Source organism: Mytilus edulis, chromosome 10, assembly GCF_963676685.1.
Source record: "Mytilus edulis chromosome 10, xbMytEdul2.2, whole genome shotgun sequence".
Lineage (NCBI taxonomy): Eukaryota > Metazoa > Mollusca > Bivalvia > Mytilida > Mytilidae > Mytilus > Mytilus edulis.
In genome coordinates, this window is record NC_092353.1 from 73,402,906 (window position 1) to 73,474,994 (window position 72,089).

The window sequence follows — 72,089 nt, forward strand, 5'->3', positions numbered from 1 at the left end:
TATATTTTTCTCAAACTATTGAACTGATTATGACAAAACTTGACAGAAATGCTTGAAATAACCAGTATTACAAAGGGAAAAAGTCACATTCAGTTTATTGAACAAAAAGGTCTTCTTTAGGTGTAATACCACCAAATCATGGTACGTCACATCCGGTTGCATACGAAAGTAGGTCTAAAAAAATATTCCCTTGAATTTGACCATTGTAGGTAATTAATCCTACATTTTATTGCAGTAAAACTATTTCTGTGTCATAAACATATGTCTTGGGTATTTCAAAACACCATTAATTTTTATTTGTGATTTCTATAGAAAATTTTGTAATCTTGAGGTTACATGGTGACTAAACCTTGTACACAGATAGAATAAGGGGAGAAATTTGATTGGTTAACTTACAATGATGGTTATTTTCTTATATGCAATGAAATGTTATGTGAAACTTGTTCTATAGAACTGGACAGGATAAAACTTTACTCATGCCAAGTATTTCTTTATTTGAAACAAAGATAAATTCTGCACAATTTTTTGAAAAGTGCAAATTTAACAAAGACTAATAGGGGAAAATCAATGGTGGTATTACACCTCTAATATAAGTTACTAAAATTTGACATGGATATGGTTACACATTTAAATTAAATAATGCTGTAGAGAATGATAAGCACATGTATGTCATCAAATTATCATATAATTTTGGCGATACATGTCATATATGGTCAAAATAATACAATACTACAAGCTAAGGAAGACTTAAAAAACAGGACAGTTAATCTATATTTATATCTCCAAAACTGTAAGGTTTCTCCCAATATATCTATAGTAATTCAGTAAATGTGATTAACCCAAATTCTGACATTTCAGTGTAAAGTAAGACTCTTGATTTTACGAGCAAGAGTCTGTATAGACTCTTGATTTTACGAGCAAGAGTCTGTATACACTCAAAAAGAGTCCAACTCTATAGGAAGAAGAAAAAGTCTTCTCTGAATATTATATAAACAATAAATTCAACCAATAATTATATATTAGAATTACTTACATAGACATAGTCAGAGTCATTACAAATTCCGCGTATTTTCCAGTCAAGGGGACATATTGAATGCAACAAACTAAGTCGGGGAGCGAAAATCCCGAAACAGTATCTTAAAAAACAGAAAATAGTTCCGTGTGTGTGTCCAAGTGATCAATCTACTTGTTATTTACGAAGAAAAGAAATTTAACTCAAAAAATTGTTGAGATCTTTATAAAAACAAATTGTTGTTATAAAAAATACACAAATAGTAACCTTATCTTTAAAGGCCTTGAAGGTTCTTGTTACTCCTACCCAATCTGCTGGTATTTTCAAAATGGCTGCGGCGGACGTGACCTGATAATTTATTTTAATATTTAATATGACAGATTAAATTTTCCTGGTTTTGCTACGTTAATATTATAGACAAATATATGCTACAAACGGTTTAAAAAGGTTACTCCAAATCAAATAATTGAAATATAATTACCTTTCTGTGTATAAATGTGTGAATTGATTTCCTCTCGATTTTCTACACACTCGCTCTTGTCCTCTTGCGCACTCGTGGTATTCATCCGCAACAACAAAAGATCGTTTGATTAAAATACAAATATTTCTAACGACAAAACATTTTCATATTATAAATTTTGCATTAAGAAAAATTAAAAAAAACTGAGTATCCATTGAAAACATGAATTTAAAAGAAGTGATACGGAATTTTATTCTGCACTATATAGGTCCGCGGGTCTATAATGTCGGTTATTATTCCAAAACTAATTATATATGCATCTCTTTGATCTTTGCGCGAATTGAAAAGTAGGCGATGGCAATACACCCGAGGCCCCTCAGGGGCCTCTGATGTAAAAATTGTATACACAGAAGAGCTCTTGCTGGGTACAATCATTACATAAACTAAAAAAGTTAATCAACTTTGATTCACTTCAAAGTTTGAGGACTCATTAAAAAACTTTTATAAATGCAAGATTTTAGGTCAACTTGAGCATATCAAATCTAATAACACAGGTAAACTAAGATTTTATAGTAAAATGTGCTCATCATTTGACTTAAAAGCTTACTTAAGATTTGATATTAAGAAATATGATAGATCACTGCTTACAAAAATTAGAATAAGTGCACATTCACTTGCAATTGAAACTGGGAGGTATAGCAAACCAAACATTTTAGCAAGTGAAAGATACTGCAAACTTTGTAAAGATAAAGTGGAAGATGAAGTTCATTTTCTTTTATATTGTCCTCTATATAAAGACCTTCGAGAGAAGTTTGATATTTTCAATAAACCTTAATAATGATGATGATATTAAATCAACGATTTATTTACTTAACCCAGTAAATCTGGTTGACACCAGACAAATATGTAATTATTTAAGTCAAGCTTTTGAACTTTGTAATAAAAATCTAATGTCCGTTGGTCTACAATAAGTATAATACTGGGTAATACTGTGATATTATATATGTAATTAGTACTTGAAATGTTTTCTTTATGTTGTATTTGCATAAATTGTCATGTTTAATGTGTTTGTATCTTAGAATACGCATTGTGTCATATGTGCTTTGTCCAATAAAAAAAATAAAATCGGGCAGACAATTTATATCCTAGTAAACTATCTTACTTTTCCGATCCAGGTTTTTAATTAAATAATCAACACGGAACATGTCATCTTTATCCTGTTTTCAAGGAAATATTTTGTCGAGAAGTACTATTTATGGAAAAATATCTTATTATAAAAAGTACTTATCCTAGGCTACTGTCGTAATGATCGTAAGTTCAAGGGAAACGCGGGGTATTATAAGAGGGGCGTAAAGTAAGGTATCTGCACGGAAGAACGCGAAATAAAATTGCCATTTCAAGATGAACGAACAATTAAAAAATTCTTGCACGTTGATCTTTTTACCGATTTCACGAAACACATTATAACGAACCTTTTTTACGACTGCACGTGAAATAAAAATGGCAAAACACGTTGCACGAAAATAACCCTTTACCACCCTATTATATATAAGTATGAATCAATGAGAGTACTTGTGGTAGGACTATGGAAATTTGAATTTATAAACAAACCATGTAAACCAAATCAGGAAATGTCACTGTGTTGTTAAATTGACCTTTTAACATAAATAGCAGAAAAGTCAGAAAACATATTTTTTTCTTGTTTTGTATGATTATCTAAAATAACATCTCTTGTTTGGTTATTTTGTATTGTATATTTCCTTGTATTATTATATGACCTTTATAAAACCGATTTGTTTTAGAATATAGCTACCTCAAATATGAATAAAGAACAAGTGGGAGTATATATGTTGAAAAGATAGCAACCAAATGAAACACAGAAATAACCATAAGAGTTAGCTAATCGGAGGGGAGTTTTTTTTGCCTCCGTGCTGAAGGTCTCGCTATTTTGACACATTAAGAACAGCGCTGTTCCTTAGGGATGACATCAAAAGTTCAATGTAGGATAACAAAAACTTAATTCACATAGTTTTTTCACTGACCACCCCCCCTTCTTAACTTAATTTGGGAAAAATTGATTTACCAATATATATGTAAAAATCGATTTTAGATATACAAAACTTGCAGAATTTTAACCCCCCCCCCCCCCCCAAACCCCCAAACTATTTGATTTAAGTTTTTTTTTATCCTACATCGATCTTTTGATGTCGTCCCTTAGCTGTTGGTGGGGTTTTTTTTTTGCTGTGCATATACTGAGTTTATGTCATGGATGAATACCCCATATCCTTTCATATCTAGTCCCGATATTCGTCTAGTTGTAAATATAAAAAAAGAAGATGTGGTATGATTGCCGATGTATTTCATGTTAAGATTTCATGTTTATTTGCTTGACTGTTTGCTCGTGTGCGTGCTTTGTTTTTACCTACAAATACCTGCAAACAAAATACCCCACAATATTTTTCATCTTCCTTATTAGACAATTTCAAAAATTTCACTGGTTTAAGAGACACTTAACCAAATGCCTTTTTATCGTTTGTTTAAAAAAAAATCTGTAACTATCTCCAAATAGATAAAAAGCCTGCGGTACCAGTTACAGAGAAGCGCTTCCATTGTCCTTTATTTGATCGGTAAATTTACAGTCCCCCAATTAATCATTATATACCACTATTTGTATGTATTTAGCGTTTTTATTTACTAATATATAGTACTGATTTTAACAATTGATTTAGTCATATTTACGTGATCTGTTTTTCTGATCAGATATCTGTATGCGATGTCTTAGATGGAGGTTTATTGTTTTATTAATCGGTTTTTATGTCTCGGGTCATTCGATACATTTTGGTCTACAGTACACCATTGCCTTGTCATATTCGGGTTAATGTATACAAGATACAGGATATGATCACGTACAATGAGCAAAATATAATAGAAACTTTTCGATTAGCGCAACGTACACTTTATGTGTGGGCTGATTATTTGTTGACTTTACATCAGATCGTCAGATCACCTTTTGTTCACATCGCCTCAAATTACTCGCGCGGGAGATCGAGGATTTTAACCTGGCTAGTTCAAACGCAAGACTTAAGTCGATTTGCGGCGAAGCATCAAATCGAGGGAAATTAAAATGAAACAACAAACAGGAACAGCTAATGTGTCCGCGTAGAAAGACATGTTCCCTGCTGACTGTGAACTGAAATTAAAAAAGGAGATGTGACCCATGCAGAGTATGATTGTAAATAAGACAACTATCCACCAAAGTTCAAGTGAAAAGGATGTAAGCAATTACAGACAACTGTATACGTCCTTCAACAATGGGAAAACCCCATACCTAGTCGACTATAAAAAGCCCTGACATGAAAGAAATAGAACAATTCCGTCTTAACGTTTTAACGAAACAATTTACCAACAAAATATGACAGACACGAACAGATCACGAACTATCATGTTAGAAATCCAGACCCGCGCATTTATCTAAAACAAAGCAGGGTTAATATTCATGTTACATGAATATGTTCTCGACCAGAATATACATTTAATTAGCCGCTGGACAATAAACGGCCATTCATCATAATCATCATCCTTGTATTTATACATAATTTTATGTAACAGTTAACAGCAGATGTTCAGACTAAGTGGGCATTACAAATTGTGGACTCGCGGGTTCATAAATCAGCCAATTTAACAAAATAGGTATAACATGTTATTATTCACAAATTGAGTTAAATTTGCGTCTTTACTTCGTAATTTAGCTTTAACAAGCTAAGTTACTTTTTTTATGTACCAATGATCTGTATATATCTTACTATAAAAACCCTTGCCTGTACGTTGCTATTACACTTTTAAGTACATTTCCTTCATGATAGATGCGTGGATGGGTTTTACGAATTAGAGAAATATAAAGGGGTTTACAAAAAAGAGATCTCCGAATATAAAGGATGGAGAATGATGGACACTCTGAGGATGGACAAATTGAAAATGTATAAAGAAATCATTTATAGGGGAAAATGATCTAAACAATTAAAGAATACAGAAATTCGTTAACAATTTCATTTGACGTGAAGTGTGATTAATTTATGGATTTGTTAAATATTTAACCAAAATCCTTTACTCCTACCCACTCCATTTCATAACTCCATGTTTTCACTCTATGACTCCACTCCAACACTGCACTCCACTCCACTCCACCCAACGTTCAAGTTTAGTACATGCCGAAATGAAGTACCCTATCCAGAACCTTCTCTATCAGTATGTTGTTCCTAAGTATTAGTTATGTTAAATATATATATAAGAAGATGTGGTATGAGTGCCTAAATGACAAAACTCTCCATCCAAGTTACAATTTGTAATTAAGTAAACCATTATAACAACTGAATCTGGAACTTTTACATTTTAAACATCTGCATTTCGGTTACTCTTCTCGAAGTATAGACAAGATACACTCTTGACTAATGCATATAAGTTATGTTTCACACTCCGCGATCTTCGGTGAGATCAATGGCGTCGTATCTTTTCTTAACTGCTTGGGTCGCTTTTCTGATAGTTGTGTCAAATTTACAATGGTATTTCGTCAGGTGTATTGTTTCAAGAGATGACCACTTTTCAAAATAACATCAAATGAAAGATTAAACGGCTTGTTGAATTACATACAGGTGTTTTGGGTGATAAAGAAATTAAAACTAACAGGGAATAACCGTTCAGAAGTTTTCTTTGTAACATTCTTTAGGCATTAATAGCTTTTTTTTTAGCATTTTTCTTTTATAAAGTGTTTGATTCTAAATATCTTGTTAAAAAATATTTCAGACGGATAGTCGGGATAAACAACCATTGAAAATTAAGGTAAAACATGATAAATACACATTTGATTTTTCTTTTCAAATAAGTTTATTTATTTTGAGAAAAAAAACCCGTCGAAAAATAATAAGTCCTCCCCTCCCCCATACGGTTGATGTTTTATGTGTTGTTATTGTTTTTTTTAGCTCACCTGGCCCGAAGGGCCAAGTGAGCTTTTCCCATCACTTTGCGTCCGTCGTCCGTCGTCCGTCGTCCGTCGTCCGTCGTCCGTCGTCGTCCGTCGTCGTCGTCCGTCGTCGTTAACTTTTACAAAAATCTTCTCCTCTGAAACTACTGGGCCAAATTTAACCAAACTTGGCCACAATCATCATTGGGGTATCTAGTTTAAAAAATGTGTGGCGTGACCCAGCCAACCAACCAAGATGGCCGCCATGGCTAAAAATAGAACATAGGGGTAAAATGCAGTTTTTGGGTTATAACTCAAAAACCAAAGCATTTAGAGCAAATCTGACAGGGGTAAAATTGTTTATCAGGTCAAGATCTATCTGCCCTGAAATTTTCAGATGAATCGGACAACCCGTTGTTGGGTTGCTGCCCCTGAATTGATAATTTTAAGGAAATTTTGCTGTTTTTGGTTATTATCTTGAATATTATTATAGATAGAGATAAACTGTAAACAGCAATAATGTTCAGCAAAGTAAGATTTACAAATAAGTGAACGTGACCGAAATGGTCAGTTGACCCCTTTAGGAGTTATTGCCCTTTTTAGTCCATTTTTAACCATTTTTCGTAAATCTTAGTTATCTTTTACAAAAATCTTCTCCTCTGAAACTACTGGGACAAATTAATCCAAACTTGGCCACAATCATCATTGGGGTATCTAGTTTAAAAAATGTGTGGCGTGACCCGGCCAACCAACCAAGATGGCCACCATGGCTAAAAATAGAACATAGGGGTAAAATGCAGTTTTTGGCTTATAACTCAAAAACCAAAGCATTTAGAGCAAATCTGACAGGAAGTAAAATTGTTGATCAGGTCAAGATCTATCTGCCCTGAAATTTTCAGATGAATCGAACAACCCGTTGTTGGGTTGCTGCCCCTGAATTGATAATTTTAAGGAAATTTTGCTGTTTTTGGTTATTATCTTGAATATTATTATAGATAGAGATAAACTGTAAACAGCAATAATGTTCAGCAAAATAAGATCTACAAATAAGTCAACATGACCAAAATGGTCAGTTGACCACTTTAGGAGTAATTGCCCTTTATAGTCCATTTTTAACCATTTTTCGTAAATCTTAGTAATCTTTTAGAAAAATCTTCTCTGAAACTACTGGGCCAAATTTAACCAAACTTGGCCATAATCATCATTGGGTTATCTAGTTTAAAAAATGTGTCCGGTGACCCGGCGAACCAACCAAGATGGCCGCCATGGCTAAAAATAGAACATAGGGGTAAAATGCAGTTTTTGGCTTATAACTCAAAAACCAAAGCATTAAGAGCAAATCTGACAGGGTAAAATTGTTCATCAGGTCAAGATCTATCTGCCCTGAAATTTTCAGATGAATCGGACATTCCGTTGTTGGGTTACTGCCCCTGAAATGGTAATTTTAAGGAAATTTTGCTGTTTTTGGTTATTATCGTGAATATTATTATAGATAGAGATAAACTGTAAGCAGCAATAATGTTCAGCAAAGTAAGATCTACAAATAAGTCAACATGACCAAAATGGTCAGTTGACCACTTTAGGAGTTATTGCCCTTTATAGTAAATTTTTAACCATTTTTCGTAAATCTTAGTAATCTTTTAGAAAAATCTTCTCCTCTGAAACTACTGGGCCAAATTTAACCAAACTTAGCCATAATTGGGGTATCTAGTTAAAAAAATGTGTCCGGTAACTCGGCCAACAAACCAAGATGGCCGCCATGGCTAAAAATAGAACATGGGGGTAAAATGCAGTTTTTGGCTTATAACTCAAAAACCAAAGCATTAATAGCAAATCTGACAGGAAGTAAAATTGTTGATCAGGTCACGATCTATCTGCCCTGGAATTTTCAGATGAATCGGATAATCGGTTGTTAGGTTGCTGCCCCTGAATTGGTAATTTTGAGGAAATTTTGCTGTTTTTTTTGTTATCTTGAATATTATTATAGATAGAGATAAACTGTAAACAGCAATAATGTACAGCAAAGTAAGAACTAAAAATAAGTCACTATGACCAAAATAGTCAATTGACCCCCTAAGGAGTTATTGCCCTTCATAGTCAATTTTTAACAATTTTTCTTAAAATTTGAAGATTTTCAATAACATTTTCCACAGAAAGTACTGTTATAGATAGAGATAATTGTAAGCAGCAAGAATGTTTAGTAAAGTAAGATTTACAAACACATCACCATCACCAAAACACAATTTTGTCATGAATTCATCTGTGTCCATTGTTTAATATTCACATAGACCAAGGTGAGCGACACAGGCTCTTTAGAGCCTCTAGTTTCATATGCATGTTCTTTGTTGCTCTGTTATTAGATAATATCTTAAATGTCTACCACATCGACTTTCCAGAGCATCCTGGTATAACAACATCTCCTTATGATTATAGAGATAAGCTTAATGGAGAAATGTAATCAGCCTCAGTTGTTAGTTTGTGGAAATACTTTCTTTTCATTTTAGACATCGTCTCGTGAACAAAAGCCGTCAATATGATCCATTACATAACGATTCTACTTAAGTGACTGTATCAAAACAGTTAAGGTCAAAACGATATCATTATGATAGTCTAATTTTGTTAATTTGGCTAATCTACAAAATAAATATTTTCCTAAATCTATAGTTATTTATACGTATGTTACATTAAGATTGCCATACTAGTTGGATCTTTAGTATATTAAAGTCTTCGATATTAAACATGTACCGGAAGGACCGTGTGGAGACAGCAGACTGGCTTGTTCCTCCTTTCGTTTTCTTGCCTTCCACTACAGAAGACACAGAAGATATAACCACGAAGACGAGAAATTAAAGTAGAAAATAATCTCCAAGACAAGCAATGACATAAATAGCGATGGAGTTAAAGCATTCGTCAAGTGTGAACTCCGTAGAATAATTAGAATATTACTAGAGGTTAATTTTAATTTATTCGCTCAATTCCAGATTATTTCCAGATTTGAAGAAGTATCATGAGAACCTATTAACATTTGTGTGAGACACTTTTACTATATAATATGTAATAGAACTTCTTCATGGAGATATATGAGACATATTTCACATGAAATAAACAACCAAAAACGCCTTTATGATCGATCACGGGTGATAGACAGCTTTGAAAGTACAAATATATTTTATAATGTGTGAACACCTTGTTGTATGGTGTGTGTTTTATCAAGGCCTTTGTATCACAAAAACATAATTTTCCACAGCTGTAAAGTTATAGATTTTTCATTTTTTTCATTTTTATTTTTTAGAAATGTTGGTATATATTAACACCAAAAATCAAACAATCCGAGAAAATAGTATCCCAGATAAAAAATAAATGTCAAAAACAGGTATAGAATACTAAATGGACAGTTAAAAACTTAAAATATATTAATTGGGGAATAACACTTAATAGAGGAGCAATGATGGCAGCGCCGGGATGACATCAAGCGTTCCATCATGATTGGTCAGCAGACCCTGTTCCACTTGTGACTTGCGCTTGTAATTACTGAGAACAAAGAATACGATACATGTATATATTTATGTACAAAGATGCATCAAGTTTTGATTATTGATGTATATATCTAAATTGACCATTAAGGCTATCGGGGCACAATTATCAATTGTCATCAATTCAGCGGCCCACAATTCCAATTAAACAGTATAAGATAATTCAAAAGTGGGCACCAGTCTGTTTGTTAAACGGTATTGTCTCAATCTGATAACCATGCAGATATCCCTTGACTCGTCTATACTTGCTTACTGTATGTATGTTATACATTTGTACATATAAAATACGTATATGACGTATATGATGATTGCCAATGAGACAACTTTCTACTGGACCTCGAATGACGAGAACCTAAAGCCGGCAGATATATAGGTCTAACACCATACGGCCTTTAACAATGAGCTAAACTCATACCGTATACATTCAGTTATGAAAGGCCAATATGACAAAATTGGAAACAAATTTAAACAAAAACGACGGCTCATACGACAAATAGCAACTGAATTACTGGTTTATGACTTAGAGACCACAAGTAATTGGGGCAAACAACTTCTTATGGGCCCAAATGTTTTTTTTTTTTTTTTTTTTTTTTTTTTTTTATCTGAGACCTGTTTTATGCCTGAACCAACTGTCATATCAATTGGAAATAGCTTTGACCATCAGATTGCGTAGTCATCGATGATATATTTTAGAAAGTTACAGTTGGTCTAATCTGACTGAGATGTTAGACCAATTGACATGCCCTCTACATCCCACGAAAAAAGGGTTCATATGCTATCCATTGTAGGTATTATTGCAACCCTACCTATTTACCAAATGAGTTTTAGATACGTTAATAGTTCACAAATACTACGCCAATTTTAGATATGCTGTAAATAGATGTAAGAAGATTTGGTAAGAGTGCCAATGAGACAACTCTCCATCCAAGTCACAATTTGTAAAAGTAAACCATTATAAGTCATAGTACGATCTTCGACACGGCCATTGGCTCATATCAAACAGCAAGCTTTGAAGGACCACAAATATGACTAGTGTTAAACCGTCCAAACGGAAAAATCAACAGTCTAATCTATATAAAAAACGAGAAACGAAAAACACTTATGAACCATATCAACAAACGACAACCACTGAACACCCGGTTCCTGACTTAGGACAAGTGTATGCTTGTTTTCGGAACTATGTGTTATAAACTACCAGGGCCGTAACTAGGGTTCGAATTCAGGGGAGGCAGGGGTTTGGGGGCCGCAGACTGAGGCCCAAAGATAGGGGGATTGGGGGGCGCAGCCCCCCTGCCGTTTTTTTTTTCTCGCAGTAAAATGGCTAAAAATGACCCGTTTTCCTTCGATTTACTTGCTTTAATAAACACCAGTATTGCTTGAACCTGGAAGTAATTTATATGCAAAACACAAACTGAGATTGCTGTTCGGGGTGACCCAAGGCTTCGTCTTGAAGGCCGTACTTTGATCTATAATTATCAACATTAAATACATTGTGACCGCGGATTTAGTTCTCAATATGGCTAAAAATCACCCGTTTTCCTTCAATTTCCTTACTTTGAGAAACATCAGTATTGCTGGATCATTGAAGCAATTTTTATACAAACAATTATTATCTGTATTTAAAGATATTTTTGTTAGAAATCAAACTGTTAAGTTAAAAAAAACATATAAAGCAAGATCATAGAAAGCAAGATATTTTTTTTGTCGAGGACCTTGAATTTCAATATTGTTGAAAGCTGAACAGACATGTATATAACTACAACCAAGGACTTTCTAAACTAGTTTATACTTATATTAGAAAGTCTCTACTTCAACGAATGGGAGTGTTTAACTACTAAGGCATTGACCATAATGTTCTCGTACGATCGGCCGGGAGACGTTAAAAAAATGACCCAACAGCTGATTCAGCCGGTAACGAATTTCCGATATCATAAAAGATGAAAGGGAACAACCTCTGCTTAATGAAGCCCCTAAATAAATGTGAATAGTTAAGTTTTATTCAAAATTGTCGAAAGTAAAGTTTCATATGTGTTCTCGTACGAATACTGAATAACAGACGGACGGCCACACGAAAATTTTTTTACTGAAACGGTTCACTTTCGGTAAAAAAAATCAGGAAAATGACAGATATATCACGTATCATGATAACACTGTTAAAACTGTAAACTTGTGTTGTTTGTAATATAAATTCAAGTTCTTCGTGTACATATTGTCAATATTTCATTTTATTACTTAAAAAAAATGGTGTAGAAAATTCAGGGGAGGCAACTGCCTCCCCCTGCCTCATAGGTAGTTACGGCCCTGACTACACGTTTTCAGTGAAGATATGCAAAACACAATTTATTCAAACTTATTTTAACTACATACATAGATAAAGAACAGAAACGGAGAATGTGTCAAAGAGACATCAACCCGACCAAGGAGAGGAACTCAGTCGAAGGTCACTAACAGGTCTTCAACACAGCGTGAAAATCTAGCAACCGGAGGCGGACTGTAGCTGGCTTTATTAACACAGGCTAAAGGTTCCTGACTTCGGATAGGCACAAACATGCGACGGAGTTAAACATTTTTTGTAAGATCTCAACCCTCCCCATATACCTCTTGCCAATATGAAGTAAACAAACATACAGCAAGCCAACACGCACAATAAATTTCAGGTAGATGTTAGAATAGGCACTGACAGCAGAAACCAAGCTAATTGACAATATGTTATTTTTTTATGAATATTTAAAAAATATTAGGTAAATTTCAATCGACAAGAAAAAATCTCAAAGTATACATAGAATATCATCTTAATAAAACACACGTGCATTTTGGTTATTTTACAGTGAATAATTGCACATAATTTCTTCTTTGATAAAACATCAGTTGTCTAAATTACTGTTCTAAAAGGGATATCCTGTTTTCTTTGTCTCAAATGTTTATTTACCAGTAATAGCAGTATCACAATAATCCTCTTAAAATTTGTTGATTGAAGTTATAGTATAATTCTTGGTATTAAAGAAGGTACTGTTACATTTTATGTAAACTACTGAACATCTTGCTCACCAATATTATAAGAATGGTATTTTTGTTGAGCTTTTATTAACCAAAGAGGAACAACTCTATCTTAATTTGAGTCATGTATTGTCAGATTTTTTTCCATATGAAATACGTGAACCATTTAAGTATCAAAGCTCGTTAAGGAGGATCGCGGGTCTAAATCAAACTTTTTATATTATATAGGATTTCGCTACATTTTTCAATAAATGAGCTTTATCTTATACTTTATAGAACAAGAGTGCACACACTAAAATGTCTCGTCTTCTTTACTAATCATTGATATAATGTTGATAATCCTATATATAAAGCTTTATTACAACTGTAACATAAACTTAACATTAGCCAAGAAAACTAAACATTGACCAATGGACCATGAAATTAAGGTCAAGGTCAGATGAGCCATGCCAGGCAGGCATGTACAGCTAACAATTCTTCCATACAACAAATATAGTTGACCTATTGCTTAAAGTTTAAGTAAAACAGACTAGAACACAAAAACTTAACACTGAGCAATGAACCGTGAAAATGAGGTCATGGTCAAATAAAACCTGCGCTACTGACATAAAGATGACACCTATCAGCTAGACATGTACACCTTACAGTCCTTCCATACACCAGATATAATAGAACTATTGCATACAGTATAAGAAAAACAGACCAAAACACAAAAACTTAACTATAACTACTGAACCATGAAAATGAGGTCAAGGTCAGATGACACCTGCCAGTTGGACATGTACACCTTACAGTCCTTCCATACACCGAATATACTAGACCTATTGCTTATAGTATCTGAGATATGGACTTGACTACCAAAACTTAACCTTGTTCACTGATCCATGAAATGAGGTTGAGGTCAAGTGAAACTGTCTGACGTGCATGACGACCTTGCAAGGTACACACATACCAAATATAGTTATCCTATTACTTATAATAAGAGAGAATTTAACATTACAAAAGATGTTTTTTTTTCAAGTAGTCACTGAACCATAGAAATGAGGTCAAGGACATTGGACATGTGACTGACGGAAACTTCGTAACATGAGGCATCCATATACAAAGTATGAAGCATCCAGGTCTCCCACCTTTTAAAATCTAACGCTTTTAAGAAGTTAGCTAACACCGCCGCCACCGCTGCAGCCGGATCACTATCCCTATGTTGAGCTTTCTGCAACAAAAGTTGCAGGCTCGACACAAATGAAATAAAAAAATGGGGTCACCGTTCATTTACGCTCACAATCTGCCTTCGAAAGAAGCATAAATTTTTGTTTGTTAATGTCCTTTTTGCTGTTGAATTAATAGGAGAAATAGCGGTTATTTCATATGCCAAATCTAACCGTGTATTTAGATTCTTAATTTTTGGTCCTGTTTTCAAATTGTTTTACATTAAGGGCCAAAGGGTTCAAAAGTAAACTCAGTTTGATTTTAACAAAAATTGAATTCTTGACCAAAAATTAAGAATTTAAATACACGGTTAGATTTGGCATATCAAAGAACCCAATAATTCATTTTTTGATTAAGTAAAAAAAAATTAAATTTTGGACCCTTTTGGTTCCTAATTCCTAAACTGTTGGGATAAAAACTCCCAAAATCAATCCCAACCTTCATTTTGTGGTCATAAACCTTGTGTTAAAATTTCATAGATTTCTATTTACTGATACTAAAGTTATTGTGCAAAAACCAAGAAAAATGCTTATTTTGGACCCTTTTTTGGCCCCTAATTCCTAAGCTATTGGGACCAAAACATCCAAAATCAATCCCAATCTTCCTTTTGTTGTCATTAACCTTGTGTTTAAATTTCATAGATTTCTGTTTACTTATACTAAAGTTATTGTGCAAAAAAAACAAGAACCAGATGCTCCACAGGGCACAGCTTTATACGACTGCAGAGGTTGAACCCTGAACGGTTGGGGCAAGTATGGACACAACATTCAAGCTGGATTCAGCTCTAAATTTGGATTGTGATTAAATAGTTGACACAGCATAGGTTTCTGACACAGAATGAATGTGGTCTAATGAACTTAAAATATTTTTTTTGCCTTTGAGCAATTCACTATGCAGTTGAATATCAATCCTCTCAAAAAAATGTTTGAAGAAATTTTCTTTTTTTTTATAAAATCTGAAATGAGACAAGTTTACCCCCCCCCCCCCAACTTTTTTCACATCCCCCTTTCCCTTTTTCAAAAACTGATCTCAATTCAAATTTCTAATGGAGTTTGCAACAATAACTTCTCATTTAAATACATCATAAAATATTAAAATGTAAAATAAAGTGCTTGTTTTCACTGAATGGTAAAGATTGTTTTAATTTATCAGTTGATAGTAAAAGTGAATATACATTGTATATTGTATAAAACAATGATTTAAGTTGATTCAACTACTATTCTATTCAAAGAAAGATAACTCCAATTGAAAATTTCTTGCTATTGCACAATATTGTGCAATTAGATATTTCTTGCTATTGCGCAATACTGTGATATTGAAAATATCTGCTATTACACAATACTGTGCAATTGAAGATTTCTTGCTATTGCACATTTCTGTGCAATTGAAAATTTCTTGCTATTGCACAATACTATGCAATTGAAGATTTCTTGCTATTGATGAATACTGTGCAACTGAAAATTTCTTGCTATTGCACAATACTTAATAATATAATAATTTTGGATCCTGATTTTAATCAACTTGAAAACTGGGCCCATAATCAAAAATCTAAGTACATGTTTAGATTCAGCATATAAAAAAAGCCCAAGAATTCAATTTTTGTTAAAATCAAACTTAGTTTAATTTTGGACCCTTTGGACTATGTAGACCAATTTGAAAACAGGACCAAAAATTAAGAATCTACATACACAGTTAAATTTGGCATATCAAAGAACCCTACTTATTCAATTTTTGATGAAATCAAACAGTTTAATTTTGGACCCTGATTTGGACCAACTTGAAAACTGGGTCAATAATCAAAAATCTAAGTACATTTTTAGATTCAGTAATCAAAGAACCCTAAGGATTCAATTTTTGTTAAAATCAAACTAAGTTTAATTTTGGACCCTTTGGACCTTAATGTAGACCTATTCCTAAACTGTTGGGACCTTAACTCCCAAAATCAAACCCAACCTTCTTTTTATGGTCATAAACCATGTGTTTAAATTTCATAGATTTCTATTTACTTATACTAAAGTTACGGTGCGAAAACCAAGAATAATGCTTATTTGGGCCCCTTTTTGGCCCCTAATTCCTAAACTGTTGGGACCTCAAATCCCAAAATCAATCCCAACCTTCCTTTTGTGGTCATAAACCTTGTGTTTAAATTTCATTGATTTCTTTTTATTTATACTAAAGTTATTGTGCGAAAACCAAGAATAATGCTTATTTGGACCCTTTTTGGCTCTTAATTGCTAAACAGTTGGAACCAAAACTCCCAAAATCAATCCCAACCTTTCTTTTGTGGTCATAAACCTTGTGTCAAAATTTCATAGATTTCTATTTACTTAAACTAAAGTTATAGTGTGAAAACCAAAAGTATTCGGACGATGACGACACGGACGTGATACCAATATACGACCAAAAATTTTTCAATTTTTGCGGTCGTATTAAAACTGCCCATTTTGCAATAATAGTCTCTTCTATTTTCATTTTTTTACTGTGGTTTTCTTTTAAATAAAACAAGAGTGCACACTGAAATGTCTCGCCTTCTTTACATACCATTGATATTATGTTGATAGTTCTTATTAAAAAGCTTTTACTACAACTATCACATAAACTAAACATGATCCAAGAAAATGAGGTCAAGGTCATATAAACCAAACGAGAAATACATGCACACCTTACAATCATTCAATACGCTAAATATAGTTGACCAATGGCTTATAATTTCTAAAAAACAGACTTCACCAAGAAAACTAAACATGAGGTTAAGGTCAGATGAACCATGCCAAGCAGATATGTACAGCTTACAATCCTTTTATATACAACAAATATAGTTGACCTATTGCTTATAGTTTATGAAAAACACAACCAAAACACATAAACTTAACACTTATCAATGAACCAAGAAAATGGGGTTGAGGTCAAATAAAATCTGTTAGACTGACATGTACATCATTAAATATTTTCATACACCTAATATGGTTGACTTACATGTATTGCATATAGTATGAGAAAAAAGACCAAAACTCAAAAACTTTCACCACTGAAAATGAGGCAGATGACACCTGCCAGTTGGATACCTTGTAGACCTATTGCTTATAGTATCCAAGGTATGGATTTAACCACCAAAACTTAACCTTGATCACTGATCCATGAAATGAGGTCGAGGTCAAGTGAAAATTGCCTGACGGGCATGAGGACCTTGCAAGGTACGCACATATCAAATATAGTTATCCTATTACACATAATAAGAGAGAAATTAATATTACAAATGTAAATGTGGTTGTGAACTACTTCAATGTACAACACAAAAATAATACACACTTTTTTCTTGTTTATTGGTTTATCAAAAATACACACAATTATATTTTTTTCATATCTTGACATTTTCAACTTCATTCACTTATGGAACATTCATCAATCAGCTTAAAAATCACCCTATTCATAAATAAGCAATATTTTTTAACTAAATAACTAAAAAAACGTCATGGTCTTAAATGCATATAAAACAACATTATATATATATATCAAAGACCTTTGACAGTCTATGGAATTTAAATGTATGGCCATCTCAAGCTAGTAAGATAAATATTAATATTTATCAGATTCTTTAATTACTGGGAATTTTATTTTGGAGATTACGATTAAGGTGGTACCGTACCAATACTTTCACTAAAATAAATTTGGCTTGTTTAATTTTCATAAAATTTGAAAAAGTATTTACTTTGACCCTTTAACAGAAATATAAAAATTTCAAAAATTTTGAACCAACAGTTTTGTCAGAAAAATGACACTGGTTATATAGTAGTTTGACAAAAAATCAGCATTCAATCCTTTTTTAAAATTTGCAAATTGTTGAACATTTGAACTTGTGGATCATTTTGGACCAGTGGCAGATCCAGGGAGCATAGTGGGTGTACACCCCCTTTCCTTTTTTTATTGGAAGCAGTAAAAAGGCTAGATTAACACCAAATCAAGCTCCATAAAAAGATGGAATTGCCTCAGGCCCTGGTGTGATAAAAAAAATCAAATTAAAGGGATTAATCTAAATTTAATTGAAAATATATGAGTATTTAAAGATCTAGTAGTAAAATGAAATAATAATGCTTTAATGTAATGCCCTTGCACAAATTCTTAATCAATATAAAATGTATAAATTTGATAAAAAAAAAAGAATTCTTATACAGTGCCAGTCTTTGTAGGAATCAAGCATTTAAGAAGAATTTCAAAATAAGTTACCCATCATCGTTAATTTCTTGATTGTTAATTTCTAGTGCATTTCAACAAAATTGTGTCTTGAAATACCTAATAAAGAAAAGGAAAACAAATGTTATATAGTCGTACACTATTTTACAATTTGAACTGAATTAAGGTGGTACCCAACACTTTCACTAAAATTAATTTGGCTCGTTTAATTTTCATAAAATTTTGACAAAGTATTTACTTTGAACCTTTGACAAAAATAAAAAAAATTCAAAAAAATTGAACCAACCGTTTAATCAGAAAAAATACACTGGTTATATAGCAGTTTGACAAAAACTTGTTTTGATCATTGAGAAGCTTAGTATTCCTTTGAGAACACAATGTCATTAAAACGTTCTGCTGATTTTACAGAGTTGTCTCCCTGTAGTGTTAGGTACCACCTTAAATGTAAACTTGAGCAGGTTTTTGTCATGTTTTGACTACTATCTGATTCTTATGCAGATTGGTAAATAACTTTCATTAAAGCATCATACAAGAGGTACAAACTTTATTGGCACAATGTGGATAAAACCAGAGGATTCCTGATATCATATATATAGTAACAAACATCCTAGACTTTTGCCAGTTAAATTCATAATAAGTGAACACAAATTATCATAATTATGAAGGTGCATTAAGTTTACTGAAGGGTATTTAATTAAAGAAAATTATTTTCTTGATCAACATAAAAGACTTTAAAGTTCACTTCCATTTGGCATTGAAACATGCCAATCTTGCACTTAAACGACTCTTTCAAAGTTCTAGTGACATTGACAAAATTTCATCATTAAATGGCACATCAAAGATTCCTTCGTTCTAGTCTGTAGCAAATGAAGATCAGTCTCCCATGTTGGAACCAATGCATACACAACTTTCTTATACTGGGGTTCTATTTATTTTTGTGGTAACCAATTTTTGTGAATTGAGGAAAATGGTATTTTGTAACCTTCCATGTAAGCCTTCAAAAAAATGTATTTTGTTCACCATTGAAATCCATGATTCACATTTACAGACGAAATCCACCGGAATTGGAATTCCACGAAAAATAATGAATCCACAGTACACAAGAGAAACAAATATCTATTTTGAGATTCAGTATCACAGCATCTATAAGTTACATTATCCATAATTAACAATTTTTTTAACTGCCTCTAAACACCGCCATTTGTCAGGTAAATAAAAAGCTTCAAATGCATGAGGGAATGGAGTGTCATAACCACATATTCTCATTACAGGTGCTTCTAAATTCAAAAAACATTCATCCTGAAAAATAAAAAATATATATTTTAAAACATCCTTATTTTCTATAATTCTAATATCATGATTAACATGATTAAATGACTTTAATACATTTATATGGTATAAATTCCTTACTATCAAAAAAAAAATAAAATCAAAGCCCTTGGTAGCACTTTGGGTAAAGATGATCATTGTCTCCCTTGATTTGCAGAGCTCAACATTACTGTTTGTATGATTGTCCAAGTGAAAAAAGAAGTCAGACAAGAAAAAATATCATAATTATTTTTTAATCTCCTTATTAACCTACATTTGTATTTATTTTATGCTATTTAAAGGGTTTACCATAATATAATTATTGATCAATATAAGTACAGTGTAACCTGCTCAATCTGACACCTGCGTATTCCAACCTCCTGCTTTAACAGACACATTTTCATTGTCCCAAAACATGCCTATCCTTTCAGAAAAAACCTGAGTATTCCGACACCCTGCTTTATCTGACATTTTTTTCGGGACCCCAAGTGTGTTGGATAACACAGGTTACACTGTACAATGGTTGGTTTGAAATCATAAGAATTCCTTTGACACATGTGTTCTGTGTTGAAGACTGTACTTTGACCTATATTGTTTTACTTTTACAAATTGCGACTTGGATTGAGAGTTGTCTCATTGGCACTCGTACCACATCTTCTTATATCTAACTAAGGGTTGTGTTAATAGATAAAGATTGCATTAACTATTTCAGATTTTGCACAAGGGATAAGGGCAAGTGAATAAAGAAGTCTGACATAAGTTGATTTTATTGCAGTTTGCCCAAAAGGCTGTTAAAAAATGACAATGAAGGTCTGATGTGTTTCCTTTGACAGAAAAACAAAGATACAAAGATAAGGTAAAGCATACCTGTATTGTTGCTGCTATTTCTGCTGCCACTCCCATAGTAATTGGTGCCTCATGGGAAATTATACATCTACCCGTTTTCTTTACAGACTGAAAAAAAAATTAACACAAATGTTTCAAAGAAAATGTCATAGAGTTCTAATTGGAGGACTTTCCACTCCACGAGCATACAGGTAAATAAAAAAGAAACACACATTTTTCATGTTTTATCAGCAGTGACGGTTTTGACTTCTGATCAACCAAATTAAATAGTGTCATTTTCCTTTTATAATGGGTACATAGAAATTAAGACTAGTCTGTATTGCTATGCCATAATTATTTCATTTTTAAAATTTTAAAATGACATTTGACAGTTACTTAATTAAAAACAGAACTCTAGACCTTAATTTTTTAGTAGAGTGCACTTTATGTTGATTTGTACCACCTAAAATTTGTAAGGGTTCTGTGGAACCCAGGGTCTCGCGGCTCTCGCCTACTTTTGCTGTTAATCGCAACAAAAATGAAGAAAAAAATTAATAAAATTATTCCTCTCTTTTGATTGTAAGAAGCTTCTATCCAAGTTTGGTAAAAATCCAGGATAGTTTATGAATCAAATAAATGATTTAAAAACTTTAACTGCAGACTGTAACTAATGCTAGCTGGAAGAAAAACTAAGTCCATATTTGTAAGTAAAATACATATAACATGTATAAACAGGTACAAAATTTTAACAAAAATTCATCATTTTGACAAATGCATGGTTTCTTGTGATTTTGAAAATTAGCAATTACAGAAGAGCATGAGATCAAAGGTCATAGAAAGTTTTACCAGTATTCAATTATATTGCTTTATCATCATTTTTGTTGAGCCTGCAACTTTATTCGAAAAAGCAAGACATAGCGATCCTATATTACGTCGTCGTCTGCAGCATCCACAAATATTCACTCTGTGGTTAAGGTTTTTGAAATTTTAATAACTTTCTAATTAAAAAACTATCCTGGATTTCTACCAAACTTATGATCATAAACAAGCTTCTGTCCAAGTTTGGTAGAAATCCAGAATAGTTTTAGAAAGTTATTAATCATGAGAAACCATCCATTTGTCAAAATGATTAATCTAAATAGTTTAATAACAAAGTTTCTGCTGTATCAAGCTGCCAAAATTTGATCTTGATTAAAAATTATAGTAGTCTTGGTCTTCTCATTATGAGCATGATGAGTGAATATATTGAGTTTGAGTTTTACAGATGCAAGTACAGGATATTTGTGAAATCTAAAAACGCTGTGTGCAGACATGCATCTAGACATTTTTAGATAGTCATGATAGAGATGGAGTATTTCAAGGAGTTTTGTTTTTATTGATTTTTATGTGATTTACATTAAATTAAGAAATTATAGCCAGGTTTATATTTATGTGAATAATGTGACTGACTGTGTATTGAAATAATAAGAAGTCTTATTCTGTTAACTGATACATATATCTGTATGCAGATATTTTTTAAAATCCAAAAAATCAAACATGTTTTTTTGTAAATTAAAAAAAAAAATGCACTTATAATTGCATGCAATAATTTCTTATTTTTACAGTAAACTAAAAAAGTAAAGAAAGTGAAGTGGAACTGCTCTGGATTGGCTGAATGGGATACCTAGAGCATAATAATCTTACATTTATCACAGTTTCTTCATCCCACGGTAATATTGTCCTCAAATCTACTTACATTTATCCAAGTGTCCTCATCCCACGGTAATATTGTCCTCAAATCTACTTACATTTATCACAGTTTCTTCATCCCAAGGTAATATTGTCCTCAAATCTATCACTTCACATGAGACATTAAATTTTTCCTCCGCCATATTAGCTACCTCTCGTAATACATGTACCTGAGTTCCATAACCAATTAATGTCACATCATCGCCTATAAATAGAAATGAGAAACTAATACAGAAAGATGATGGAAAAAAATCTTTACTTGACTCATTTTTGTTATTATGTCTGTGATGTCATTCATGGTCAGCTTCTCCTCATGATACATGTAGCATCTGTAACAGATTATATTTAAGAAATAATTCATGGGGGCTTGAAATTATATCTTTTTTACCATATTTTGGCCCTTTATGCAAATATTTATTATTGAAGAAAATCATGTTTCGAAGCCTTTCAGTTTCAGTTTTTATTTATTCCTACTTAGTTTTCATGTTTTGACGATTTTCAGTTTCAAATTTTTTCATTTTCCAATAGAATGCTCTATTCTTACGTCATGAATCAATGACTTCATTTACATAGTCTCATAATATAAAACTGTTTAAGTCTTCCTATTTTTTTCATAAATTTTTCACCATTTATCCTTTTTTCCCCAACAGTTACGTATACCCAATAAAATAATTACTTTTCTATTTTCAAAACCAAAAAGTCAGATAATCACTTTACCTTAAAAATTCATTAAAAGAAAACACAGTTGCCCAAATTTTTTTTCTCCATTATTCCAGCCAAAGAAACAAAAAGATTTTTTTTGTTATCTCAACAATGTTTCCTTTACATTTCATAAGTAGAACCCTAAATAAATTACATTATTATCTGAAATGGGAGTGGGTCCCCCTAAAGTAGTTGGTGGAGGGGGTACATATTTTACACACCTATAGACAGTTTTTGATTTTTTGATTTAAAAAAACCCACCATTTTTGTACATGTTCAAAAGTGTTTTTTTTTACTTTACTTCTTTATTTGTAATTTTAAATAAAGTTCTATCTATCATTCTCAATACTGTATTTTGAACTACTTTATTTTTGGATACTTTTTTTCAGCACTTTTTGCACATTATTCTCTATTCTGTAAACCCCATCCTGACCTTCATGAGGCTAAAAATAATGAGTCACCAGTAAAGTACAATGACATTGACATTGATCAAAGATTCAAGAACTTCAAAGAACTAGAGTATTCCTTGACCTATCATATGCAAAATAATTTTCCAAAATTAAAAAAAAAACATTAAAAAACAAAGATCATTAATGTATGTAAAGTCCTGCAATTAAGTATCGTACTACGTGGCAACAAATATTTTCTTAAAATAGAAAGAAGAAAAAGATCATTAATTTCTAAAAAGACATTAACCAATGGAAGTTAAAAAAAATTACGATGTAACTTTATTTACTAGATTATATAAATCCTTGACCTTGTATGAAAATTATTGTCCATAAAAAGAACGTAAATAAAATACCAAAGATCATTCATTTTTACACTGACAGAACTTTGTCCTACATTTCTAGCTTGAACTTTCTGTACAAAAAAAGTTAATCGTTTATGCAAATTATCTAACCTAAAAGGAAAATGAAATTAGCAATGATCATTCATTTAATATGTATGTTATCATAACAGACTATTCGATGAATAATTGATGCAATGATTTTGACAAATTCACTTAACAAAAGTGCTTGGCATTTCTTTTAACTGTATTTTTTTTGTTTTGACCTACAAGAGCTACAAATCACTCAATAGTACAAATAGAGGGGGAAAATGAATCAATCAAGCATTGCTACTGCTGTGATTCAATCATTTATTAGATACAGTTTATAGTTGGACATTTTTTTATATCTCATTTTCAATATTTTTTTCTTTATTAAGCTTTAGCAAGCCATACATATATATACACATGGAAAAAAGTATTGCAACACCTTCATTTTTTAAAACTTGAAAAATCAGTCTCTTATTTTATATGGAATATGATAAAATATTTGTAAAATAATATTGAAACGTAGTTAATGATAACATTGACATTAAAACGAACAAAAAATGCATGAAAAAGTTTTATCTAACCAAAATTTTTATAACAAAATGAAGTGTTTTTTTGTACAAAAAACGCATTTTACAACTTTTACTGTAGTCGAACTTTACAATGTCAGCCTTTTCAAAATTAATCTTAAGATGATTGTTCACATCATGGTTGATCGTTATACCCCAAAGAATTAGTACTTTGTGCACAGCCCCCATTCAAACGGATAACCCCATCTTAATGTTTTCTGATTCCTGCCATAAGTCGACTAATTGTTGCTAAGGTAGCAGCAACCATTCTTGACGAAGGGTATTGTTTATTTCATGATGTGTTTGAACTGGGTGTGTTTTCGTGCACTATACGCCCAATAGTGTCCCATATATGCTCGATATGGTTCAAAGTCGGGCTACGATCGGGTCAAGGAAGATAAACCGAATTCCATTGGAACAATGGAGCTTCCTCCACAATGCTAATTTCTGCACTATATTGGATATGGGCAACTGTGTGTCTGTTCGTAAGCAAAGGTCCCTGAAATAGTTTTATCACAGAATAACCAGTAGCGATGCGCCGATCTCGAACAGTTCTTGTTTAAAGTCTCCTATATGGTCATCACTCTCTTTTTAGGATTGTATTGTTTGCAATGAGTTTCCTTCTGACCAACCTTCATTATGCTTGCTTTTCCCTAGCAGATGTTATAGGGGGTATTCTTGATCTCGAAAGGTCTTTCACATCGTTTGTTGCCTGATTTTTATTCTCAAAACAACTTATAGTGGAATGGTGATGACCAACTGTACGTGCAATTGTCACAGCGACATACCTGCTTCTCTCATGCTGATTATCTGCCATCTTGCTGCAGTTATAAGTTCAATCACATAACTTTATAAACTTGGTTATTTAAAGTGTTGAAAACAATTAGGATAAAACATCTGTTGTCTTGTTTACGAGTACAGTAGCTGCATGTGCAGATAAGAACTTATCGAGTCAATATTTATTGAATAAACTCAGGAGATATTTAAATAATGTTTAACTAGTTCTATTTCAACAAATTATATTACAAAAAAATAAAGAGTGTTTTTTTAATTTGAATTTCAATTTGGTGTTGCAATACTTTTTTCAATGTGTATATATATCTATTTCTCTAATTCTTACACAATTTATCCCTTTCCTGACATGTTGATTTATTTCATTTCTCTAATTTTTGTAGTATTTTCACATTTCCTGACCGGTGTGAGAAAAATCTGTTCTCAGCAAATGATTGGTTGAAATTTAATTGTGACGTTAAATTTTCTTGTTTTCTTCTGAATTTTCTTATTGTGACGTCATGAAAAAAGGCGACCATGCCTGATGACTTCACATCAATATTACAAAACTTTCCTCAAATCTATGAAAAGGAAGGATAAAAATCATAAGAGAAACAGATTGCACCACTGTAACTTGTGTATTACGATATTTCTCTACTCTCAACAGTTAAATTTTAATTATTTAACCAGATGCTCCACAGGGCACAGCTTTATACAACCACAGAGGTTGAACCCTGAATGGTTGGGGCAAGTATGGACACAACATTCAAGCTGGATTCAGCTCTAAATTTGGATTGTGATTAAATAGTTGAAACTGCATATGTTTCTGACACAGAATGAATGTGGTCTAATGAACTTAAAATATTTTTTTTGCCTTTGAGCAATTCACTATGCTGTTGAATATTAATCCTCTCATCCTCTCAAAAAAATGTTTGAAGAAATTTTCTTTTTATTTATGAAATCTGAAATGAGAAAATTTAACCCCCCCCCCCCCATTTTTATTTCACTTCCCCCTTTCCCTTTTCCCAAAACTGATCTCAATTCAAATTTCTAATGGAGTTTGCAACTCATTTAAATACATCATAAAATATTAAAATGTAAAATAAAGTGCTTGTTATCACTTATCACTGAATGGTAAAGATTGTTTTAATTTATCAGTTGGTAGTAAAAGTGAATATACATTGTATATTGTATAAAACAATGATTTAAATTGATTCAACTACTATTCTGGACAAAGAAAGATAACTCCAATTGAAAATTTCTTGCTATTGCACAATATTGTGCAATTAGATATTTCTTGCTATTGTGCAATATTGTGCAATTGAAAATATTTGCTATTGCACAATACTGTGCAATTGAAGATTTCTTGCTATTGCACAATACTGTGCAATTGAAAATTTCTTGCTATTGCACAATACTGTGCAATTGAAGATTTCTTGCTATTGCTGAATACTGTGCAATTGAAAATTTCTTGCTATTGCACAATACTTAATATAATAATTTTGGATCCTGATTTGAACCAACTTGAAAACTCAATACTTAATATAATAATTTTGGATCCTGATTTGAACCAACTTGAAAACTGGGCCCATAATCAAAAATCCAAGTATATGTTTAAATTCAGCATATCAAAGAAGCCCAAGAATTCAATTTTTGTTAAAATCAAACTTAGTTTAATTTTGGACCCTTTGGACTTTAATGTAGACCAATTTGAAAACAGGACCAAAAATTAAGAATCAACATACAGTTAGATTTGGCATATCAAAGAACCCCAATTATTCAATTTTTGTTAAAATCAAACTAAGTTTAATTTTGGACCCTTTGCATGGACCTTAATGTAGACCAATTTGAAAACGGGACCAAAAATTAAGATTCTACCAAATTTCCAATGGAGTTTGCAACAATAACTACTCATTTAAATACATCATAAAATATTAAAATGTAAAATAAAGTGCTTGTTATCACTGAATGGTAAAGATTGTTTTAATTTATCAGTTGTAGTAAAAGTGAATATACATTGTATATTGTATAAAACAATGATTTAAGTTAATTCAACTACTATTCTGGACAAAGAAAGATAACTCCAATTGAAAATTTCTTGCTATTGCACAATATTGTGCAATTAGAAATTTCTTGCTATTGCCCAATACTGTGCAATTGAAAATATTTGCTATTGCACAATACTGTGCAATTGAAGATTTCTTGCTATTGCTGAATACTGTGCAATTGAAAATGTCTTGCTATTGCACAATACTTAATATAATAATTTTGGATCCTGATTTGAACCAACTTGAAAACTGGGCTCATAATCAAAAATCTAAGTATATGTTTAGATTCAGCATATCAAAGAAGCCCAAGAATTCAATTTTTGTTAAAATCAAACTTAGTTTAATTTTGGACCCTTTGGACTTTAATGTAGACCAATTTGAAAACGGGACCAAAAATTAAGAATCTACATACACATTTAGATTTGGCATATCAAAGAACCCCAATTATTCAATTTTTGATGAAATCAAACAAAGTTAAATTTGGACCCCGATTTGGACCAACTTGAAAACTGGGCCAATAATCAAAAATCTAAGTACATTTTTAAATTCAGCATATCAAAGAACCCCAAGGATTCAATTTTTGTTAAAATCAAACTAAGTTTAATTTTGGACCCTTTGCATGGACCTTAATGAAGACCAATTTGAAAACGGGACCAAAAATTAAGATTCTACCAAATTTCCAATGGAGTTTGCAACAATAACTACTCATTTAAATACATCATAAAATATTAAAATGTAAAATAAAGTGCTTGTTATCACTGAATGGTAAAGATTGTTTTAATTTATCAGTTGTAGTAAAAGTGAATATACATTGTATATTGTATAAAACAATGATTTAAGTTGATTCAACTACTATTCTGAACAAAGAAAGATAACTCCAATATAATTTCTTGCTATTGCCCAATACTGTGCAATTGAAAATATTTGCTATTGCACAATACTGTGCAATTGAAGATTTCTTGCTATTGCTGAATACTGTGCAATTGAAAATTTCTTGCTATTGCACAATACTTAATATAATAATTTTGGATCCTGATTTAAACAACTTGAAAACTGGGCCTATAATCAAAAATCTAAGTATATGTTTAGATTCAGCATATCAAAGAAGCCCAAGAATTCAATTTTTGTTAAAATCAAACCTAGTTTAATTTTTGACCCTTTGGACCTTAATTATGTAGACCAATTTGAAAACGGAACCAAAAATTAAGAATCTTCATACACAGTTAGATTTGGCATATCAAAGAACCCCAATTATTCAATTTTTGATAATTTTGGACCCCGATTTGGACCAACTTGAAAACTGGGCCAATAATAAAAAATCTAAGTACATTTTTAGATTTAGCATATGGACCATAATTTGCTATTGGGCTTGTTTCCTATAACGATAGAAAAGTGATAAAAATGTGTATTACTGTAAGAAAAGTTGTAACTACATCTAAAGATGCCTTTATTTTTATCAATATACAAGTGTATGCTACTCTTCCCTAGAAAAAAAATTGAAATTAACAAATTTCAAAGATTATACGACCGTATTTTTGTTACTTTTCGCTTCCAAAGTGCATAACGCTGACTGGTTTATAGATAATCGTCACTGGCAAATTCGTAACTTTTGCTTTCAAATAATAAAGAACATCGACCAATATGAATAGTCAGAAGAAAATGCCGAGAACTATAAGTATTTCTTTAGCAGGTGTAAGAACACTAGCGTTACTTTGGTTTCCGATTTCGTAATGCAAATTTTAGATGATGTAATCTGCTTTGTTGTAATAGAATTCTTTATAACAATATGCAAATATGAACTCTCGCGAGATGTTTAAACAGGTAAATCAGAGATGATTTACATTCTAGTTTTGTTCTTCGTAATAATTAAGTTAGAAAATGACGTTATCGTTATGCGTTACATTTCACACGAAACAGAAGTCCAGTTATTTCCTTTTTTTTATTAAAATTGTTTTTGTCGTTAAGTTCTAATCATATTCTGCAAATACTTTTCAGAAACGCAATAAACTTGTCAAAGGAGAAGTAAACTTTTACCATGCATGACTTGAAAGGAAGTACTTTATTGATTTTAGCCCACTAAAGTAGGTTAAAATGTGGAAACCATGTAGATGGTGTACAGGTCACAAATATCACATGGTGCCTATTTTAAAGATTTTAGTTCCAAGTTAAAAGTTTTTTTCTTTACTGGATTTAAAGAATTTTACATTGCCAATGATTTGGAATAAATTGTATATAACTGGAATTTCAAAACCAAATATAAATACATTTTTTTGGCTAAAACATCAAGATACAACGATTATGGTATCCTTTATCAATGAAGAAAATATGGAAATTTCTGAATAAATTGTACTAATTGTTTTCAAAACAAGCACATATTTAGGAGTTTTATAATACTGTTACATTTAAGATGGATTTTAAGAAAAAGTATACTGTTCAGATTAATTTAAGCAGATTTTGCAATAAAATAAAACTAAAAAAATGCTTTCCGTTTCTTATGGTTTCCTGTCGCGTTTAAAAAAACCTTTAATTTAACATTGAAAATAGATTTTAAATATTAACATGAAGCAAGTAACACTAGTAATGGTGTTCATTTATGTCTTTTGAAATATATTGTGCAAAAAAGAGAAAATAAAGATTGGTTTCCTGTCACGTAAACGATGAATCAAAATGTATTAATTTTTTCTTGAAAAACTCAATTGTTCCATTAATACTATTCTAACACCAACACAACCCACAGAATAAAAGTTAAAGTTTTAGAACTTATAAAAAAGGATACAAAAAGAAACCAAAGGCCAAATACCAAATTATGGTCCATATCAAAGAACCCCAAGGATACAATTTTTGTTAAAATTAAACTAAGTTTAATTTTGGACCCTTTGCCTTAATGTAGACCAATTTGAAAACGGGACCAAAAATTAAGAATCTACATACACAATTAGATTCGGCATATCAAAGAACCCCAATTATTCAATTTTTGATGAAATCAAACAAAGTTCCATTTTGGACCCTTTGTGCCCCTTATTCCTAAAAACTCCCAAAATCAAACCCAACCTTCCTTTTATGGCCATAAACCTTGTGTTTAAATTTCATAGATTTCTATTTACTTATACTAAAGTTATGGTGCGAAAACCAAGCATATAATGCTTATTTTGGCCCCTAATTCCTTAACTGTTGGGACCTCAACTCCCAAAATCAATCCTAACCTTCCTTTGGTGGTCATAAACCTTGTGTTTAAATTTCATTGATTTCTATTTACTTATACTAAAGTTATTGTGTGAAAACCAAGAATAATGCTTTTTGGGCCCCTAATTCCTAAACTGTAGGAACCAAAACTCCCAAAATCAACCCCAACCTTCCTTTTGAGATCATAAACCTTGTGTCAAAATTTCATAGATTTCTATTTACTTAAACTAAAGTTATAGTGCGAAAACCAAGAAAATGCTTATTTGGGCCCTTTTTGGCCACTAATTCCTAAACTGTTGGGACCAAAACTCCCAAAATCAATCCCAGCCTTCCTTTTGTGGTCATAAACCTTGTGTTAAAATTTCATAGATTTCTATTTACTTTTACTAAAGTTAGAGTGCAAAAACTATAAGTATTCCGATTTTTGCGGTCGTATAAAAAGCTCTGCAAGTTTCGCACTTTAAATATTAAAATTTAACTGTCGAGTTGAGAAATATCGTAATACACTTGTTGCAGTTGTGGAATCTATATTACATCAACGAGTGAATTGTTTGATCTCAGTTCTTCATTGGTCAAAATTTATTATGACATCCAATTTTCTTGCTTTCCTCTAAATATCCTATTGTGACGGCATGAAAAAAGGCAACCATGCCTGATGACGTCACATAGAAAGAACACATCTTTTTGCAGATCATTTGAAAAGAAGTATTGAATGTTTCTGCATATTGTTTAAAAATCATTAGAGAAACAGATTCCACCACCAAATTTCGTGTAATACGATATATATCAACTCTTGATCATGTTGATAGTAAAATTTTAAATATTTAAATGTCTGGAGTGGATAAATATCTTATCACACTCGATGCAGTGGTAGAATCTTTATATAGACAACCATCACAACCTTGAATAACAGTAATTTATGATCATGCATTATTTTCAATTATTTAAAAATTGCAATAATGAAGGCACGCAATAATTTCTGATTTACACTACTTGTAGCTATATATATAGAAATGCATGCATCTTGTGTCCTCAATCTTGTCTGTCATTTTTTACTGTTTATTTTGATAAAGCATATATACTTTAATAATTTATAGGACAAAACCTTGAATTAAATCATTCATAAAACATTTTGTAAAACATTTTGTAAAATAAAGAATTCAAATCAGGTACCTGATAATTGTTGAACTTTGTTTTAATGATAGATTAGTTAATGAATATTGAAAAACAAGAAAATTCCTAAGTGTAATTTAATTTTTTTTAGCACACTTACTTACTGGCCTTGTTTACATCTTAAATTAATTCCTAGTAGATCATTATGACTAGTTTCTGTAAGCAAATTACAGAAAAAATCTGTCATTCAGTGGAAACTACCAAGAGCTAACTGACAATTTCAGTCATATTTATATTTCTTATAGTTGACCTCATTTTCTGTTTTCATGACACAATAATTTGACTTTCCCGTGCCAAGCTTACCAAAATTCGGCAATCCCGTGTCACGCTTAGACCCCAATGAGACCCACCTTATAGTTGGCTGATAATTTTCCCTCTTTGAATAATAGACAGAAATGCAGAAATATAGATAAAATAGTCACCCTTAGGGCAATAACTTTAATAAGGTTCTGAATGATGATATGTAAAAATAGTCTTTAATAGACAGTTAAAGATCCAATAACTCTGGAAAAGCAAACACTTATTTTCAAAATCAAAAGATATTTCAGTGTAATGATTGTACATTGTAGTTATTTGATTGAAGTGTACTTTAGCTAGTGCATAATGATATATGACAAACTAATCTATTCCCATAAAAAGAAAATAATCTAACCACATAAATGGATAAAGACAAATCTGTAGTTGACAAATCAGAAAATAAACCTTGCACTGCATAAAAATAATTACTATCAAAAGTTAGCAACATACTATTAGACTGCGTAAATACCTATTTTTTGCATAAAATCCAAAATGATTGGTCAAAAATTTATCAGAGCATAAGCTCCCAGATAAATTTTGTAAAATGAACATGTTAGAAAAGTGTAATCTAATATTGTTCCCAACACCTAAACTACTCACTCAGAGGCTCTTTAGAGCCTGTGTCGCTCACCTTGGTCTATGTGCATATTAAACAAAGGACACAGATGGATTCATGACAAAATTGTGTTTTGGTGATGGTGATGTTTTTGAAGTTCTTACTTTACTGAATGTGCTTGCTACTTACAATTATCTCTATCTATAATGAACTTTGCCCATTAGTAACAGAGGAAATTATTTTGTCAAAATTTACAAAATTTACCAAATTAATGAAAAATTGTTAAAAATTGTCTATAAAGGGCAATAACTCTTTAAGGGGTCAACTGACCATTTTGGTCATGTTGTCTTATTTGTAGATCTTACTTTGCTGAACATTATTGCTGTTTACAGTTTATCTCTATCTATAATAGTATATTCAAGATAATAACCAAAAACGGAAAAATTTCCTTAAAAATACCATTTGGGTGGGCAGCAACCCATCAACCGGTTGTCCAATTCATCTAAACATTTCAGGGCAGATAGATTTTAACATGATTGAAAATTCAACCCCTGTCAGATTTGCTCTAAATGCTTTGGTTTCAGAGTTATAAGCCAAAATCTACATTTTACCCTATGTTCTATTTTTAGCCATGGCGGCCATCTTGGTTGGTTGGACGGGTCACTGGACACATTTTTAAAACTAGATACCCCAATGATGATTGTGGCCAACTTTGGTTAAATTTAGCCTAGTAGTTTCAGAGGAGAAGGTTTTTGTAAAAGTTGACGACAGACGACGGACGACGACGGACGCCAAGTGATGAGAAAAGCTCACTTGGTGAGCTAAAAACTCTCAGTTGTCCATGAATAAAAGTCCCATAACTAAGGAATTACAAAAGTGACACTCATAATTAAAGTCTAATAACTCTGAAATTACAAAAGTGACAATCAATAATAAAGTCATATTACTCTGGAATTACAAAGTAACAATCATGAATAAGTCCAATAATTCAGAAATAACAAAAGCAATAATCATGATTAAAGTCCCATTACTCTTTAATTATAAAAGTGACATTCAGGAAAATTGAAAGAGAACTTACATCCATCTATTCTAGCTCTGTGGGAATATTCCCAAAAAAAATTATCACAGGAACTTTGAGTTATTGTATAACTTGTGAGAAAATGTCTAATTTTCCATCAATAAAGCCCCAAATCTGGAATGAATAAAACATTGAAACCTTCAAAATTGAAATGGGACTTTCTTTCATCAATTCTAATGTGGTGATTAAATTTTATCAGAACTTGTAAATGCAAAATGAGTTATGGTACAAAGTGTAGCCATACAAGATGGACTGACCATTTTATGTCAAAGAGCCCTGGGTGTATAACACTGAAATATTTTTCTTCTTCAAAATTTAGATGTCTTTCGATCACAACAAAGCATCTGTCCAAGTTTTGTTTAATTTCAATATGATTTGACAGAGTACCACATCTTCTTCTTTATAATTATTGATTACTGATGTCCGAAAAACTTTCATCATAGACTGTATGGATATTTTAACTGAGACATTAAATATTGAATTGAAAAAATTTCGATTTATTAGTAAAAAAAACCCATTCAGATATCAAGCCTTTAATGTTGTACGCCAGAAGTGTGATCTGCCTACAAATGACCCATCAGTGAGGTTCAAATAAAAAACTTAAAAGGCCAGTTAAAGAACATAGAGGACCCAAAATTCTGAAAGGTTTTACCAAGGTTATCTATCCACATATAAAATATGACAAAATAAAATAAATGGGAAATGTGTCCTTGGGAGACAGATAATGCTCTTGCCTGCATATCATATAAAGTTATAAAGGGACATAACTGTAGAATGGTAAAAGTGATGCAATTCAATATGTACTTGATCTGAGATTTTGGTATTAAGCATCGTGTAAAAGTTTAATAACATTCAGTTGAGGCATAACAGAAATATCAAGTATCAACATGATCAACCAAAATGTAATTTTCTTCATTTTACAAAAATTGGTAGCAACAATAGTAAATAAATCTACAGTATTAGCCTACCTTCTAGAAGAACTTCAGCTTGTCCTAAAGGTATTGTATAATCCCCCGATGGAACCTCTTCAATGGCAGATCTGTACAATATCTTAGGTTCAAAGAATATACAAGGGTTCTGGTCTCTAATACATGATAATAGTAAACCTTTGGCTTGGTGGGGTCCTCTAGGAATAACAACCTACAGAAAATGGTTAAAGGTTACAAAGAATATACAAGGGTTCTGGTCTCTAATACATGATAATAGTAAACCTTTGGCTTGGTGGGGTCCTCTAGGGATAACAACCTACAGAAAAGGTTAAAGGTTACAAAGAATATACAAGGATTCTGGTCTCTGATACATGATAATAGTAAACCTTTGGCTTGGTGGGGTCCTCTAGGGATCACGACCTACAGAAAAGGTTAAAGGTTACAAAGAATATGCAAGGATTCTGGTCTCTAATACATGATAATAGTAAACCTTTGGCTTGGTGAGGTCCTCTAGGGATCACGACCTACAGAAAAAGGTTAAAGGTTATAAGGAATATACAAGGATTCTGGTCTCTGATACATGATAATAGTAAACCTTTGGCTTGGTGGGGTCCTCTAGGGATAACAACCTACAGAAAAGGTTAAAGGTTACAAAGAATATGCAAGGATTCTGGTCTCTGATACATGATAATAGTAAACCTTTGGCTTGGTGAGGTCCTCTAGGGATCACGACCTACAGAAAAAGGTTAAAGGTTATAAAGAATATACAAGGGTTCTGGTCTTTAATACATGATAATAGTAAACCTTTGGCTTGGTGGGGTCCTCTAGGGATCACAACCTACAGAAAAAGGTTGAAAGTTACCTGATAGACGGTCAATACTCAAACTGGAATATCTTAAAAAGATTATTTTCCTTTTTGTAGCATGACAACCTAAACATATAGAACTAGTTATCTTCATCTAGAAAAAACAATGGACTGTAATTTATACTTATAAACAAATGCACATTTTAGGAGGAGAACTAACAGTTTTTCAGCATACATATTTTTTTTAAAAAGATTTAAGTGCCATAATTTTGTAACAAAACAAGAATGTGTCCTCAGTACACGAATCCCCCACTCGCACTATCATTTTCTATGTTCAGTGGACCGTCTCTACACAATAACTATGATGAGTTACAACAAATGTACTTACTTTAATACCAGGTATATGAGCAAAGAAAGTTTCAGGACTCTGTGAGTGATATTATAATGTCCCATGGCCCACAGCTCCTGTTGGGGCTCTACAAGGTAACTATGATGAGCAACTTACTTTTATACCAGGTATATGAGCAAAGAAAGCTTCAGGACTCTGTGAGTGATATAATGTCCCATGGCCCACAGCTCCTGTTGGGGCTCTACAAGGTAACTATGATGAGGAACTTACTTTTATACCAGGTATATGAGCAAAGAAAGCTTCAGGACTCTGTGAATGATATAATGCCCCATGGCCCACAGCTCCTGTTGGGGCTCTAATCGTAAGCTTTCCACAATCAAATATATTTCCTGTCCTATATCGGAACTTTGCAGCTTCATTTGTTATCTGAAAAAATATATGCAAATATTTATGAAGACAGGAACACACCCTTCACAAATAATTTTACCCCCAAAAAAAACAGGCCATTACACCATAACAATTTTTTTTAGAAACAATCCTTTTTTTTTACTGGAGAGCTAGCTATTCATAGGTAGACTGAGGTTCCTTATAATTTTTAATTCATTATCAAGGGAAAAGGCCAGAAGTTACAAAAAAGTTCATAACTTGGAACATTTTGAAAAGAAAACATCCTCTAGTGATATCTGATAATATGAAAAAAAAAATAAGTAAAGGGAGACAATTCAATATAATAAAACAAAACAAGTATTTTAAAAACTTTTTGCTTTTAACTTCATTTTTTTCTTTCTAAATATTCAGCTGTCAGATATACTGTCATAAACTTTCTTTAGGAAATTACCTTTTTTTATACTTTGTGTAAAAAACTCTCCTGAAAATATCAATAGACATGATAGAAGTTATTACCAGTGTTATTTCAACTGATCAGGTGGAACTTACTTTTAATTTGCATAAGTACAGTCTATTTGAAGAAGTGTGTGATATGGATGATTGCCTTATTATTATTACTGATTTCTAATCACCTATCAGTGTCATCAAAGGAATTTACAAAACAATGACTGGCACTTCATTGATGAGTTTATCCTAAAACACCTATCTATAGATGGACTGGTTTATTATGAGGGAACCGGTTAAACTCCGCCCAGTCAAGTGAAATAAAACGAGTAATATACCCAATTCAAAAATTAAAAAAATTCTGAGGAACTCTGTATCTTAATTACAGCTGTCAATGTTAATGTGTAACTGTAATGTTGATTGCCAACAATCTGGTCCATTTATCAATAAAATCAAAAGAAATAAAAAAAATCCACATTTTCTTCATTAGCTTATTCTTGATCTTGAAGAAGATCCTGCCTTATTTTCATTACATTCCATGAAAGTTTGACAAAGTTATGATGTTAAAAAAATCCAGGACTTATTTAAATAAAATCTTAATTATTTATCCTAAGTCTATCTATCAGTAAAATATAAAAAATGAAAAAATATATAATTTTTATTTGATTGTTTTCTTTTAATCATAAAAAAGGCTGGCCACATAATAGGAAAACTTTATTAATTTTTGATTCTTGGTTTTGTCAAATTCTGCATAGTGCATACAACCTTATAGAAAAATCAAAAAAAATCAGGTTCTCTTGTTCCCAAGAAATCACAGAAAGTTGGTATCCAATGAAAAGACATAATGTACAGTAAGTACAGTTACACAAGTTTCTTTGAAATACCTGATCAAAAGCTGGGAAAATATAATCAGCAAACTGTATCTCTGCAATGGCTGTAGAACCCATTGTAGCTACTCCTATACCAAAGGCTACAATACCTTGTTCACTTAAGGGTGTGTTAAACACTCTATCACGACCTGTAGAAAAATAAAAATTTTAATGAAAACAAACATGACACTATTCTCTTCTGTCTAAAATTAACTCTGATTATCTCCCTTGGTCTATTAAAACATGCAGTAAAAATAATGTGAAGACAACCAGACAGACAGATGTCCCTTAAAAATGCTTTGGGCTCCAGATCTTTAAAAGAGAGATCATGGTCCAATTATAAAGCATTGTAATGTTAATTGAGATATTAAAGGAGGCTCGAGGGTATAAAAATTTCAGAAAAAAATAAACATTTGTTTTTCACTACAAATTTTATTTATTACCTTTTGTAGTTGTTACTTTATCATATGGTACAAAAATCATTCAAAACAATCAATTCGTGTTGGCCCCAGATGACATTTAAAATGTGTACATCATTGAAAAAGTTCCAAATTATCTCCCTTTGGTGGAAAAATGTCCTTTTTTTGGCTTTAAAATTGAAATATCTTTTTTAACTCATCGGTGACATATATTTTTTAATATAATTTCCATATAAGCTGTACTTAAACTAAATTATTGTAAAATTTGAGAGATTTCTGTAATAAATTTCTTTTTTATTTCGATATTACCTATATTTCTCCTATTACTTCAACCACCTTTACAAAAATGTATACTTCTTTCGAGGGCAGATTGTGAGCGCAAATGAACGGTGACCCCACTTTTTTATTTTAATTTTCTATTAACTATATGATAAAGTTCATTTATAGAAAAAATAAAGAGAAATCCTATATAAATGATTTAGACCCGCGAACCCCCTTAATAGATTGTTTTCTTGAAAACTTTAGTTGACATCTAGAAGGTTTTTTTCTACTTGTGTTGTTGGGTTGATGTCTGAAAAATGCTCTGGATTCTTGAGGTCACTTTAAATTAGGATTTATTGATTTTAGTATTTAATTTAGTTAATATAAAATCATATTGGTAAATTTCTTGATTGTAGAATAAATTTCATCTTATTTTTGTACAGTAAATGTTTTTTTTCGCCTAAAAATATAAACTTGCCATATCTATCTTTTAATTCTACACTACATCTAAATACGCCACCGAATGCTACATCTTCTCCAAACAACACTGAAAAAAATAGATTTAAATCAAATATCAAATTAATATCAGAAGCAATGTTCACATTAAGAATTTTTGAAGGCAAGTACAATCTGTCCAGGGACTCATCATTTTTTGTCAACACCAGTTCATCAGTAAAATGAAATTTTATTACTGTACTACATAATTTATTACTTCAGTCTCTATGACCAAAAAAAAAAAAAAAAATGCAAGGAAATAATATAAAATTTAGAATATTTTAAAACTTTTGATATAAAATAATGAGATATTGATGCAGCATCTTTGCCATTCTTTGGACTCACTTATTTTAAAAAGATTAGTCTGGACAGGTTTTCACGAGTCCAGGACTTATGATCTACTCACCTTGTTGAGAACCCTGAGAAGAATAAAATCTTTCTCCAACAAAATGTGTCAATAGAAATTCTAATGCAACACCGTTTGTAATGTTCATTTTGATTGGATAACGTCACTTATTTACATGGCATCAATTGACAATTGATGTTATGGGACGCATGTGCAAACGCAGACGGCATTTGACATATTTTAAATACATGTTTTAACGTTGTTTTCTGTCAGTTTCATTAGAATGGAGATAACAATATTGTATTTTAAGCTCCGACGGAATCAATTGGGGATTTGATGGTCGCAAATATCTGTTTACTGTCTCTGCTAACGTGTTGCCAGTAAACTTTATTTGCGACCATGAAATCCCCAATTGATGCAGTCTGAGCTTAGAAAACAATACAGTTATCTCTTGAATATCAACCTTAGACACCAATATAATTCCAAGAACTCTGCTTTTTGCAACAATGACATCATGAAAATTAAAGGTATGATTAAGCCTTTGTAACTGGGATTGATATCAATATCATCACGGTTAGCTGATACAGCATGATTGCCATTGACCATATTACACACATTTTATCTATATTTATACAATGCATAATTTCCCCTTGTTTTGTTAATAGAAGAGAATCTATAAATATCAATATCATTTTGTTAGTTCAGTATTAAATCAGGAAGTTAAACATGTTAAAGTTTTGTTTACTAGACAACTAGTGGAACATTCCTTTCTAACAGATTCATAAATGATGTGGTGAATGCAGATGTTTCTTCTTATGTCATTATTTAATACATGCATTAACATTTAATTTTTTTTAACCAAAGGTTCTTTTTGTTTATATAATATTGTATACAGTACATGTATAGTTACACTTTTCTTTGCTTTCAAATTTTTAGATCTGAGCAATCAAGATGAGTTTTATTCAAGAATAAAGACAGAAGAGTTATCTCCCTTACCTGCTGATGGATCTGTAGATAATGCAATATCTAAAGCATTATTTACAGCTTGTACTAAATTCATACGAGTTGTCTCCCCTGAAAAGAGAAAGAAAAGGATTAAAAGATACAGCATTATAATAGATGAATAGACATTAACATAATGTTTCCAAAACAAATAATTAAAAGTAACCAATAATATTAAATGAATTGCAAATTTTGATCCTTCCAGCATGTGTCCTACAGCTGACAGATTGTGACATCAGAAATATTCTCTTGTTGACCTAAAAAAAAACCAGTAGACCAGATAATAGTGGCGAAGGCTAGGAGGAGATAATTCAAACCATAAAGCTTCTCACGCTAGCAAATTTAAATCTGAAATAGATACTTAGTATTTCAAGTGTCAAGTGATTTAAACACTGTAAGTGTAGAATACATATGTACTAGTGCAATGTCTACATGTAAGTAAGTAAGTAAATTATTTATTATAGTGGCATGTGTTTTTCACAAAATATTATATAATACACATGATACAGTGAGATATAAAAACAATAATTAGAACACCTGACCCTTTGGGTCTACAAGTCACTTTCGCCATAAATTTCAATGGTAAAACAACAAATATAAATGTTATCGAAAATTTTCATATAAGAATTTTTTTCTCTTACTGAAAGCTTGCAATAGATATTTAGCAGTATTTCTCGGATGTTGACATATATTTAAACTGTTCTTCATTTGATAGTATAAATATATTATATTGACAAATGTCATTTAATAGATGAAGCACTGGTTATGGGGTAGCCGGTCATGTAACATGTGACGTGTAAGAAGTACAGTTCACTTGGCTGCCTTTAATACATTCGACTGTGTACTGTATGACTGTGCAATTTTGATCCTAAATTAAAGTGTACATGTGGATGTTCCTCTTAACAATGAGCATGATGAGGAGGTTGTGATGTCTTATGGTCATTGTTGTCCATGCTTTCAGTTTGGATATTATTTGGAAAGTTGGATCTGTTTCATGCAATGGAGTGTGAAATAGTGAGCATTTCTTTGCATCAAAACCTCTCAATCCATGTATTGACAACAAATTTATCCACTTTTCTGTCAATGCAGGTATTAACCTTTAATCATCCTTGGTGCCATAAACAGAATCCATATCAAGTATTTTTAAAGTAATCTTTAAAGGGTATCTTTTATTGTTATATTTTCAAGATGTCATAATTATTTTTGATATATATTTTAGCAGGTGCCCTTTCCAAGTTCATTGCTACTGAGTAAGCAAATGAGTTACCGTGAGCAGCAGAGATTGTGTCAGGAACATATTGTACTGACGCACATCTGTGGACAGACAGAAAAGTCTGTAAATTCTTTTTTAAAAACCTTGCATTCTGCAAACACCGCAGAAACTTCCAGGACATAGTGTTGTTTCTGAAGCTAAATACACAGGAAGTGGATTTAAGGGCGATAACTCTAATATTTATTCAGAAATTTCCCCTTTCTGGGGTTTCCCACTTAAGGATTAGATTTCATAGTTACTTTTTGTTCATTATTTTGTCAAACCTTCTTTTTGGAATCTATGAAATATTTTTTTAGCGTTTTTCCTTTAATAATTTGTCAAAGTGAAAGTAGCTTTCTGCACTGAATATCCTTATCATGGCGTCCAAGGATTCATACGGAATCGTTGAGTGGTATGGAAATGGAAACGGACACCGCTGTGGTTATTGTAAAAGTCCAAATGGCAACATTTCAGATGGTAATTTTTAATGAATAATTCTCCATAATTATAGATAGTAATTGTCATGATCAACATTAATGAAAACAACAAATATGAGAGTTGTTGGCATGTTGCCATGACAAATGAAGCATCAAATCCCTATAAAGTGTCTATCATGCTCAATATATTTATTTTGATAATCTGCAAAGAATCACAAAAATACTCTTCAGAAACTTTCAAAATTGTGTATGATTTGGGCAAACGAATAAAGATCTATATACATGTAGATCTGTCTTCACATTTGTTTTAGGGTTTCCCCTCTCCACCCTGGTATCAGGTCCGTTCGCGCCCAATATACTTTCGCACCCTACACGTTCGCACCTCGCACGTTCGCACCCCGCACGTTTGCACCCAAGGTCCGTTCGCACTCTACACGTTCGCGCCCAATTTTAATTCAAATACCAGTTGAATAATTGGAAAATCATGATTGTTGTTTTTAATTGCTTTCGTGTAAATACTGAATGTATTTATAGCTTGGTATGAGTAAAAGATTGAATATGTTAGATCATTTTAAATGAAAAACACAAAAGATAATTGTTTTTAACAGCTTGGTCCCTTTGATCTGAAACAATGAAACAATAAAATATAGCAATACACTATTATAACCAAAACATGATAAAATTTATTCAACACACAAAAAAAACGTAGTCAGAATCTCACTTCATTTTGAAACAAGTCAATGAAACAAAGTTATAGCAATTAATACACTAACCAAAAAATGATTACGAGTTATTCAACACAAAATAAATCGTTGACAGAATCCCACTTTATTTAGAAAGGAATCTTTTTTTTTTTTAACAATACACTATCCAAAACATGATTAAGATTTATTCAACACCAAAAAAAAAATGCTGTCTCACTTTATTTTGAGACAACGAAAACAATTATACTTATAAGAATACTATACTTGCCAAAACATGATTACAAAGTTATTAAACTCAAAACCAATTAAAGTTGGGCGCGAACATGTAGGGTGCGAATGGACTTTGGGTGCGAACATGTAGGGTGCGAAAGTGAAAGGGGGCGAACATGAGTGGGTGCGAACGTGAATGGGCGCGAACGGACCCGCAATTTTACACAGGATTACTTAAAAATCCTTTTGATTTACTTCACTTGTCTTGAAATTTCCCTTGCATTGCTGCAGTCTTTTTTTTATTTTGAATGACATCATTTTGTCTTCAAACATGAGATTTATTCTAGAAAAAGATAATAATCATGATAATCTTCAATCATCATGGTCATTGATTTTTCAAAAATATGATATATATTTCACAAAATGGTTCAAGGAGGATTATTATGACCGTGCAAGGACTTTATATAGCCAGTCAAGGTGGTTAAAAAACCCAATACTTATTCAAATACAACATCTATAGACATAAATTTATATATATCAATGTAAAATGGCTGAATAAATAGTCAGGCCACACTTAAAAATATTTTGGTTTGCCCAAACTCTAACCAAAAATTAAGTCAATGGGTAGGTAGATAGGCATTTTCTTTTTTTTTTTTCAAAAAAAGAAATTGAAGTATCAGATGTTTATTAGTCTTCATGTCTATTTGATTAAAAAAAACTTCTTCAAATCAGGACAGTAAAAGAATTTGAGTAGGCAGCTTTTTTCTGGGAAGTTAGCGTTTGGGCAAACAAACCTATTATTTATTATGGCCCCAACGATTAATCTTACAGGGCGATGGATTATTTGGCATATCTTTGTAATCTTTGAGCCGGTGTTATATAGCCATTCTTCCCCCATGCCAGTTTTTCCCCCGGGGGTTGGAGAGGGGGAACATATCTCCCCAAAGGTTTGATTAAGTTTCACCCTTATAGGACTTCTTCTGAATGAAAGCTTTAAGGCGATGAGTATTTTTCTCAATCCATGCCTTTGATGGGTACTTTTACCTTGTGGTACAAAAATTATTTATCATGTAAAGTCAAAATCGTGGTTTAAGTAGTTGTATTCATTAGGTCAATGATACCAAGGGTTCACGAATGAGAATGGATGTGATCACTGCATCAGAATGTGCTTCGTTTGTATAAATATAACTTGTATGTATACATGGTATATATAAATACTTATCAATTTATATTAATACGGTGAAGCATTGGTACCGCTAAACTAATCAAAAAGTTAATATTCTTTTTTTAGGATAATAATTTCTAGCCGACTTTATAAATTTATAAAGGGGGAAAAACTAGCTCATCATGCCGCAAAGGGGAAAAATTGGCCTGATCCTCGTTTTCCCCCTATAACGTTGAGGGGGAAAAGTTGGATCATGCCAATTTTTCCGGGGGGAAATATTGGATCGATCCAGTTTTTCCCCCCGGAAAAATTGGCATGGGGGAAGAATGGCTATAGGACACCGGGTTCAGTGGTTGTTGTTGGTTCATGTCGTTTGTGTATGTTTTTTTTTGTAAATTATTTTGTAATCAATAATCCTGTTAGTTTTGTTTGTTTTGTTCCCTAATTTGTATGGTCGGAGCATTTTATAGCCGACTATATATGTTTTTTTCCCTCACTTTTGGAGGCCGTACAGTGGCCTTTTATTACTTACTACCAGGTCTGTGTAACTCCGGTGGATATTTGTATCATAAGTGCTATATCGTGGTCGACCCTATATATACACCTTTAGGGCAGGTGGAATATTTTTGTAGATCTTGTACAGCGAGTCACAATAATGGAGGTAATTCCTGTACTTCCACGTTTCCACTGCACGTCTCCCATGCTGGTTGGAGAGGGGGAACATATCTCCCCAAAGGTTTGATTAAGTTTCACCCTTATAGGACTTCTTCTTCTGAATGAAAGCTTTAAGGCGATGAGTATTTTTCTCAATCCATGCCTTTGATGGGTACTTTTACCTAGTGGTACAAAAATTATTTATCATGTAAAGTCAAAATCGTGGTTTAAGTAGTTGTATTCATTAGGTCAATGATACCAAGGGTTCACGAATGAGAATGGATGTGATCACTGCATCAGAATGTGCTTCGTTTGTATAAATATAACTTGTATGTATACATGGTATATATAAATACTTATCAATTTATATTAATAAGGTGAAGCTTTGGTACCGCTAAACTAATCAAAAAGTTAATATTCTTTTTTTAGGATAAAAATTTCTAGCCGACTTTATAAATTTATAAAGGGGGAAAAACTAGCTCATCATGCCGCAAAGGGGAAAAATTGGCCTGATCCTCGTTTTCCCCCTATAACGTTGAGGGGGAAAAGTTGGATCATGCCAATTTTTCCGGGGGGAAATATTGGATCGATCCAGTTTTTCCCCCCGGAAAAATTGGCATGGGGGAAGAATGGCTATAGGACACCGGGTTCAGTGGTTGTTGTTGGTTCATGTCGTTTGTGTATGTTTTTTTTTGTAAATTATTTTGTAATCAATAATCCTGTTAGTTTTGTTTGTTTTGTTCCCTAATTTGTATGGTCGGAGCATTTTATAGCCGACTATATATGTTTTTTTCCCTCACTTTTGGAGGCCGTACAGTGGCCTTTTATTACTTACTACCAGGTCTGTGTAACTCCGGTGGATATTTGTATCATAAGTGCTATATCGTGGTCGACCCTATATATACACCTTTAGGGCAGGTGGAATATTTTTGTAGATCTTGTACAGCGAGTCACAATAATGGAGGTAATTCCTGTACTTCCACGTTTCCACTGCACGTCTCCCATGCTGGTTGGAGAGGGGGAACATATCTCCCCTAGGTTTGATTAAGTTTCACCCTTATCGGACTTCTTCTTCTGAATGAAAGCTTTAAGGCGATGAGTATTTTTCTCAATCCATGCCTTTGATGGGTACTTTTACCTTGTGGTACAAATATTATTTATCATGTAAAGTCAAAATCGTGGTTTAAGTAGTTGTATTCATTAGGTCAATGATACCAAGGGTTCACGAATGAGAATGGATGTGATCACTGCATCAGAATGTGCTTCGTTTGTATAAATATAACTTGTATGTATACATGGTATATATAAATACTTATCAATTTATATTAATACGGTGAAGCTTTGGTACCGCTAAACTAATCAAAAAGTTAATATTCTTTTTTTAGGATAAAAATTTCTAGCCGACGTTATAAATTTATAAAGGGGGAAAAACTAGCTCATCATGCTGCAAAGGGGAAAAATTGGCCTGATCCTCGTTTTCCCCCTATAATGTTGAGGGGGAAAAGTTGGATCATGCCAATTTTTCCGGGGGGAAATATTGGAACGATCCAGTTTTCCCCCCCCGGAAAAATTGGCATGGGGGAAGAATGGCTATAGGACACCGGGTTTAGAAATTTTAAAATTGTATCAGCGTCTGTGGTGTCTGCTTAATTTGTATAATCTTTCAAGATTTTGATAGTGTCTCAATTTGAATATATTGACATGATTCATTTGACATAGTGCTATTAACGAAGAATGATATAGATCTGTTATCCGAAATATCATATATTTGTTCATTTTATAGTTATTTAATGATGATGTTGTACCCTTTTGACTTGCTATATATATATATCAATGTATATTTGAAGGAATGTGGGCACATGCCTTAACTGTACAGAACTATCAAGATCTAATTGACAGAGGATGGAGAAGGTATGTTGTTCTATGTTTATGAAACTGATGAACGGCTTTTGTAGCCAAAAATAGTAATGATTTTAGAGTATGTAATTTGTCACCTACCAAAGAATTTACTTTAGGTTTGCATCAAGTCTGCCTGTCTGTCTATCATGGTCATTCCTTCAGTTTGGCAAATCAGTTTCACACTTTTTTTCTTCATGCTTGAACATATGTGAATCCTTATAATTAACTTTATTTCTCTTTAAAATTATAAACATGAGGCAAAATCATAACTCAATCTGTCACTTGTCATCATTAAACAATATTCCAAATATCAAATCAATACCTGTAAGTCCAGCTACATTGTAATAAGGTGAAAAAATACTTACTATGAATTTATTCATTTTTTCTTGGTACACATTTTCGTGGATTAAAAATACTTGCATTTTGTGGATATTTGATTTCGAGTTTCGCCTATGTCTGAATACATGGAATACAACCTTATAGAAAATGTGTTATTTGTTGAACAAATAAATTTGTGGTTTATTTGTACCCATGAAATACAAATAATAATGAATCCATTGTAGTCCTACAAAAATCAGAGGCTTGATATTGGATGATCATCAGTCAACAGTATGGATAAATTTTATATTTATATTACTTAGCAACTATAAGTCCTGTTAGCAAATGGTTAGTTATAAGTTAACAAAAATAAAAAAAGTCCTACATAAAGTTAAAATGATATAGTGGTTTCCGAAGGATGTTTTGGTGTGGTATTGCGCCCTGTCATGTTTCTTGATGCCCTGCCCTTTTAAGGAAAACGATTTGTCGCCATACCCCTTTTCCATCTTATTTTAAAAAGCCCATCTGTAAAATTTAATATTGGTTGAGACTAGTTATCAGATAATGTATTTAAGTTAACAAAAAACATATGGAACAATGTATGGATTTACTTTAACATTTTTTCTTCATATTTTTCTTAGGAGTGGAAAGTACTGTTACAAACCGCTAATGAACAAAACATGCTGTCCACATTATACCATAAAAATGGAGGCACTAAATTTTCGGATGAATAAATCTCACAAGAAGATAATTAAACAGGTCAACAAATATCTTATACATGGGATAAAACCAGGAGAGGTGAAAGGTCAAGATCAGGATGTTGCTCGAGATACCCCTCATTCAGAAGCAGGAAATGTACCAGAAGGGGAAACACCAACTGTTGAAGGGGAGACAACTCCAGGAGTAGAAAAAACAGAAACCTTATCACCTCCAAAACCAGAAACAGTGAAGGATTGTTCAATGGATATAAGTAAATCAGAAGAAGCTTCAAAATCAAAAAAGGAAATCAGAAAGGGTAAATATTTTATGTATATAAAAGTTGTTTGGGACTATGGGTACAGTACTCAAGTTCAAGGTGGATTAGAAAAAAAAGTTGTTTTAAAAAAATAATTTCAGTTTAGAAAAATATAAAAAAAAAACAACGTAATTTTGTTTGATTTGAAACTCACTTTTATTTAATTCTAGAAAACATGTCTCTCCTCAAATTAACATAACAATTATTGTATACATACCCCTGGAAACAGTTATAGAAATAAGAGAAAACTAAAACCCATACTGTATAAAAGTGGCTAGCTATAAAGTATATTGCTTTGACATCATGTAAAATGTAATAAACTAAAAATATGGAATGTTTTACTGGATTTGGGTTACAGGCCTCAGGTTTTGACCAGTCACAAATAATTTTTTTTATACTCAATACATGATTTATTTGATTTCAGGGCAAGGAGCAGATCCAAACAAACCACCATGTCGTAAAGCTAAAGATATCAGGATGGAGTTGAAGAAGAAAAAATTACTAGCGGCAGGCAAGGATCCGCAGGAAGTGGAAGAAATGTTTCAGGTAAAAAAAAGTTATTTCTTTTAGTTACAAATGTAAGTTATCCTGTTTTGCTCACCTCAAACCTGAAATGTTGATTTTTACTGTTTTTTTTGCAATCTTGACTGTTATCTAAAAAACTAGAAGTTAGATTAAACGTGTAATTCATAAAAATGATCACCCACACAATGAGTTACTATAATTCAGGGGACCCTCTATGGCTGAGTTTTCTAAGTAGTCTACTTTATCACAAGCCTGTCTACTCTGAGGTTGTGAGTTTGCATCTTGAATGTGGCAGATGCACTCAATTTCAATCTTAATTGACAACGATTATCAGTTTTCCTACCAAAGTTCTATCTGGGCACTCCAGATTCCTCAACCAATAAAAATTGACTGCCATGAAATAACACAATTGTGCTGAAAGGGACGTACAACACCAATCAATCATCAATGAATTAATTCATGCGTATTATAATCTAGGACATTTCAAACAATGTATTACCAATGTTATTTCAACTGATCGGGCGGAGTTTATGTTTTAATTTGCATAAGGACAGTCTATTTGAAGATGTGTGTGATAAGGATGATTGCCGTTATAATTATTACTGATTTCTAATCGCCTATCAGTGTCATCAAATGAATTTACAAAACAATGATTGCACACTTTATTGATGAGTTTATCCTAAAACACCTATGTTAAGATGGACTGGTTTATTATGAGCGAACCGGCTAGACTCCGCCCAGTCAAGTGAAATAACTTGAGTAATACACCATATTAAGGGGCTCACGGGTCTAAATCAATTTTTTTTTTCTAATATAGGATTTCCTTATATTTTTCTATAAATGAACTTTATCTTATACTTAAAATAAAAATAAAATAAAAAATGGGGGTCATCGTTCATTTACGCTCACAATCTGCTTTCGAAAGAAACATACATTTTTGTAAAGGTACTTTTTTCTGTTGAACTATTAGGAGAAATAGAGGTAACTTCGAAATAAAAAAATAACCTAATTACAGAAATAGCTTAAATTTTACAATTATTAAGTTTATGTACAGCTTATTTAAAAACAATAATAAAAAATATAGGTCACCGATGTGTTCAAAAAGATATTCCAATTTTAAAGCCAAAAAATGGCATTTTTGGACCAAAGGGAGATAATTTGGAGCTTTTTCAATGGTATAAACATTTTAAAAGTCATCTGGGGGCAAACAGAATCGATTTTATTGCTTGATTTTTGTACCATATCATAAAGTAATAGCTAATATTGTAAGAAATAAAATTTGTAATAAAAAAACAAATGTTTAATTTTTTGCTGAAAATTTTGTACCCGTGAGCCTGCGATGGTTGATGTGATTTGTTGAAATGTTGCAGTCATCCAAAACAATCTTAGATAAAAGTTTTCAAAATTGTAATTGGATTTTTTGACATGGATCAGTTATCCCACATGTACAAAGAAAGTTGATTGGAATTGGGTTAATCATACATGATGATAACTAGTTTATATTTTTTTACCAAAAGTTAACTTTTTATTTTGCATAACAATGTTATTTTATTTACAAAATTGTTCAACTCATTAAATTCAAAACAAAATGGATGACTTATGTTGAAGAAGCTAATTAACTTATGAATATAAAAGCTGTCATGCTGAATGATTTGGGATTTCGCCCCATCATGGTTGTAATGTAACATTCTTTGAAGATGAAGAACAACAATGAATGTACTGCACCTTTGATTTTTGTTTTTTTAACTTTATAAACATATACTGATTTTTCTCATGGATGGATACCCTATAACCTTTCTTTTCTATTTTGTAGCACATGCCAAGATTAAGGTCAAAATTTTAACTCATATTTTGAAGGCATTTTTATTTAGATTGTGCTAATCTTAACAGAATTTTTTTTTGAAAAATTGAGCTTAACAATATTATGTTCAATATTTAGTCAGAAGCAAAACATTTTTGAAAGACATTTGTTTTTGTATTGTTTTTATTTTTACATATTTTTTTAAGAGAAGATAACTTTTTACAAAGTTATATGTTATTTAATGAATGGCTATTACTTATTTTGAATTTATTGAACCATAAAATTAATTTTTGACTCTTCACATTGAATAATCCGTGAAGGCTAAAAAAAAAAGGCTCAAAGAACTTTTTATATTATTTATGTTAACAATTACAACGTACACACTGTTGGCGTATGAATACACAACGTCAGAGTGGGCGTGTCGCCATAAAAAAAATTGACAACATTGAAAATAAAACTAATACTTTTAACCAATCAGAAGACAATGAATACACCAAATTTATTTATATTTCGTTAGAAGCAAAAATCATTTCAAATATATTTGTATACAGTTTTTAGTTGTGATGATTTTTAAAACAGAACTGTTGTTATTTTGACAGAAGAAGAGCAATTCTACAGATGGTGTTAAAACTCTGGAGGACTATTTAAATGAACCTTCAAACACAGAAAAATGTGCTCATAAATTAGAGGTAAGCGTATGAATTTAATAAATCATTAAAAATACAGACCTAAATTTGAAAGCTTGATAGAAAATCTACTAATTAACATGTTGAAGAGTTTTTTTTATCGTTTAATCCTTTTTCTTATTAAACTTGATTGAAGAATAATGAAGGAACAAAGATGAATATACAATGAAAAAACTGCAACTGTCATACAAGTGAGAGGTTGGCTAGCTATAAAATTAGGTTTAATCTACTATTTTCTACATAAGGAAAAGCTATTACCAGGTCAATTGTTTTCATTTGTTGATGTTTTTGAGCTTTTGATTTTGGCCGTGGATAACAGACTTTCCAATTTGAGTTTTCCTTGGAGTATTTTTGTAATTTTACTCTTTGAAAAAAGGTATGGAGTATTTTTGTCAAGAAAGCTTACGATTTGAAGAAAAACATTTAAGATTAAGAAGATGACTATCTAAATCAAAATTAAGGAAGAATTTTATATTTAAGGTGGTACCAAACACCTTGACTAAAATTAATTTAGGTTGTTTAATCTTCATTAAATTTTGACAAAATATTTACTTTGTCCTTTTGACGAAAATATAAAAATTAGAAAAACTTGAACCAAACACTTCCTTGTAAAAGTGTCATTGGATATATAGCAATTTAACAAACACTTAGTTTGATCATTGATATTCAGATAAGGGCTGTTCCAGAAAAAAATGTATGGGGGGTTGGGGGGTTGGAAGGCACATTATATTGATAATACATGGTTGATGGGTATAAGAGCAACTTTTCACACTATAATGTATTATAATTCTCAATTACAATTGTCTGGGTGGCGGGTGCTGACAAAAACTGCCTTGCAACCACCTCCCCCAAAGGCCATACATTTTTTCTGGAATTTTCAGAAGTTTTCTAAACACTAAATTGGGATTGAAAACGTTCAGTATATTTTTACAGAGTTATCTCCCTGTAGTGTTATGTACCACCTTAACAGACAAAACCTGAAGTAATTATTTTAAAAAGTCACTAATATTCTACCTTTTTATTATTTGAATACTGAAAGAAAAAGTTTCCATAGAGAAATATACAATCAAATTAAAAACAAGCAAAATGTTAAAACATTGGACATTTACCAAAAGTTGACCAACTTTAAAATCAATTGCATATAGAATTTTTTTATCCCAATGTCTCATATATTGCTTGTTGCTGTATATATATAGCTTCTCTCCTGGTACCCCTGTTTCCTCAAACTTCAAACACGATAAAGCCAGGGTCTTTGAAAGTGGTGTTAAACATTAACAAACAACCCAAAAATATTTATTTTTTCTTCAGGTCTAAATTTGCTTAATTTTCAAGAAGTTGGACAGTTTCAATATATGTATAGACTAAAACATCAAGTTCATTGTTTTTATTTGCCAATGAAGTTCAAACTTTTAGATTAAACCCCCAATTATCTTGATTTCAATTTCAGATAAAACTTGTAAGGTCTAATCCAAGATCACAAGAATTTGAAGACTCTTTTAAAGAGTCACATTCTGTTTATCATTCCTACCAAATGAAAATCCATGGAGATCCTCCAAGCAAGCCTTCAGAAGCACAGTACACTCGATTCTTATGTGATTCACCTCTTGAGGTAACTATATCGTTTCTAATTCTAGATTAAACTGATTAGAAGTAACCCACGGCAACGTCCAGAATTTGTTAACAGCTTTAAAGAATCACATCTAGTCTTTAAGAAATACCAAATGTCCATACATCATGAAGATGAAAGTGACTGTGATCTAAGTCAGTTTGAAAATTTTCTAGTTGATTCTCCACTCAAGGTAAAGATTTGGAAGTTTTAATGTTAGGCTGCTTTTTTAATGGATAATTATTTAATTTGATAAGAAAGCAGAAGATTAGTTTGCAAGACCTCTATGCAACAGAAATGCAGCATATTTGTGGAAGATTATTAAATTTAATGTAAAAGTTTTGACTGGTAAAAGAAAAAAATCAAAGAAAAATAAATAAGGTGGACAATTTAAATTCATGCATTATGATTCTTTCTTAATGATTTTTTGCCAGTACATTTTTTCCCTGACAAAATGAGATAATGCATATACTAAAAAATGCCAGCAAAAAGCAATATTTAAATAACATTTATTTCTTACAGGAGACAAAAGGAGAAGATAAAACACATGGTCGTGTGTCCATGGGATATGGATCCTTTCATCAGCATTATATACTGGATGGGAAAGTTATAGCTGTTGGTGTGGTAGACATTCTCCCCCACTGTATATCATCTGTTTATTTATACTACCATCCTGATTATTCATTTCTAGCTCTAGGAACTTATACAGCCTTACAGTAAGTCATTTATAGCTGTTGGTGTTGTAGACATTCTCCCCCACTGTATATCATCTGTTTATTTATACTACCATCCTGATTATTCATTTTTAGCTCTAGGAACTTATAAAGCCTTACAGTAAATGCAGTAAGTCATTTATGTTAGAGTAACAGACCTGTGGAAATAGTGTTAGCCAAACAGTTAAAAAAGACATATTGCCTGACCAATACTACAAATATTGGCAGCTTTTAGACAATTTCTATAAGACATTTTATCAGAGATCTTTGACCAGCCAAAATATGTATAATTGATTGACTGATTGGGGTTTAATTCCACTTTCTACACTATTGTGCTATTTCGTGGTGATTAGATAGTACTGGTGGAGAAAGCCAGAGTTCCTTGAGAGAATCAAGACATGGTAGGAATCCTTACATTCCTTGTCAATTAAGATGTGAGTTGAATGCACCTGCCATCTGCAGAATAAGAACTCATAACCTCAGTTTTGACAGGCTTGTGATTCAGTAGTTTAACTACTTAGACCACTCGTCCACCAAGGCCATAAAATACACATGAAAGGTCAGACAGCCTGATTTAATACATCACGAAAAGTTAAATATGGTAAAAATGTGGTCAATTCAACTACATATTTACAGAAACAAAATATAGTAGATACATTTTTGTATTCAAACAGAAAAAAATTATACATGTAAAAGAATGTGACATTTAGCATGGTGAATATCACTTTTTGTTAAACTTGTGATAATTCTGTTTTATTCAAAATCCAGTTTATATAGAAAGACCTACACAAGAAATACCAATATTAAACTAGATAAATGTATACTATTACATGTTTACTTTTGGTAATGTTATGAATGATATATTCTATTGTTGTACAATACATGTATTGCTCTTTACTCCTCTATAATATTGATGCCCTTTTATTTTTCAGGGAAATAGCATTTACAAGATCCTTGAATAAGATGGATCAAGAACTGAAATATTATTATATGGGTTATTATATACATTCCTGTCCTAAAATGGTATACAAGGTAATGAATTATGAGTTTTTTGGTACATTCAAGAGCAGCTGACAGAAAAATTGCCTACAATTTTATTTGAGCAAAGGGTCAAATGGAAAAAGTTACCACTTATTTGAGAATTAAGTTTACGGTCAATTCATAAATTTTACAGTTAACTTAACAGGAAGTTTTTGAGTGGAGTGCATCCTTATCATTTTTACTATACATCTATATTAACTAAACTTTTTATGGCCCTGACTTAAGGGCATTATGTATTTAAGTCTTTGCGTCCGCCCATTCATTCGTCTTTTCGTCCATCTACCCTGCTTTAGGTTAAAATTTTTGGTCAATATAAAAAAGAAGATGTGGTATGATTGCCAATGAGACAACTATCCACAAAAGACCAAAATGACACAGACATTAACAACTTTAGGTCACCGTATGGCCTTCAACAATGAGCAAAGCCCATACCACATAGTCAGCTATAACATGTATAAAAGACCCCGATGAGACAATGTAAAACAATTCAAACGAGTTTGTTTTGAATGAAGTTCAAGTCTAATCAACTTGGAACTTATTAAATATTTTCCCTATGATATGATCTTTGGAATTTTAATGCCCAATTGGAGTTTTGACCCCAGTTTCACAGTCCACTAAAAATGGAAAATGATAGTGCAGGTGGGACATCCAAGTACTATAAACACATTCTTGTTGGTTTATGTTTGACAGCTTGTATTCAAATGCTCTAATGACAATAGAAAAAATTACAACCTATTTCAGATTCTTTAAGTAAAAATAGAGATATATACATGTATTGCTAAATTATAGATTTCTTTAAAACATGTAATTTAGAAGAGAGGCAAAAGATACCAAAGGGACATTTAAATACATGTCAAAAAGCAGCCTACAAAAATTATCTGACAACCCTGCCGCCAACCCACCTCCTCTAAAAAACAAACAAAACAAGAGACAAAGAACAGGACACAGAGTCAATACACAATATAGAAACTAAAGACTGAGCAACACAAACCCCATCATAAACTAGAGATGATCTCAGAATTAGGATGTGATACTAAAAAATACTCCGTGTAAACTTATCGATGAAATACAGGTGATTAGATTTATGATCCCAAGGTACCGGTATTAATTTTGATTATTAATTAGCTGTTATATTGCAGGGTCAGTATTATCCTTCCTTGCTTTTATGTCCTGAGAGTTACACATGGCAGCCTATAGAGAAATGTAGACCGAAATTAGACCAGAACAGATACTCTAGATTGGCTCCAGAGGGAGTTGGTATGTTCAATATGATACAGAGTACAATTTTATTTTGTTTGTCATATGACTTTTGGTTTGAGTCCCCTCTTTAAAAATTGCTGGATCCATTCAGAAAACAAATTTATATTTCAGCAGAGCAGCCCCTTATGATTTTTATTCTACCGCAAAATTTTTATTCAACCGCAAAATTTTTAAGTGTTGTATAATGGTATATCATTTAGTCGTCCGAAGACGCACTTAGTTTCTGGACAATAACTTTAGATTAAGTGAATGGATCTCTATAAATATTTATCAGAAGGTTGAGATTGATTTTTGGGGTTATGATCCCAATAGTTTAGGAATTGGGCCAAAAAGGGGGCCCAAAATAAGCATTTTTTTTTTAGTAGTTTTCAAACAATAACTTGTGTTTAAGTGGATGAATCTCTCTGAAGTTATACTACAAATTTCCATACCATTAAATGATGGTTAGTAATGACTTTGGGGGGTTATGGGTCAAAATGTTTTGGAATTAGGGGCAAAAAAGGGGGGGTGGTAGTAGTTTTTTTTTTTTTTAATTTCTCAAATTTAAAATTTTTGAAAAGTTTTAAGAAGAAATCTTTAATTGCATAATATTGCATAATAGAGTTGTAAGATCTTGACATTTGTTTTGTGTTGTCAGAAACTCATATTTTGTCAAGAATTTGACCACAATCCAAATTCAGAGCTGTATCAAGCTTGAATGTTGTGTCCATACTTGCCCCAACTGTTCAGGGTTCGACCTCTGCAGTTAATAAAGCTGCGCCCTGCAGAGCACCTGGTTTAATATGTCTATCTACATCAATAAAACTCTTCAAGTACATGCCAAAAAGCTCATATTCAAATGTTAATATGACAAACTTGAGAAATACAGAGAAATTCCTGCAGTGAAATAGAAACAACTAAATTTTAGAGTCAAGTGTAAGGGTATAGGGCCACAATTAAAAATATTTCAGTTTGCCCAAAGCCGACCCATGATGACTGAGTGTGGGTAGGTAGGTAGGCAAATTCTTTTTTTTATTTTTTTTTTTTATTATTTTTTATCAGAATTTGCATGAAAATATCTAAAGATCTTAAAACAGTATATCTTTTTTTTTCTCCGTCAAACGTTTGTAGAGACAACCAAAAGCCATGAATTTAAAACCTCTATAAATAAATTAGTCTACTATATGATTTGTATCCTGAGATGTTTATAACCCTGACAATTGCTAACTGTGTGAAAGGGCTGGTGGATTTATGAAGTGATTTTCAACAGTTCCATCAACACGATGTTTGTGTAAAATAAATATCAGCTGATTATGCATGTTATATTTGTTTGCAGTTTTTAAATCCTATTTCTATTAAAAATTAAATAGATTAAATGTCCTAAAATATTTATATGAGTTATTATCTACCATCCTTAGGCAGCAACCATTTGATTTTCTGGGGGGGCTATGTTTTTTTTTTCTGTACAAACTTTTTTTTTCGCCTGCGGCGAAAAACAATCTATTTTTTTCGCGACAAGTCGAAAACAATTTTTTTCTTTCAGTTTTAGCATTACAAATAGTGGCAGCTGAGGATGAAACAAACAATTTTTTTTTTCTCAGAATCAAAAACAAATTATTTTTTTCTCCAAAAACTGGAAACAAACTTTTTTTTCCCAAAAAAACCATAGCCCCCCCCAGAAAATCAAATGGTTGCTGCCTTAGTTTGTGTCTTTTTTATGTTTTGAAAAAAAAATTACATTTTACATTATCACACAGGTAAACTAATTTGGCTATAAATAGATCAAATCATGTTCTGTAGAATCTCCAAACTAAAAACGTATTTGTTATGATTTTATTTCATTAAATAATCAAGTTTAATTTTTGAAAATAATCATTATTGATAAAATATAATTGCATAAAATTAACGTTTTCTGAAGACTATTTATTTTTAGGTCATGGTTCTAGAGGCTTCCTCACAAATTTGTATAAAAATCCAATATGGCGTCTATAACATGTTTTTACTTTTGCACATGTGAAAAAAATATTTCTGACAAAAGTCAGATTTCTCTTGTCAAAAGGGATTTATATTTATATTGCAATAAATTATTCAGAAGGAGTTACATTCAGTTAAGATTATATTTCTGATTCTGTGAGCAATTATAGTTTTATCAAATTCTCCCAAACAGCAACGTACCGATCTTGTCTAATGAGACTTGTAAATTTGAACTATTTGAATAAAAGGGCATCTAATTTACATGATAAAGGAAGATTATAATTAAACACAACAATTTATCAAGCAAAAATTCCTTTTTATTCAGTAAAAACAAAATCTTCTTGCAAGATAGTAAATTCGCAACTTCCAGATCCATTTCCTGTCAGAATAACATTGAAAATATTCGATTGCACATGGTTTTGAACAAATCTACCTGAATATTCTTATCAGATATTCGATAACACGATGAAATTAACATTGAGCATATAGGTAAGGGTTTGGTAGTACAGACAACTACAGCGTAAAAAAACTGTGCCACTTCACATGTTTTACTTCTTTACGTTTGTTAAATCAGAAGATAAAAACAGAGAATATCGATTAACTGCGTCTCTTATACGCTTTCTTTTAATCTTATTCACAGTTACTTTCAAACGCAAAGACGACAAACATTAAGTTTTGTACGATAACGGAGCGGACCCAAAAAAAAAACCTAAAAAAAAAATTTCTTCAAAAAAACGTCAAAAAAGAATTTGAGTCAGCGGGTTTATTTTGGGTCGGTCGCATTTGGGCAAACATACAATCTTTTTATTTTGGCCTAGTATTAAAAATGATTATTGACTTTTAAAATTTTTCAACTTTTTTTTTTCAGAGGATGAAAATCTAAATGTACCAGATGACCAGATTACAATTCTTTTTATGAGGCAGTTGATGAACTATACTATATATACACAACTTAATCCTAAGGCTAAAGATGCTAAAGCTGTTAAAAAGTACTCTCAACTCGTTGGAAAAAACGTTGCTTCAAATATGATGTTATTCAGATCAGGTTAAAAAAAAATACCTGTCAGGTTTTTGTTAGCCTCAGTTGACAATGTTTTCCCTTTGTAACAATCATTTCTATTACTTTCTAATTTATGTATTTATATTATGTTTATTTGATTTTTAATGACCGTACCTATTTAACCCTTTAATGTTCAACCACAGTGTTTTTAAAAAATGTTGCTTTGTGTTGTATGGGGTATATTGTTAAAAGTTGTGCAAAGAGTTTCAGAAAACCTTGTCAAATTGTATTTTGTTATTGCTAACCAGTCATTATGATGTTATACTGTAATTTGTTTTTGAATTTTTAACCGAATTATAGATTACAATGTATATGTTATAATAATATAAAAAAGAAGATGTGGTATGATTGCCAATGAGACAACTGTCCACAAGAGACCAAAATGACACAGACATTAACAACTATAGGTCACCATACGGCCTTCAACAATGAGCAAAGCCCATACCGCATAGTCAGCTAAGTTTTGTATGCAAGATGTAAAGTTTGTTATTATTTTGCTTGTTTGGAAAACTTTCTTTTTCATGTTCAGAAAGGTACACATATATGTCTGTATTGCAGTTTGTGCAGTTTGTTGATATGGGACATATATATACCTAGCATGGTCAAAGGGTAAAGAAACAACAAATATGCCTCATGCTGTTTCTCTTCTTTAGTTTGTACATGTATCATATTAAACCCCTTAATGTAAACCCCAATTCGACCCTCAAAAATCCTATGAAACCAATTTTCTTGCACACAACAGTATGCCCTTGAATTACCTTCATTAAGTTTGTAGAACCAAGAAAATACCATACACATGAGCATTAAAAAAACAAAAGGGCTTGGTCTGAAACAAAGCAACAAATGTTTTCTTAGATCAGCTTTGACTGAGGAAATTACAACATGAAATAATTTATAAATGGTACAGAAGGAGGTATGATAAACATTTACCCCTAAAATTGCAATAAAGTTAAACTTTTCAAGCCTTTTAAAATGATGCTAATGTTGATAGGTTTAATATGGAGCTACTTTTTTTAGATATTTGATCTTTAAAAGATAACGGAAAGGCTGACTCAGACTTTTACTTTATATTTGCATTGGTTTTATTTTTGGCAAATAGTTTACGCTGCATTGAATGAAAAAAAAACCCAAGTAGTTTGAACATCTGACACAAAATTCCTTAACCTCGCCTAAAGAACATCTTTAAATGGTCATTTTACACATACACAAAAAGATATTTTTACACACTTTTGCATCTTAGAAAATACATCTTGTAGCAAACTATGCCTTGGCTCATATTAAATTATTAATGACATGATCTGAAAAAGATGCTATTTTTGACAGCTTAACAGTTCATTTAGACATTTTTTTAAAGTTATATTATCTCAAGTTAAAGTGGTAATAGGCAGAATTTTTTTAATTAGAGGTGGGGAAAGGGGGGGGGGGGGGGGGTATTTCTTGTAACAGAAGAAAATGTATATTTAGAATTATGCATATAAGAACCACTTACTACTCTTCTGATCATATTTTCAGGAATAAATAACACACCAGTATACATAGCTGTGACAACCCAGTCACAGAAGCTGCAAAATAATATAGATATGATATGATATTTTATTTCCAATTATGGGCCCCAAAGGGCATAAACATTACAACATCAATAATTTTTTCATAATACAATACAAACAATGAGATAAAAATAAAAATAAAAGTTAAACGAGAACTATTTAAGTTCTTAAAGAATACGTAGATAAAGAATCTATAGTATGTTTTTTTTTTTAATACTAATGCATTTTATTGCAAGTGTGGTTGATATAGATAACAAACAAGTAGCCCAAAAAGAAAAAAAGAAAAATAGATATCCACATATGTATAGTACACAAAAAGTTGGATCAATTAAATATATAATAATTAGCCAAAAAGAAAGTAGAAATTAAACATGTCCATGACTCATCCTGTGTCAGCAGCAAATAGGAAAGCATTATGGTTTCCTAAAGGCAGCTGACACCAGGGGGCGATACCTTATGGGCCATAGGCATGTAAAATGTGTGTAAATGTCTCTTTCCTACCTGTATCAAAAGCAAACAAGGAAGCATCATAGGTAACTTGAATGCAGTTGATACCAGGGGACGATGCCTCAAGGATATAAGAGAACATTTGAATAAATAATATATCTTAACAATTATTTTTTTTTTTAATCGGCTAGTATGTTTGTGATATTCAGATGAATATAATTTTCTATGTCCAATCAAATGTATATACACACATAGATTTCCTTCAACTAATCTTCACTAAGGAAGATGTTTGTATATAAAATTACATATTATTTTAAGTAACTCAACATTTTCTACACTAAATAACCAGATAATTTTGCTTTGACTGTTCATATGATTAAAATAAGAATTATATTGTGCAATACTAGCTAACATACAATTTCTATCATCCTCAAATTTGTTACAATCAAATAGAAAATGAGCCTCATCTTCGACAGTATTGGAAGAACATTTATTACATATTCTGTTAATTCGGGGAATACCCTGATATCTACCTAATTCTATTTGTAATCTATGAGAAGATACACGTAATTTAGTAAAACTTCTTCTAAGTTCAAAATTCTTGATCAATGTTAGATATTTTTCAAAACCAAAATTTGTTTTATATAAAAGGTAGGTTTTCAGTTTACTGTCTGAAAATTTATCTATTTGTTTTTTCCAACAGCTAATAAACAATATTATATATAGTTTTATTGTACAAAATTACCTGCACAAAACACTTGTTTCTCAAAAAAAACATTGATAATAAAACTGACTTGGCAAGTAAAGGATTATGCCCAATTACTTAGTCATGTAAAACTGCCTTTAAAAAAACATTAGATGATATTCAATTTTTGTAGATTTTAAAAATTTATTTGAAATGGTAGAAATTTTATGTTTCAAGGGGATTCAAATAAGCAAACTAATTCTGAGTGGATGTTATTTTAAAGTCAAATGTATTCTTGTTTATGATAATTGTTATGTTTATTTTTTCCCAATGATATTATTTATTAACAACTAACATTATATTTGAAATTGTGCAATTGTGATAGAAACATGTTTTGTTATTAAAGCATACTTTTATAAAGTTTTGAGGTTTACTTTTTTTATGAAAACAAGTACAAATGTTCTGTTTGAGAATATAAGGATTAATACATATATTATTTATGCCCCTACTGAAGTCAATGGAAGCATCAAGTGTAACCCTTGACTGCCTCTCCTTGTTTCTTCTATCCATATGTCTGTATGTCTGTCTTTCTGTCAGCCCTTATGGTTTCCCCACTCCATCTTAACCCTCTTTTGTGTTTTGGACAACAACAAAAAAGATAGACAGACACTAAACAGACAAAATGATCAGCAATACAAGGTCAGCAAAAGAGATTTGTGTCAGGAATTCAATTCTCGTCTACAATGTTGCACATAGATCAAGGTGAGCAACACAGGCTCTTTTAGAGCCTCTAGTTATTTATCCCTTTATATGTTAATTATGATTATTATCTACAAATTTGTTGATTCAATTCTAAATCAACAACATTTCAAAATAAAAAAGAAAATGTGACTGATTTTTAAGACATGATAAGAATTCCTCAAACTGATTTAAATTTGTTGTTCGGGACGGTAATACACATTTTATATTTATCTATGATATAAGTGGCATTGAAATATAACTCCTGGATATAAGCGACAATTTAGCCGGTAGCATTTTGGTGACATTCAAACGATCACAGACTGCAGAAGGGTAGGTATATTATAAATTGCATCTGTTGAATAAGTAAATGGAAATGTAAACACACATGTATATATTTTATTTAATGGAGCTAAGTTCACCAGCAGTCCACTGCAGTACGGCAGTTAGATAATTTAGCTCAAATGTGTGAAATTTGCAGCATATCATATGTTATCGACAAGTTTGAACAACATTCGTTCGACGTCAGAGTTATTTCGGACTAACCATATGTTTGTGACAAAGGCACTTGTTTCTATACATGGGAAGGTCGATTATCCATAATTAAAAAATGGGTAGAAACAAGATCTTGTGCATATGCCCCCTAAATCTGCATCTGTGGTATACATGTACTTTTCTAACTAGAGGCAGAGAGCATGTAAAGTAAAGTAATCTTTATTTAAAGTTGGGTTGCATATATACATAATAACAAGGAACATGAGCTCTTACAAACTCTTTAACCAACTGATATTAATAAACAAAGCATACATTCACGACATTAGTCCAAGATTACTCTGACATCCAACGGTTGTTTTGCCAGACAATCTGGGACCGTTGGACGTCAGAGCTCTCCCATATGAAAAAGTGAATATTAGCCCGTCCAAATTAGATGCGCTGCTTCGTCGCTTCTGGTGCCAACAAATGGCCTTGGAATTATATAAATCTGGTATCAATTTGTTCATTTTTCATTTATCTCTTCATTTATGTAAGCTTCACCTACCTGCCACCCTTTATTTCTCATAATTAGACAGTTTTCACAAGCTAAATATGTATAAAGGGCCCAAAAAATTACTAGTGTAAAACCATTCAAACAGAAATTCCAAAAGTCTTATCTATACATGATATAAAAAACGTGAAACGAGAAACAGTTATGAACCACATCAACAAACAACAACTACTGAACATCAGATTCCTGACTTAAGACAGGTGCAAACAATTGCAGAAGGTTTAAATGTTTTAATGGTACCAAACCTTCAACCTTATCTGAAACAATAGTGTAACACCACAACATAGAAAGACACACTATAAAATATTAATTGAAATGGCTTAGGGAGCTACCATTTGATTTTTATGGGGGGGCTAGGATGAAAAATTTTGTCCTGCATTTTTTTTTAGCTGTAATCTCTGTCCTGCCTTTTTATTTTTCACTCTGTTCGATCCTGCTTTTTTTTTTTTAGTTTATCCTGACTTTTTTTTACCTAAATTGTCGTCCTGACTTTTTTTTTTTGCAAGTGTCTCATCCTGCCTTTTTTTTTTACTCAAAACTTCTGTCCTGCCTATTTTTTTCAAATTTCATCCTAGCCTAAAATTGAGTTTATTTGATAGGGAAGACAATCAATTAATATGTACATGATGTAAGAATTATTTCCCTTTAACATGTTTAAACAGTACCTAATAATCTTTCAAGATATTATGCTGTTCAGAGTTGAAAAAAGAAGCTGCAACTGATTAAGTGTAGGGATATCACAACTTTCTCCCATGTACATGTACATTTACATGCAGCAACCAATTACAAAATATTTATGTACGTACAACATTTAAATTGCAAATCTGGATTAGAACCTTTACAATTTTGACTGCAGTTTTAACAGTTTTGGCTCGTTTAATTTTCATAAAATTTTGACAATGTAATTTAATTTGACCCTTTAACAAAAATATAAAAAATTCAAAAATTTTGAACCAACCGTTTTGTCAGAAAAATTACACTGGTTATATAGCAGTTTGACAAACACCAATTTTGATCAGTGAGAAGCTTAATATTCCCTTAACAACACAACGTCTTTAAAACGTTAAGCTGATTTTACAGAGTTATCTCCCTGTAGTGTTAGGTACCACCTTAAACATAGAATGATAGAAAAAGGAATGTGTATTTTATTTGAAATTTTGATATATACATATATATATATATATATACATAGATATATACATATATATAAACTAAAAGAGCCATTTACAGTATATTTGAATTTCACTCAAAACATTGTATAAGAAAATGACTTAGTAATACTCTTCAAGTACATGTATAATGTTACATACGTAACATGTAGCGGGGGATTTATATGTTACATGTATGTATGTACTACATGTATATAAAATGAAAAAAAGTCTCATCTTAAAAGCCATAAAATAACTTTAATCATATGTACAGTAAATTTTGTATTGTACTACTAAAAAAGAATGAAATATTAACATGATTAAGTGACAGGAAACATTGGGTAAATTTGTCTTTCCATCTTTCCATCTGTTGTGTTCCATCCGTCCCAAAAGTATTTTCACATATTTCAAGTTTAGCTTGAGCTGGAGTAGCATTCATGTGTTGAAGTTGAACATTTCTTTTATTTTTAGTGGTTTTTTTTAATTATAACCTTATATTTTTTTCTCAGCCTGTGACTTTTGTTGCTAAAGCGAGCTATAGTGATCCTAAATTCCGTCTTCATCATCTGAGTCCACAAATATTCACTCTGTGGTTAAAGTTTTTGAAATTTTAATTACAATGTACTTTCTTAAACTAATCTCGATTTTCTATCAAACTTGAACAGACATGACAGAAGCTTTTTTATGATCAGAAGATTATATCAAGAAGTCAATTTGAAAAAAAAATCCTGTTTACATTTTTATCTCAATATCTGTATTTTACTTATAAATAGACAAATTTTTCTGCCAGATAACATTGTAAATTCACTCTGTGGTTAAGGTTTTTAAAGTTTTAATAACTTCCTGAAACTATCCTGGATTTGTACCAAACTTAAACAGATGCTTGTTTATGATCTAATTTAGATCATCTAAAGCTAGTATCTTGAAATAAATTTTATAAAAATTTATTTCCTGTTCCTCTGTATATTTCTTTGAGCTGGGGTCACACATTCAGGATTTTTACTGCCATCCTTGACAGGACCATGTCCAATTAAAATTTGTCAAAAGTCTGATCAAGATCCTATGAATCGTTGATGGAAATTCAAACTTTAATTAAAATTTGTAAAAAAAAATCTAATCACGCCAACAATCAGATATTGTTCAGTAAGCGCTGATATTCAACCGTTTCCAAGCGAATTTGTCCCGATAATCCCTTCTCAATTCGCTTCTAATCCGATTTGTATCTTTCGCATGGTAAAATTCGAGAAAGTCTGTCACAACTGCGTCCCGATTCTACGGAATGTAATCTGACAGAGATCAGACAGTGAACCAACGCTGATGGAAGTTATCCATTCGAAAACTATAGGCATACTCAGGAAGATCATGTACTGTCTGAACATTATTCTATCACGGTCCGCTCTATCGTATTGCAAACAGCTTTATCGGATCTAAGTCGTATTCTATTCTGTAATTGTCAGCACTCTGGCATGGGTATCATCGACGAATTTTGTATTGATAACGAGACTGTTCCAGAACTGTTTTGGCAAAGACGGTTTGCAATCGACAAGATCTGGATGCAATCTGGAATCAATCGGCAGAGAAACGGCAATGAAAAATTTCTCCAAATCATTCCCGTTCCACTGGACACTGTCCAGAAAACACTGAACATTGTTAGGTTTTTAATCGGATACATCAGAATCTGTCACGACATAGTCACGCTTGTAATCCAACTAGACAAAATTGGCTGAGTTTCCTCGGATGTTAAGGGATGCACCTAAGGCTAACTGTTAGGGTGGTTTGCCATACTATCCTGACCATTCCTGGACATAGTTTTTCTTCCAGTGAACATTACAATGTTACATGCAGTCTGCACTACAGTTTTAAATGATTTTTTTTTAGATTCATAAACTGTTCTGGATTTTTACCAAACTTGGACAGAAGCTTCTTACAATCAAAAGATAGTACATGTATCTAGAGAAATTTTTTTAATAATTTATTCCCCATTTTTGTTGCAAAAGTAGGCAATCGTGAGACACTGGGTTCCTTAGAACCCTTTAATTACATAATTTTTATATAAGTTCCTAAATACAACCTTTGTTTAATAATTTTTTTAAATTTTCTTTTGTAGAAGGACATCATGGCTATATTAGGAGTACAACTAGTCCTTAGTCTGATCATGTTCAGCTTTCTACAGAAGCTTGGTCCGTATTACTCATTTGGGCGATGGCTATTGTGCAATAGACTTGTGAGATATCTGCATCCAACAGATGAAGATCTGAAAAAAGCTGCTGGGATATCAAATGTTCCGAATGGTAAAGGAAAAAATAAAAAACATGAAAAGAAAGGAGGAGGGAAGAACAATACACAGTCAGATACTTTCACGATTCCTCGATCAACAGAAATTTTTCTTGACACAGCAAAGGTTGAGGCAATTGATTTAGTCTCGTTACATTTTTATTCAGATTTTCAGTGGTTGATGGAATTTGGATTGTGTTCTCTAGTTGTATACATAATAACAGAAGTTTACTATGCCTTTTGGCCTAAGAATGAATTGAACATCAGCATGTTATGGTGTCTTCTTGTTGTCATTTTCTGTTTCAGGATATTGATATCTCAAGCTGCAGTTTACTTCAAATCAGAAGAAGGAGGGGAGAGAATCCTTTGTGTTACATTTGGATTTTTCTTCCTGGTTTTAGCCATGGGAATTCTAGTCATAGATGAAAAAATATTAGAATTTGGACTTGAACCAGGATACCAGAATTTCTCTGAAGGCGCTGAATCTTTTCTTAAACAGCAAGGAATTGATTCACAAGGACCAATCACATTAATGACCTTCAAAATAATTCTTGCAATCATATGTTCTATTACTGGTGCCCTGTTGACATTTCCTGGACTGAGATATGCCAAAGTTCATTTAGATACATTAAATTATGTTAAGGAGAGTCCATTTAAGCAGGCACTGTTACACCTTAATTTTATCATGCCGTTAGTTATAATCTTATTATGGGTAAAACCTGTAGGTCGAGATATTATATGTGCCAAAAACTGGCAGGTTAATTTTAAACTTTTACACGAGGATGCGTTTGAAGTAGTCCGACTTTCTTTAATTGTGGTGTTGTTTGTACTTCGACTTGTTTTGATGCCGCCACACATGCAGGCACATTTGAATTTAGCTTACGAACATGTGCAAAGGATGAAAAAAGAAACCGGGAGAATCAGCAATTTGGATCTTCAAAGGATGATTGCTCGTGTGTTTTACTATTTGTGTGTAGTAGCTATACAGTATATTTTACCGTGTCTACTTTTACTATTCATGGTATTCCTTCAAAAAACATTAGGTAATTATAGTTGGTCAGATTTAGCGGGAGAAAATGCCCATAATTATTTTGAGGGTAAAAGTATGAGTGCACAAGCAATGTTCACAGAACGAGGAAAAAGCACTGGGGATGCCGTCTCGGACACAACAGCACAGTTCACATGGGCAGTTTCTAATTTACGACAGGTTTTTTCACCGACATGGTACCGTGGTTTGTTTGGATTTCTTACATGGTGGATGACAACGGCTTGGTTTACTAGTACAACATTTGGACTTTATTATTATTCTAGAGTTGCCACACAATGATCGTGTTACACAAAAATATGTAGATTATGAATATAATGTTTTGAATCAAAATACTTTCAAATATTGTTTTACGAGTTGGAACCCTTTATTAATTGCATGTAAATGTATGGCAGGGGCCTCCAAAATTACAAATAACATGAATAAAGGAAAGCCTTTTGTTTAATGAGTGAGTGAGGTTTTTATGCATGATATAAATGCTGTATACAGGGGGTCTCATTGAAGAGTTCTGATCCGGATCCCGCTTACTGTTTTGTTAGATTCCTGTATCCCGTTTACACAATGTATGTAAGCAATTCTCAATTTTTTGTAATTTCCTGTGTCCCGCTAGATTTCATTTACCGTTTTCATAGCACAATATTTTGACTTTCACATGCATGACATGGCACGCTTATAAAAAATCGGCAATCCCACTTCACGCTTAGACCACAATGAAGGCCACTATACAATGATGGTTTAGTCATCTTTACATGTATGTTCAGTCAATAGTATTAATACATTTAAAAATTCTATAGAATTGGAAAAATGATTAAAATGCAATTTTGAACTTATAAACTGATTCAGAAATGAAGTAAACAAAGAATTACCAGATTTTAGCTGATTTTAGGAAATTTATTTCAATCAACATGAAGCACACCTGGCATAATCATAAGTCCATTTACATGTAGACATTGAATGTAAAATATTTCAAGATAATGATAAACATGATAAATATGATCAATTCATTATTTTTGTCGAGCCTTCGACTTTTGTTGAAAAAACGAGACTAAGCGATCCTACATTCCGTCGTCGTTGTCGTCGGCGGCGTCAACAAATATTCACTCTGTGGTTAAAGTTTTTGAAATTTAAATAACTTTCTTAAACTATACTGGATTACTTCCAAGCGTGGACAGAAGCTTGTTTATGATCACAAGATAGTATCCAGAAGTTAATTTTGTAAAAATAAAATTCCATTTTTTCCGTATTTTACTTATAAATGGACTTAGATTTTCTGCCAAGAAACAACACATTCACTCTGTGGTTAAAGTTTTTAAAATTTTAATAACTTTCTTAAACTATCTTGGGTTTGTACCAAAGATGGACAGAAGCTTGTTTATGATCATAAGATAATATACAGAAGTAAATTTTGTAAAAAAATTAATCCGTTTTTTCCGTAGTTTACTTTTAAATGGACTTAGATTTTCTGCCAAGAAACAACACATTCACTCTGTGGTTAAATTTAAAAAAAAAATAATAACTTTCTTATACTACTTTTAATTTGTACCAAACTTAGAAACTTGTTTATGATCAAAAGCTAGTATTTAGAAGGAAATTTTGTTAATATTTTGTATCTGTGTATCTGTATTTTACTTATAAATTGACATAACATACAGTCTGCAGTTAAAGTTTTTAAACATTTATTAGATTCATAAACTATACTGGATTTTTACCAAACTTGGAAAGAAGCTTCTTACAATCAAAAGATAGCATGGATAGTATCAAGAAGAATATATTTTTTTTTCCTCATTTTTGTTGAGCCTGTGATCTGTACAGCAAAAGTAGGCGAGACACTGGGTTCCGTGGAACCCTTAATTTTTTTTTTTATATTTCAACATTGTTGAATGACAAATGTACCAGGACTAAATTGATATTTATGTAGAAAATGTTATGTTGACTTTAGTTTTTATATATTTTTATCTATACTCGGATTAAATGCAAGTATGAGTGTGTGATAAATTGATGTTTATGTAGATATTTATTTAATATATTGTTGAAAACCATAAACCACTATTGTTTTAACCATTTTTTATACGACTGCAAAATTTGAAAAAATTTTCGTCGTATATTGCTATCACGTTGGCGTCGTCGTCGTCCGAATACTTTTAGTTTTCGCACTCTAACTTTAGTAAAAGTGAATAGAAATCTATGAAATTTTAACACAAGGTTTATGACCACAAAAGGAAGGTTGGGATTAATTTTGGGAGTTTTGGTCCCAACATTTTAGGAATTAAGGGCCAAAAAGGGCCCAAATAAGCATTTTCTTGGTTTTCGCACTATAACTTTAGTTTAAGTTAATAGAAATCTATGAAATTTTGACACAAGGTTTATGACCACAAAAGGGAAGGTTGGGATTGATTTTGGGAGTTTTGGTTCCAACAGTTTAGGAATTAGGGGCCAAAAAAGGGCCCAAATAAGCATTATTCTTGGTTTTCGCACAATAACTTTAGTTTAAGATAATAGAAATCAATGAAATTTAAACACAATGTTTATGACCACAAAAGGAAGGTTGGTATTGATTTTGGGAGTTTAGGTCCCAACAGTTTAGGAATTAGGGGCCAAAAAGGGACCCAAATAAGCATTTTTCTTGGTTTTCGCACCATAACTTTAGTATAAGTAAATAGAAATCTATGAAATTTAAACACAAGGTTTATGACCATAAAAGGAAGGTTGGTATTGATTTTGGGAGTTTTGGTCCCAACAGTTTAGGGATAAAGGGACCAAAGGGTCAAAAATTAAACTTTGTTTGATTTCATCAAAAATTGAATAATTGGGGTTCTTTGATATGCCGAATCTAACTGTGTATGTAGATTCTTAATTTTTGGTCCCGTTTTCAAATTGGTCTACATTAAGGTCCAAAGGGTCCAAAATTAAACTTAGTTTGCTTTTAACAAAAATTGAATCCTTGGGGTTCTTTGATATGCTGAATCTAAAAATGTACTTAGATTTTTTATTATTGGCCCAGTTTTCAAGTTGGTCCAAATCGGGGTCCAAAATTAAACTTTGTTTGATTTCATCAAAAATTGAATAATTGAGGTTCTTTGATATGCCAAATCTAACTGTGTATGTAGATTCTTAATTTTTGGTCCCGTTTTAAAATTGGTCTACATTAAAGTCCAAAGGGTCCAAAATTAAACTAAGTTTGATTTTAACAAAAATTTAATTCTTGGGCCTCTTTGATATGCTGAATCTAAACATGTACTTAGGTTTTTGATTATGGGCCCAGTTTTCAAGTTGGTCCAAATCAGGATCCAAAATTATTATATTAAGTATTGTGCAATAGCAAGAAATTTTCAATTGCACAGTATTCAGCAATAGCAAGAAATCTTCAATTGCATAGTATTGTGCAATAGCAAGAAATCTTCAATTGCACAGTATTGTGCAATAGCAAATATTTTCAATTGCACAGTATTGCACAATAGCAAGAAATATCTAATTGCACAATATTGTGCAATAGCAACAATTGGAGTTATCTTTCTTTGTCCAGAATAGTAGTTGAATCAACTTAAATCATTGTTTTATACAATATACAATGTATATTCACTTTTACTACCAACTGATAGATTAAAACAATCTTTACCATTCAGTGATAACAAGCACTTTTTTTACATTTTAATATTTTATGATGTATTTAAATGAGTAGTTATTGTTGCAAACTTCATTAGAAATTTGAATTGAGATCAGTTTTGAAATAAGGGAAAGGGGGATGTGAAAAAAAATTGGGGGGTCAATTTTTTTCATTTCAGATTTCATAAATAAAAAGAAAATTTCTTCAAACATTTTTTTGAGAGGATTAATATTCAACAGCATAGTGAATTACTCAAAGGCAAAAAAATTTTTTTAAGTTCATTAGACCACATTCATTCTGTGTCAGAAACCTATGCTGTGTCAACTATTTAATCACAATCCAAATTTAGAGCTGAATCCAGCTTGAATGTTGTGTCCATACTTGCCCCAACCGTTCAGGGTTCAACCTCTGCGGTCGTATAAAGCTGCGCCCTGCGGAGCATCTGGTTTGAGTCGGAAGGGAAGGGGGTACCAAATCAGACAATGTATCAGTTTTGGAAAGAAACAGATTAAGAGGGGTGGGGTCTATTCCCAAATAAAGATATACATCAAGGAGCTGCTGGTAATCGTAACTTTTTATGGAATGTCAAATAGGGGTTCAATTTTGTTTATTTAACAATGGATAGAAGTTTATATGTCAATGAGTCGTAATTAAATGTTCATCTAAATGATCTTTTGTTCAGGATTCTATTAATAAAATTGTGTTCTGATCTTATTATGAAATAGTATGAATGATCCCATGTAATTAACATTTAAATATCATGTCATGATAATTGGGAAATATTTTCCCATGAAATATATGAATGTGTAGGAATGATGATTGTACCGAAATTTGTATGTTAAGGGCCTCCTCTTCTATGCCCATAAACATGTGTTTAATGACAGTTTTGCCACTAAATGAATGCAAACTTTCAGGGTTTCTTTCAGGATCTTCACCTACATCTTGTCACATGAATTTTAAAATAGCTTTAAGATAACTCTATGTGACAAACATCGTCAGAAATCCCAATTTAATTTGCTTAGTTATGCTCTTGCAAACCAGTTCTCATATAAATATAAAATAATTAACCTTTATTATTAGGTTTGTGTTTCAGAACGTCTTAAGAGTTAGGAGTTACATGTACAGATGTATTATAAAATCATTCATTATAAACAGTTAGAAAATGGAATATTTTTTTGTAGAACATTGTCAGAATTATTGTTAAAGAACTTTTTGTAAAGAATGTTTATATATTATATCAGTTTTATATTGAACAATATAAATAATCTTGTACAAATCATGAATTTCTGTCTTTTTTATATACTTAAATGACAAGTAAGAAAATAATATCAAAATATCAATAAAGTAAAAAACAATATAAATCACTATAATGTAACAGCAAATAATCTAGATTCTGCATAATTAAAACTTGTATAAAATGTAATATAATTTTTTATTGGTACTCAACTTACTCATGAATGATGATGTAAATATATAAGTCATAATTTTAAGTGGCAGCTTGGTGCTATGTATTTGGAATGCTGGAATGTTTTAGATGTTT

General features: G+C 31.8%; 3 protein-coding genes across 7 annotated transcripts; 2 read left to right on the plus strand and 1 right to left on the minus strand.

The window, feature by feature from the left end:
* Positions 1-17,474: 17,474 nt before the first annotated feature.
* On the minus strand, positions 17,475-41,160 carry LOC139491849 (2-oxoisovalerate dehydrogenase subunit beta, mitochondrial-like). 3 transcript variants are annotated; one of them, XM_071279750.1, is made up of 10 exons: positions 40,985-41,155; positions 39,712-39,789; positions 38,353-38,421; positions 37,210-37,343; positions 35,765-35,920; positions 34,831-34,864; positions 34,380-34,517; positions 22,280-22,425; positions 20,535-20,621; positions 17,475-19,658 (listed from the first exon to the last, which is right to left on the minus strand). In XM_071279750.1, the coding sequence occupies exons 1-10, from the start codon at positions 41,109-41,111 to the stop codon at positions 19,515-19,517; spliced, it is 1,113 nt and encodes a 370-aa protein (XP_071135851.1). In that variant the 5' UTR covers positions 41,112-41,155; the 3' UTR covers positions 17,475-19,514. The 3 variants fall into 3 exon arrangements, with proteins under 3 accessions (XP_071135851.1, XP_071135850.1, XP_071135849.1); XM_071279749.1 differs by lacking the exon at positions 34,831-34,864 and adding an exon at positions 35,040-35,073 and having other exon boundaries at positions 40,985-41,154; XM_071279748.1 differs by lacking the exon at positions 34,831-34,864 and having other exon boundaries at positions 34,380-34,551; positions 40,985-41,160.
* A 2-nt stretch (positions 41,161-41,162) lies between these two features.
* Positions 41,163-59,228, plus strand: LOC139491848 (arginyl-tRNA--protein transferase 1-like). Of its 3 annotated transcripts, none has more exons than XM_071279745.1 (10): positions 41,163-41,446; positions 45,987-46,050; positions 46,998-47,371; positions 47,796-47,917; positions 50,297-50,386; positions 51,831-51,992; positions 52,512-52,705; positions 53,635-53,734; positions 54,883-55,000; positions 57,825-59,228. In XM_071279745.1, the coding sequence occupies exons 1-10, from the start codon at positions 41,347-41,349 to the stop codon at positions 58,004-58,006; spliced, it is 1,506 nt and encodes a 501-aa protein (XP_071135846.1). In that variant the 5' UTR covers positions 41,163-41,346; the 3' UTR covers positions 58,007-59,228. The 3 variants fall into 3 exon arrangements, with proteins under 3 accessions (XP_071135846.1, XP_071135845.1, XP_071135847.1); XM_071279744.1 differs by lacking the exon at positions 51,831-51,992 and adding an exon at positions 52,018-52,182; XM_071279746.1 differs by lacking the exon at positions 51,831-51,992 and adding an exon at positions 52,018-52,182 and having other exon boundaries at positions 50,300-50,386.
* A 6,485-nt stretch (positions 59,229-65,713) lies between these two features.
* Positions 65,714-68,160, plus strand: LOC139491850 (transmembrane protein 161B-like). The gene has a single exon (XM_071279751.1). The coding sequence runs from the start codon at positions 65,743-65,745 to the stop codon at positions 67,225-67,227; it is 1,485 nt and encodes a 494-aa protein (XP_071135852.1). The 5' UTR covers positions 65,714-65,742; the 3' UTR covers positions 67,228-68,160.
* Positions 68,161-72,089: the final 3,929 nt, after the last annotated feature.

What these genes read in the sequence shown, in the direction of transcription:
- LOC139491849 (XM_071279748.1), bottom strand. Translation starts at nt 41,111, where the DNA reads ATGTCCTGGAAGTTTCTGCGGTGTTTGCAGAATGCAAGGTTTTTAAAA. An exon ending in AGCTGAAGTTCTTCTAGAAG is followed by an intron (nt 22,426 to 34,379) that starts GTAGGCTAATAC and finishes TTCTATTTATAG; the next exon opens with GCGATGATGTGACATTAATT. An exon ending in ATGAAGAAACTGTGATAAAT is followed by an intron (nt 20,622 to 22,279) that starts GTAAGTAGATTT and finishes TTTTTTTTTCAG; the next exon opens with TCTGTAAAGAAAACGGGTAG.
- LOC139491848 (XM_071279744.1), top strand. Translation starts at nt 41,347, where the DNA reads ATGGCGTCCAAGGATTCATACGGAATCGTTGAGTGGTATGGAAATGGA. An exon ending in GGAACTTATACAGCCTTACA is followed by an intron (nt 52,706 to 53,634) that starts GTAAGTCATTTA and finishes TTTATTTTTCAG; the next exon opens with GGAAATAGCATTTACAAGAT. An exon ending in ATTGGCTCCAGAGGGAGTTG is followed by an intron (nt 55,001 to 57,824) that starts GTATGTTCAATA and finishes TTTTTTTTTCAG; the next exon opens with AGGATGAAAATCTAAATGTA.
- LOC139491850 (XM_071279751.1), top strand. Translation starts at nt 65,743, where the DNA reads ATGGCTATATTAGGAGTACAACTAGTCCTTAGTCTGATCATGTTCAGC.